At 36.6% G+C, this 72,089-nt stretch overlaps 3 protein-coding genes and 2 pseudogenes across 3 annotated transcripts; 3 read left to right on the top strand and 2 right to left on the bottom strand.

The window, feature by feature from the left end:
- Positions 1-12,090: 12,090 nt before the first annotated feature.
- LOC103729605 lies at positions 12,091-12,995 on the bottom strand (annotated as a pseudogene).
- Positions 12,996-21,966: 8,971 nt separating this feature from the next.
- Positions 21,967-22,896, bottom strand: LOC103729636 (olfactory receptor 4C6-like). The gene has a single exon (XM_008827709.1). It carries the CDS (start codon positions 22,894-22,896, stop codon positions 21,967-21,969), a length of 930 nt encoding a protein of 309 aa, XP_008825931.1.
- Positions 22,897-39,064: 16,168 nt separating this feature from the next.
- Positions 39,065-39,982, top strand: LOC103729604 (olfactory receptor 4C6-like). The gene has a single exon (XM_008827681.1). The coding sequence runs from the start codon at positions 39,065-39,067 to the stop codon at positions 39,980-39,982; it is 918 nt and encodes a 305-aa protein (XP_008825903.1).
- A 5,908-nt stretch (positions 39,983-45,890) lies between these two features.
- LOC103729635 lies at positions 45,891-49,857 on the top strand (annotated as a pseudogene).
- Positions 49,858-61,934: 12,077 nt separating this feature from the next.
- LOC103729603 (olfactory receptor 4C6-like) lies at positions 61,935-62,843 on the top strand. The gene has a single exon (XM_008827679.1). The coding sequence runs from the start codon at positions 61,935-61,937 to the stop codon at positions 62,841-62,843; it is 909 nt and encodes a 302-aa protein (XP_008825901.1).
- The last annotated feature ends 9,246 nt before the right edge of the window (positions 62,844-72,089 follow it).

The raw sequence follows: 72,089 nt of genomic DNA, 5'->3' as shown, positions 1-72,089 counted from the left end.
TTTAGAATTTTCATAGAGATCTTGTCTTATTACAAAGCAGTTAGAAAAAGAAAAAAAAAGAAAAGAAAAACAGAGTATGAAACGAGTAGTTCAGAGTAGGTGTTGATGTCCAAAAGTATATATTTGACAGTTTCCAATCCCATATGCACAAATGAGAAAATATATTTATAACATCCAGATAAATACCATTTTTGTTATTATTTTATGTTTTTAAGTGCTGTTTTCAAAGTGTTAGAATCAAGATCCTTAAAGATGATATTTAAATGTGATTGTTTCTTATGTAAGCAAGACATAATACAAATAAAAAATGTCTTGTTTATTGCTTCTCTTTCAAATTTCATAAAGTATGAGAAGTTTGTTTACCAGTGTCTGAATGAAATTCATAGAGCTTCATGGATAGTCCTCTCATTGTTAGGTAACACAGAGCTCCAAATTCCCCAGGTATAACTAAGGCCTCTTTCTGAAATTTCTTGTTCAATTCAAATACAACTCTAGATTTGTGATGGTTAAGATTGATTGCCGTCTTGATAATATCTGGAATCACCCAAGCACAATCTTTGGGGAACACCTGGGCAAATTATCTAGATTTGGTGAACTATGTTGGGAAGACCAATTTTAACTGTGGTCAGCAGAATTCCATGAGCTGACTGGAGGCAATGTTACCAGTGGCCTCAAGATATTGCCAACAGGGCTATCTACTCTTATAAATCTATCAGAACTTTTCAAATGTGAGTCTAAATAAATCACTTCTTCCTTACAATGCTTTTTCCATGGTATTTTATTACAATGATGAAAAAGGGAACTAATACAGTAGTTAACTCCCTGCCCTACATCCCCACCAGCATATTCTTGCTGGGCTACAGCTAATGAACTATTTCAAAATGGCTATTAGAAAATGTTTTGGATATTATCACCCAATTGGCTAGTTCCTCCAGGAGGTGGGGCCTGCCACAGAGTGTGGACTATGGAGTTGTGGTTGGAAGCCATCTTGGGACTGAAGCAGTGAGCCAGTAGGAACGTGCATGGTGGTGGTTACAGACAGAGAGATGGTCCCAGGGCCTCACCTGCATGGAAACCAGAGGGGGCATTTACTGACCTGGGACGAGACTGTGGGCCCAAGATGTGTGAGTGAAAGTTAATGGAGACTATGGGCAGGGCCGCAGGAGCATCTGGTGCCAGGCTCTGTGCTGTGGTACAAGAGTATTTGTCTCTGTGTGAGTTCCCCAAATACCTCTTCCCTACTCCAGGGCATAAACCAAAATAAACTCACATAAAATATATTATACAGTTTGTCTGATTGTGCAAGAGACCTGGAGGGAATTTGGGTGACAAAATTGGCGCAGCCTGACAGGATATGACAAACCGAAATTGAGTTTTAAAAGAGCACTGATGATAAATAAATATCTGGAATCACCCAAGCACAATCTTTGATCACTGATGGTGGTGCTGATGTGATTGTTACAATGGGTTACTAAAAAGAGGCCAGCAACACAGAATCATGGGCCACAGCTATCTTGTAAATGTGGGGCTATGTTGCGGGTATGTGAAGATTTGTTAAAAGTTACCCAAAGGCTAGAAAATCTTTTACCTGCTCTGGACCCAAAGAAAGAGAGAGCGCGGCCACTTTGCATCATAAAAGATGTGTCCCAGGAGGAGAAAGCTGAAAAGGCTGAACTGGCAAACCTAATTGCAGAGTTTAAGAGAGAAAAAAGGTGGGACACTTTGACTTGTGTAAGCTCCAAGGACTCAGAGGAAATGACAGATAATAGTAAAAAGGGAAAAAAACGCTAACTGTGCTGTACCTAGGAAATAGTCCACGCTAGAACTGTTAAAACTAGGAAAAACTTACAAGCAAGCAAGCAGAGAGCCCCTGGCCATGTGGCTTGTGAGAGTATCGGACATGGGAGCAAATGATGTGAGTCTAAGTCCTTCAGCAGCTTCACAGCTGAGTTATATAACCATCTGTCCATCCTTGCGATATAGACTGTTCAATCTAGGCCAATGCAGGGGGGAACAATCCTTAATGGGGTGGCTGGTTGAAGGCATTAAAGATATATGGTTGTCACAAAGGGAAACTAACATGATTAGCAGGGGCTGGAGGACTGTAAAGGAGGGGCAGGTATTCCTGAGAGAACTAGGTATGAGAAAAGCAATATATGATGTCCAGTTCACTGGGCCAGATAAGGCTGAGTTCACCAGAGATATGAAAGAAAGCCTAATTCAACTAGGACCTCGAGAATTGTATGGGGCTTTAATGGTTTTACTAAGCCCCTTGATGGGACAGGATCTTTGTAAAGTGAGAGAGGCTTTGGCAAATCTAAATGATTCTGACCAGCATGTAAAACATGTCTGTAAAATAACTGAACAACCTATAAGAGATATAAAAAAGACCAGACAGAGGAAATGGTCCACATGGGTTACTCAAAGACAAATGTGGCAAGACTTATGTCAAACCCAAGTCCCTAGGGGAAAAAAAAAATTGATTGAAAACCAAGTTTGGTACTAAGGCATTTCTGGAAGGTTTGAATATTACAAGAACAGTTTACAAAGGACTTTTGAAGGATAACAAATGTACAAGGGGTGGTTAAGAATCCCCAAGGATTAAATATGATGCATTTCTCTTCTGATAAAGGCTATGCTAGAGGTGGAAGCAGGTTTTCCCACCAAGTTCTCCCCCAACAACTTGGTGTGGTCAGTGGGAAGACAACAGATGTGACTACAATCAGGAGGCAGACCCAGAGCCTGTCTGACTCAGGGAACCAAAAGGTGCAGCAGGAACAGGAGAAGCCCCCTGCCTTCTTAGCCCAGTGCAGGGTCAGGCAACTGGAGCCAACACTTCTAAGTGTATCAAGAATAAAAGAATCCAAAGGGATAACTAAAAATGGTAAAGAGCTAACCAAATTAATGTCTTGTACCCATGCTATGGTACCAAACAAAGATCTATGAAGAAAACAGTTAATACGAAAGGACAAAACTTTTACATGCTGTGTGAGACCTTGTCTATGATTGATTAAATATACAATGTTAATATTCAAGTGTTTTACAGATGTGAAACCCATTTGAAAGATACCTGAAGAAACAAAGACCAGCTATAGCTGTAAGATTTTTGGGAGTTTTATGTACATTGGGTAAAATGAGGATAGAGATTCCCATACTATACAACTGTTAAGAAAATCCACAGTACCATGGGTGGGTTGCCCCCTGCCCCATGAGCTGTTGGTCATAGAGAGATCCTAGAGGTCCTCCAATTCACCAAAGCTATTACCATTAATGTTGGTTGTACACTAGAAAGGTCAGTAAGGACATGTTGCTAAAAACACTACATGTTGTGAGCATGGGAAAAGAAGAGATGGAACTGAGACTAAGCCAAAAAACTCCATGCCACTGGATGATGTTCAGATTGCCAGAAGGCTCTATATGGATGGTTGGGGTAGAAAGGATGCCCTATAATTCTCAAGGGTGGATCCCACATGCTGCACACTGGGGACATGCCAAGCAATACCTGCAAGTGCAATAATGGCTCTACCAACATACATACAACTGACAAATTTCTAATTGGATAAGGCCCTCTCCTAGGGGTGGAACACACATCTGGTGCTTTAGACCAGGCCAACACCTTGTGTCGGGAAAGGCTACTGGACCTAGTGGAGAAGCCATCATGCATATACTGTTCAATGGATATAATACACTTATTGGGATATCTTCTTGGCATCTATATTTACATTCATGTTTGTTTAAATGTGTCTACTTCCTTCCATTTGTCTTTATAGTAGAAGAAACACCACTGAGATTGATCAGCCTAAAGATGACTAATGGGGAGGCCCAAGAAGCCACTATATCACCATGATACAAGAGAAATTGCCCTACATCTGTCACCCCCTCCAAGGCTCAGGGACCTTTAGAGGGAAGATGGACAGGAAGAATGTAAGAGTGGAGGAAAGTGGTGGAGTGTCTCCCAGTTGGCTAGTTCCTCCAAGGGGCGGACCTTCCATGGAGCATGGACTAAGGAGGTGTGGCTGGGAGCCATCTTGGGACTGAAGCTGTGAGCTGGTAGGAAAGCTTGTGGTGGCAGTTACAGAGAGAGAGAAATGGTCCCGGCGCCTCACCCGCATTGATGTGAGAGGGGGCATTTACCAACATGGGATGAAACTGGGGGCCCAAGATATGTTGGCGAAAGTTAACGGAGACTATGGGATGGTCTGAGGGAGCATCTGGTGGCTGGCTTTGAGCTGTGGTGCAAGAGTGCTTATCTCTGTGTGAGTTCTGCAATTTACCCCCTCCCTACCCAAGGGTATAAACCATAATAAACTCACATAAAATATATTATATGGTTTGTCTTATCATGCAGGAGACCTAAAGGGAATTCGGGCTACATCAATTAAAAAAAATCATAAATATTTGAGGTGATGGATGGGTATACCAGCTAACCTGTTCTGACCTCCACAGATAGCACATATGAATACAAGTACCACACTTTACTTAATTTTTATAATTACTGCATAATAATTAAAAAATGAAAATGTGTGTTTGAAAGTACATTTCTCTCATATGATATTTTCAGCCAAGGACTAGGATCTGAAAATGAGAAAGACAGGACAGTCTGAAGGGTCAAAGAATGGAGAATCATTCAGGAAACAGAAAAGCCTTATAGGCATTGGTGTGTTAATAAACTGACTTATTGTCTCTGGATGTGGCAGATATTGATAGGTTTGTATGTTGCTTCCTCGTGGGGACATTTTGCAGGCACTGTCTGTACTATCTTTGGTTCATAAGGCCATATTCCTTATGATCACTGAAGACTTCTCTCTTATCTCTTCAGAATGTTCCAGCTTTTCATTGTAGCTACTTCCTGCACATCCTCTGTCACGGTACAGTGACCATAGTTCAAGCCTGGTGGGCTTGGGGATCCCAACAGATATAAATCAAGACACCGGAGATGCAGAGGTTTAGATACCAGGGCACCTTTATTGTGAATCAAATAGAGCTCATATAGGAATCAGATCACGAATAACCAAGAAGTAACCAAGGAATCACTAAGGATACATCACCAACAGAAAGTAACCAGGGAATAACAAAGGACACAGTACGTTACTACGTTACCTCACCATCACCTGAGGTTCAGCTACGTAATGTTTACAGTATCTAAGATATAGTGTGTACTGCTTATGATTGCTCTTAGCAACTACTAGAATTCAGTAATCTTACATAGATCGAGGCTATCAGTGCTGAGAGACTTCGGTGCCTGTAAACTGAAACAGGACTCTTTAGTTATGTTTCTAAGATTGCCAGTTTATCAGGGAAGCATAGCCTATCAACTCTTACCATAGAAGCAGCGAGCTGGGAAGCTCTTAAAGTGGTGGTCTTCTTTCTTCAGTCTTCTTTCTTTAATGCCTAAGTCAAGGCAAGCTGCCACAATCTAACGCAGCCATGGCTGTGCATGCAGCAAAGCTCCCAACAATCCTCTGTATGGATCTCTTTCTGCATTAAACAGCAGACATGACTGGTCCTTGGAAACACTGTCAATAATAAGTCTTATCAGATGGTGTCAAGAAGCAACACTCACCCAAATCATCTGTGAAGTCAGAAAGGGACTCTTCCTTCCTAGATGTTTCTGGTCTCAATCCTTTGGGTCTACCATTAGGTTGGGATCCATGCTAGGTGCTCTGAACCAAACAATAATGGTACTCTCTATTACACACACTCACACACACACACACACACACACACATACACACAAATATATACATGTATACATATGCTCATATACCTACACAAATGCATATACACACAGACACATACAAACATATATACACACATACATTCACACATGTATATGCAAACTCATTTACATAAACAAACATGCACACTTACATGCATACTCATGCACATACACGCAGACAAACAGACACATACAAGATGACACACACCCTCACACATACACATACACACACTAATACACACATGGACATGTAAATAAAAACACACATATAGACACATATACCCATACACTCAGGCAAACACACACACACTAATTTATATGCAAGCCACATACATGAAATTTGAGGTGGTGTTGAATCACATTTTATAAAGCTTTCTCTATATCTAGTTTGACAAGTTACTCTGAAAATTTCCATGCTGATCAAGGGTTTGTCTCATTTCTTGGTTTGGGGTATTTGTTCATATATTGTAATAATTGTAATATTTTCACTATCATGGAAAGAGGTGGAGTGACTTGGAGATACTTTGTAATTTCATACTGTGTCTAGTTAAACTTTCAAATTTAAGATAGTCTGGCATTGTAATCATAATCTAATCTATAACTATGTTGATTGCATCAACTATGGATTTGTGATTATTTATTTTCATTGATAAAGGGGGTCACATATTAAACTAATAAGCACTTATGTGCACATGCCCAAGATACATGGCATAGTCAAAAGTTTATGTTTGAAACATGTGAAAAAAGAACAACGCAAAAGAGCTTGAACTAAGGCTGAAAACAGGAATAAGAAGAGAGAAGAACCTCTCTGAAAATCAAGTTTGACTGGATTATATAAGAAGTCAAATAAGTGACCTCATAAAGATCCAAGACAGCTCATGTAAAATCCTTTGTCATCTCGATGATGAAAAGAGGCCTTTCCCACATTTCCCTCCTCTGACTCAGATCTGAGGCCTCATGGCTGAAAAAAGTAACAATTTTCATGGTTTTAGAAGGAACCATCAGTAGGCTGTCAGCAGACACTGGGGATGGACAAGGTTGCACTGAAGGGGCTCCTATCACTGGTCAATGGAGTACTCAAATGATTCAGGAGAAGATAGTCCTTCATATAGTTTGGGAAAACTGGGGCCCTCTCACATACTGGTTGTCATGTGTCGGAAAGGGGCAACTGCCTTGGAAACTTGAATGGTATTTGAATAAGTAGAGCAGGGTGAAAAAATAAAAATGGCTTGGATCAACGCCTACCATAGATCTCCAGGCTGGCATGCTGTATTAAAAAATTCAAGTCCATTATGAAAGAAGGGGAAGGCTTTGTCTGATTGATTGATTGATTGATTGATTGATTGATTGATTTGTTTTTGTTTTTGTTTTTCTTTGAGACAGAGTCTACCTATAACCCCAGGAGGGCTAGCACGCTCTATGTAGACCAGACTGACCTCAGTCTCACAGGGATCTGCCTGCCTCTGCCTCCCAAGAACTGGAACTAAAGGCATGTGCCACCGTGCCCAGCTTCAGTTTTATGTTTTAATGATTTAATTTATTATTTTTATTTTGGTAAATATGAGTGTTTTGCCTGCATGCATGCAAGTGCACCTATGTCATGCACTACCTGTGGAGGTCAGAAGAGGGTGTTGGGTCCCCTGGAACTGAAGTTATTAGTTATGAATTGCTGTTGGTTCTTGTTGGGTGCTGGGAACCAAACCTGGGTCCTCTGAAAAAGCAGCCAGTGCTCTTAATCTCTGAGCCATCTCTCCAGTCTCCAGTTTAATTTTTTTTTTAAGTCAGAGTCTCTCTGTAGCCACAATTGACCTGGAATTCACTTTGTAGACCAGGCCGGCCTTGATCTCAGAGTGGTCCACTTGTCTCTGCCTGCGGAGTCCTGTAATTAAAGATATGTGTCACCAGAAATTGTTGAAAGAAGTGTTTTTCTCATAAGATTCAGAACACACATGTAGATTGCGTTTTATACTATCAACATACCCTTCCCTGAAGTAATAACTGCTGTGAGGAAAACTGGAGTCTGAGTTTTTAGGTATATATCACACACCTACCTCTGAGACAAAGATGGAGACTCCAATTGACCTTGTGCTCTGAGAGTAAAACGATGGATCTAATAAAGAGAAAGGGAATGGAAGAAATGAGACAGAAGAAAGAAAAGAAAGAAAGAAAGAAAGAAAGAAAGAAAGAAAGAAAGAAAGAAAGGAAGGAAGGAAGGAAGGAAGGAAGGGAAGGAGTGAGAGGAGAGAGAAAGGGAGACGGAAGGAAAGAAAGAAAAACAAGAAGAAAGTAGGTGCTTTGGAAACAAACACCTGCACCATATTTTCACCACTGTGATATACCCGTTTCCACACGAGTACATTCGGTGACTATAAAAATAAGAAAAGTGTGCTTCATTTTCAAGGCATTGTATTTCTATATAGCAAGAACCATGAGAACATACCTATTATTTCCCAGACTCCCTTCATTGCCATCTAACACTAAGGAAGATTGCAAGATAAACAATAGGTAGAAAAATAGATGATTGATGATAGATAGATAGATAGATAGATAGATAGATAGATAGATAGAGATAGATAGATAGCTGATAGCTAGATGATAGATGGATAGATTGATAGATGATAGATAGATAGGTAGGTAGATAGATAGATAGATGATAGATAAATTATAGATATGGGTACATTACTGTGTATGATACAAAGAAGCAGAGACAGAGAGAGCGAGATGAAACTCATATATCACAATTTTCCTGTGTGTGGCATTTTGACTGTCCATTTTTTGAGTCAAGTGCTTTCAATTTTTTTTATTATTATTATTAAATTATTATTATGTATGTGTACATGATGTATAAGTATAGGCTTACATATGTCATGGTGTATGCATGTGTGTGTGTGCGTGTGTGTGTGTGTGTGTGTGTGTAGGGTAGTGTACAACTTACATTGATTAGTTTTCTACTTATTCCATGGGGCCAGAGATCAAACTTGGGTCTCCAGAATCATGCAGCAAGTGAGCTAACACACTGAGCCATCTTGCTAGCACAAGAATCAAGTTTTCTTATTGATTAAACTCTATAGTGTTGTGTTTTAAAAATGGTTGAAACGTGTCACCTAAACTTTACATTTCAGGATTACATTTTCTATATAGTAGTTGGAAGTGGCTGAGCCTTGAAGGAGCATCAGTGAAAGGTTCAAGGACCACTAAGATGGATTAGGGAGCTCAGCCTCTGTAGATTTTTTTCTTCCTTTCCCATATTCTTCCCTACCAATCCATGAGGTACTCACCAGTGTTGAGCTTACAACTTTGGGCACATGTCTTTGACTCTCTAGATCCATGAAACTAATAAGCTTCTTTTCTTCACAGTGTTATCCTGCTTCTTGTATTTCAACATAGAAATCAAACTGGGCAAATATATGTACTATGCTATCACAAAATCATCTCTCATCAGGTAAATATTTTATTTCCGTTAACGTGCAGTTGATTTGATCTCTACTAAATCTTTTTGTCAATGTTCTTGGCTAAGGCAGCAAAATTCCAGGGAAAAGGTTCTATGACACGTTAACATTTGACTCTATTTGCATCTAAATCAAAAGCATTAGTGTTCTTCACATATGTCTATTTAATTTATGTCATATATTCTCTTCACAGAAGATTAGTTTTATTCAACATCACCTTCAGTCTAACATGACATTTCTCTTCCCCCTCCTTTCTCTTCTCCCTCTCCTCTCTGATTCTCTTTCTCTCTCCTCCTCTATCTACCTCCCTCCCTTCCTCCCTTTCTACCTTCTGTTTCTTAACCTTCCACTCTATTCTTTGCTGCAAATATCAGGATACAAGGCTCCTTGATTCACAAACTCAGAGGTAGAATTCCATTCATGTCCAGCTTTCCCAGTCAAAGGTTTCAATAGATCTACCCAAAATCGAACAGGAAGGAATTGAAATTTACAGGAAAAAAAAATGCAATAGAGGAAGGCTGGTGGTTGTGCCCACAATGCAGTAAAAATACCTCAACTGTTTACTCTGTGCATACTGTCCCCAAATGGACATATACTCTAGCATGTCACAACACACTAGAGCAGAATGTGTTTATGATATGGATGGGCAGGATTCAATTCCAGAACAAATGTCTTCACACAGTTTGGCCTGACTAATTTGCTTTATCTTTCTGCCCTCTGTAGGAATCTGTGTTTGAGAACTTTGTGTTAGAAATCTTGGTACCACATACAATGATAGTAGTGATGCATGATGGTCAGGTCTCTTTCCTGAATGCAATGGATGCCTTTTACAACTAATTTTGAGAATTCCTTTCCATTTGTAGAATATGTTCTTTCAAAGAGGTAAGTACTTTCAATTTTACTTTTACTGCACTATTTTAATCATAATTCAAAGCGTGTTTTCTTAAATTAAATTATGGTTTGACATCTTGGATATATTTTTAAATAAAATAGGTATGATTATTAGAAAATTTTAGCAACAAATTAGTAAATAAAATGTCCTTTAAGAATACGGAAAAAATTGCTACAGTACATTTTAAGGCATTTAATGAAAGAAAAGCACATCATTACTTAAAAATTAAATTAATTTTAATTGTTCATATAAGTAGTAAGCAAACTTGCAAAGTCACTCAAAATTATATGATGAGACAAAAATCTTTCAGTTGTAAGAATTATAAAGTTAAGGCTTTTTTTCCTTAGTTTTTTTTTTTTTTTTTTTCTTAGCCAGTAAGTAGAGTCATTTATTTCTTTAACATTAGATACTAGTATTTTGAATGACCCCATTGTTTGGGGTTTCAGAGAATGTTGTGTCCAGGTCAAAGATGTCAATAAAGGGTAGCTATTTTTGTCATTATCTGTGGTCCCAGACACATCCCCAAGGCACTAGATAAACACTCTAATGTGGCAACTCCTCCCATATCTCCCATAGCTTTATCCTGGCAACTTCGTGTACTCTTTCTTTTTCTTTTTATAATTTTATGGGGCTTTTTGCTGCTCTAACATTCACCCTTCTTAAGAGGTAACCTTAAAAGTTTAAAGGGGTTATATAAGGGCTCCCTAATACTTTGAAATTTGCCCTGTTTTGACTTTTTTCTGATTCCCTGTCTAGAACTTGTAATGCTAACTATTCTTGCCTTTACTTCTCCTTCATGTCTCCTAGGCACCAGTCAAGGACTTTTATTTTCTTCCTACAGTTAAGAATTATGAAAATTGGGAGTGTTTTAGATAGACCCACTGAAGGGGTACCCCAATTGCCTCACCTTGCATCCAAGTTCAGCATGGAAGAAGCTAGAGAATTCTGCATCCCAATGCCCTGTCAGCAATTTGGATAACCTCCTCAGAGGATGGTGTGATAAGAATAGGAATTGGCTAGGCAGTTAGGGTAAAAAGACCACAAATAAACATACTCTGTTCCAAAGGCCAAAAATGTCAAAAGTATTTGGAAAGGTTATTGCTTAATAAGAAGTTTTCTGTTACTCTTCAACATATAGAACTTCCTGAAAGTCATTGTTTTCCATGAACTTGTTCTAATGATCTTTCTGATATTTGATAATAAGGAAATGAATCTACTGAGATGAAGAATGCCATCGGCTGAGGGCATAGGTCTATAGTAGAGACCTTGTCCAGTACAGGTGAGTCCTGTGTTTCCTCCCCATTGTTGTAAGAAAAAAAATGGAAGACTCAAAAATGCATCATTCAAGACGTCTTCACTGGGAAACAACACACAGTCTCACTATTAACGTTTTATTGGCATTTATCAAATATATTGGTGAATTCACAAATGCAATTTCACAAAAATTTTCACTTGTATACAAAAGTATCCCTATTCCCTCCCCATTCCTCCATCTGTACAGTTCCACTTCATTTTTTATGTTATACATATGTGTATACATATTTAATATATACATATGGATATGCATATATATTTTTACAGTTTATATATATTAACCTAAGCACATATGTTATAGAGAAATACATTATATAAAAATAGAGAATACATTTTCAAAAAAAGAAAAACAGATACTCAAAGGCTAACACAGCTTTAAAAGCAGCTGAAAATTAACATGATTTATATACAGTAGAAGAGGTAAGGAGGCATTCAAGATATGCTTGAAAGGTACAGACAGCAGAAAAATAGATCAATAGAATTCTGAAAAAAAATCAAGGAGTTTCTGAGATTTTGGGAAGCCAAGGAAGCATAGAGAGCAGCAGCAAACATAATCCTATACTGCACATATTCTAAATGACAACACAGAATTTATCTAGTTATAAAACATCACTCTGGTTGCCAGGGAAGGATGCACATTTTGTTTTTCTCATTTCTGAAAGAATGACTGTGTCTTATTGGAAATGATTATAGTTTGAGGTGTGAACCCAAGTATCCTATTCCTTCCAAAGTTTCTTCGTGGCATCTTTTACTTCTGCATTCCTCGGTGTGTAGATCAATGGATTCAACATGAGTATGATAACTGAATCAGACACAGCCATTGCCTTATCTATGGGGTAGGTAGGCACTGGCCTCACATACAAGAAAATACAAGGCACAAAGAACAATACAACCACTGTGAGGTGGGAGCCACAGATAGGGCTTTACGTTGCCCTTCAGAGTTGTGAAACTTCACAGAACAGAGGATGACTATGTAAGAGGCAATCAGAATAAGGAAGATAGCCACACAAATCATCCCACTGTTGAAAATGACAATGAGACTGATGGTATGGGTGTCCATGCAGGAGAGTGTCAGTAATTGAAACAAATCACATATAAAGTGATCTATGAACTTGGGCCCACAGAAAGGTATTTGTTACATGAAGAGAAGCTGAATGGTGGTGTGTGCAAATCCCCTGACCAAAGCTCCTCCCAGCAGCAGGCAGCACATCAGAGGACTCATGAAGGTCATATAGTACAGGGGCTTACAGATGGCCACATAGTGGTCATAGGCCATCACAATGAGAAAGATGATCCCCACACCTCCGAAGAAGTGTTCTGCAAAGAGCTGGGTCATGCAGCCCTCAAAGGAGATGGTCATATTCTCAGAGAGGGAGTCCACAATCAACTTGGGGGCAATGATATAAGAGAAGGTAATATCCAAAAGGGACAAAAAAGTGAGGAAAATGTACATTGGTGACCTCAAACTCTGGCTTGTGATCATGGTGAAAATGATGAGTCCATTTCCAAAAAGCATTACCAAGTACATGATTAGAAACACTGCAGAGAACAGTTTCTGTAGCTAGGGGTTTGCTGTTATACCCAAGAGAATGAACTTTGTTACATTGTTTTGATTTCCCATTTATCTTGTTTTCATATGAACTGTATCTGGGAGTCATAAACCTAAAGAAGAAAGGTATGACTTAAAATTAGTGAGCATTTTGCTTCCAAGCAATTAGTTTTCAGATGGGTTTTTTATATTGCTGTTCTCCTCTCAATATATGATAGAGTACTTATTTCATTAAAATCTGATCACATAGCCCAGCATATTGGCAAAGTTCATAATCCCAGGACTTGGAATTTGGAGTCAGTAAAAGCAGATGTTGAAGGACATCTTTTGCTACATAGTGAGTTCCAGGCCAATCTGGGGTACATAAAGCTTTGTCTCAAAAGTGTTTTTCCACGTTAAATAGATGCCTTTCTCTCCTGCTTTTAACGTTATGGTTGTATTAGTATGCGACTCTGATCAATATGGTTAGGCTTCATGTGACAAATACAGACAATGAGGTTCACAGCTTAGGGAATTTAGACATGGTATCAAAGATAATATATTTTGGGGTCAGAATGTGGCCATCATTTTCTAAATTTATAGTTAAGAAAATTCAATAAATCAGGTTCTTCTTTGTCAAGAACCCTAGTAATGCTTTTACAATTTTCTGCCTTATTAATTTGAAATTATAGGTATATACTCAAAACTGATAATTACATACCACTCAACTAATATATTGTTATATGAAAATGACAGAGTTCTACTTCTTTCAAGTCTAATGAAACAGCATGAGATAAATATCATTGCTATACTTAGTGTAAAGATGGACTGAAGCCTGGGAACTGTTATTGTACATAAGAAGATGATTATCTGATGATTGGACTGAAGCCTGGGAACTATTATTGTACATAAGAAGATGATTATCTGATGATTGTTTATGTAACTGGTCAGAAGTGGGGAACAGTTAACGATTCTTATATCTATTACAGTGTAACCTGTGATATTCTAGTCACATTAAAATTTCATACCCATGAAAAACAAATTTCCTAAAAAATATAGGAACCAGTGAGCTTATCTCAGGTTTGCATTTCTAATCAAGTTGGTTTTCACCCAAGGATAGAAATCCAATTATTTAATCTTTGTCAAATTCATAGAATCAGAATTTTTATTGCTTTCTTAGAAAGATTTAACTAAGAAACTTTAAGACTATCTGAGCCTAACAGAGAAACAACCTTTCTAGGTCCCAAGGGATTTACCTTTCCTCCAATTAATAACAGTCATTGAAGAGGAAACCAAGAAGAGACTTACAAGTTCATTCGAATGTTTCGTTTCTCTTTCCAAACTATTGGATTCTAAAATGTTTTCAATTCAGCTTCTTAGAAACATGATGAATATCTGTTCTCTGGGTTCTGTCTCAGGGCTATAAGAGCATGGTGTGTCCATATGAGATTCACAGATTTGCATCACTGCAGGACCATCCCTTGAGGTTGGTTTTACCCTGATGGAGATGATAATTCCTAAGTCAATGTATTTTCACTCGCCAGCTGTAATAACAGGCTGTCCTCAAGGGTGAGAACTTCCCTGGGCCTAGACCATGATGATTCTCCACCAGCAGAAATCTAGATAATAGTAGGCATTTGCTCCTTTGTTCACTCACTGTGACCTGAACCTCAGTTTCCGAATGACACCAATCTTATTATAACCAAACAATATGAAGTGTTAGAAGCCTGTATAAAAATGTCATCTCTAGAGACTGATTAGGGCTGAATGAGGGAGAGTAGACCTTCCTTAAGCTCTCTAGACAAACTGAATAGATTCCAGTGGATGAACTTGCACTGAAGGACATCTGGGTAAAATGCTTGAGCAAATGGGATTTAACACATATGGCAGAATACATATGTGTGTTGGCGTGTGGGCATGGATGGGGGAGGGAGTCTTAATTTCATTAAGAACTGCTGTAGGAAATATAAAGTCTCAATAAAAATATTAGAAAAATAGTTTGTGAAAAAATGCACAGGTGATAGGCAGAAATTGCATAGTGTTCAGAGACATCCGAATCCCATCACTTCTGAATTTCCCATTCCCAACTCTCCTGCTGAAATCATATCCAGTTTTTAAAGGTTCAAATTATTACAATTAAAGACTCTCATCTCTACATTCCATTTATCAAGCAAAGTAATGTGTGAGTTCATAATGTTCTCACTGTAATAAAATAAAATTACTGTGGCTGAAAATAAATGTAATTTACTTCCTATGGCATGACATTTTGACAAAATATTTTACCATGTTTCAAACAACGGCTTGTAGCCTCCATTCTTTTTGTCATGAATTTATTAAAACAAGATAATTTAACAGCATTGATTCTTGGGATTGATATAAATTACTTTAAATCTAAATTATTCACAGTACCCCTGGCATTCATTTCTGACATTCCCAGGTTTATCCTCATCTTAATATTCCACGACTCAACAGAGCCCACTATCATGGTAAACATAATAACTATGAAAGTTTTGCTTTTGAGCCTTTGCTCATGAATATTGTATGTTGAAATACATTGAATACATATTGAAAGAGCATTCATATGTGAAAAATTAAGCTTTAAAACCCACTAACCATCATAGATGCAGAGTCTCAGATGTTTCCATTTCCTAGCTCACCATCCAATATTGAGCGTCTTAACACTTCTTTATACACCTTTAGGCATCATAGACACTCTGGGAGCTGTATTTTCTCTTGTTGTGTATTCTTGTTTCATTTCCTTGATTTATACAAACACACACACACACACATACGTAGAGAGAAGGGGAGGGGACTATCTTAATGTCATTTCTGGTTAGGAGTCTCAGATATTGAGTTACTAGTACTGGTTAAAGAAGAGACAAAAGCCCCAAGCACATCTACCAGTAGACACAAGTTTTGTGTGAGAGGGTCACCTGGTCCCAGTTAAATACTTAGAAAATAGGCTTTCAGAATGAAATATCCTTTAAAAGTGCACTGCATGTAACCACAAGATATGGTAGTGCCTGCCTCTAATCCTAGCACTTGGGAGGTAGATGCAGGAATATCAATAATTAAGGGTTATATGGCACATATTCAAGGATAGCCTAGGCTACATGAAATCCATATTTTTTAAGAAAAGGAAAAGCAGAAAGAATGAAGGAAAGAAGGAACAAAGGAACAAAGGAAGGAAGGAAAAGTAAAAAATGGAATGTAAGCATATTTGACCAATGCCCTTGAATTCCTGGACATAGAAGAATTATATGTGTAGGCATTTTCTCATAAGAAAGCTCAGTCAAAATGAGAAAGAAACAATACAAATGATGGCTCTATATTAGGTAAAGTGGTTTCATTTGCACTGATTCTGTATTTTTGCATATCAATTCTTTGTTAGCATCATTACTGGGCTGCATAAGTACATTTTCCTAGACGTATCTAATGTCTGCTCACCATGACACCTTACGTTACCTCCTACCCACTGTTTCTCAACTCCTTTTGGTACTCTTCACATATACCTTCACAGTTTCACTGTAGCTTTCTGACATATATGTGAACATGTATGATATATTATATATATATTTATATATATATGACATTATGTATCTGAACATAAACAAGTCCAATAAATGAGAGCAAATATGCAATAGTCAGCTTTTTATATTTTATGCATTATATTTTATTTATTTTTAAAAATTATTTTGTGTGTACAAGTGTATTGCCTGCATGTGTGTAAATGCACCTGCATCATGCAGTGCCTGCGTAGGTCGGAAATAGGTGTTGAATTCCCCTGGAACTGGAGTTAGGGATAGTTGTTAGCTGCCATGTTGGTGCTGGGAATGGAACCCCTGTTCTCTGAAAGAGTAGCCCTTACTCTTAACCCTTGAGCCATCTCACGATATTTGTCTTTATTTTTTATTATAAAAGTCAGATGATGGTTATCTGCAATTTATTGTGCTATTCTCTACATTTGGACATATTTTAAATTTTATGCCCTACATATTTTATTTACATATGTTATATCTAATTATATTAACTTTCCTTTAAATGATATAATTTTGTTTTACATGGCTAAATAAAATTCTAGTTTATCTATCACATTTTCTTGATAGACAGCCAGTTGGATACAATTACTTCCCTACTGTACAGATTACTACAATAAACACAGATGATGTGTAACTATCTCTGTGATATGTTGACTTAGAGGTTTAAAAAACAAGTCCTGTCTGCCAAAACAACTGCTACATGATTGCAATAATCAGAATGAGTAAACCAACAGGGTAGTCTACTCTGCCAGGAAACTTTCAACTGAAACAAAACAATGTTTTGTTTGCTGAGATAGAACATTGTTTTAGCTGATAGTTTCAGAGATTTAGCCTGTAGCCCATGAGTCCCATTTCCCCAGGATAGCTAGGAATGCAGCTCAGTATTAAAGTAGTAAACTTGAGTAAGACACTGTGAGGGTATTTTTTAAAACTTTATTGTGATGTTCTTGAGTATAGACTTTGTAGGTGACAATATTGTGTTGCAATGTGAACATGTTAGACATATCCAGCCACTGTAAACAGTTTACTTTGTATCTTCTCAAAATAGAGTTTCTAATATCTTAAATCTAGAGGTACCCTAGGGTAACAAAAGAGCTACTACTTCCCCAGGAGCTATCTAGATCATCACCTTTTCCTGATTTAGCCCAATTATGTCCTTTTAGCATTGCCTGTAACTATTAGCATTCTCTTTCTTTATGGAAGCTATCTGAAAACATTGAAAATAATTTTTAATAAACTAAGTGCTTCCAAATAGTTTTCATGGAACATGTTATTAGAGTGAGTTTTCCTATAGTTTAGTATTCACCTAGAATGTGTTACAGTTATAGAACCATAGTTTGGGACTTATCTTCACTCCTTGGTTGATGGATTCTAATGCTCAGAGACAAAGCATATACCTAAGTTGATGGCTATCGTATAAAGCAGAGTGATTAGAATGGATATATTCATTAACATCTATTGTTATCTCCTTAAAATTAGAAATTTTCTTCCAGTAATTGATGTTATTTCTCATAATTCATAAGCATTTAAAAATAAATATTGTCTGATATAGTTCTGTAAAATCAAATTAGGTGAACTCATAGAAGTAGAATATAGAATGATGGTTTCCTAGGATAGGGTTTGTTAAGGTTAACCCCAAGACAACCCAAAACAAACTAATGACAAATGGATAACTCCAAAAACACAGTTGAGTCTAATCTGAAAACCAGTTTACTTATGGATCTATGAGCCAAGGAAGACCGCTCTTCTCAACATCCACAGAGAACTGGACTCATTGCACAATTTCCCTCACAGCTCTGATTCTTAATATAAATTACAATGAATTAGAACAATGATAAATAACTGATATAACAGCAGACATCCTACATACTGTGCTGTCTTGGGAATGCCACACAATAAGAGTACAAATCTTGACAAATGTTGGACTTCAGTATCATGATTGTAGTTGAAATTCCTAGGTCAAGTTCTGTTACAACATGCCCTGCTGGGAAGCAATCCACAAAGATCACCTGAAAATTTTTACAAATATGGACACTGGGTCCTAGAGCATCTTTCACTCTCATGGATGGAAAGCTTAGATTCATTTCAATCAAAGACAGCATTTACAGGTCGTCAGTTGTTATTCAGAATCATCTTTCAGTCTAATTTGGTATCTTTCTCTCACTCTCATTCTTTGTCATCCTCTCTCCTGTCTTCTTTCCTTCCTCTCTGTGGTTCTTAACCATACATTTTAATTGCCTTTCCTTTCTCTTCCTTTCCATTTCACTTTCTTTCCCTTCATTTTCTGCGTATTTTGCTATACATGGCAGCATACAAGGCCTCCAGTGTCATAGACTCAGCACTCTCTTTCTGTAGATAAATGTTATAATTTATCAGTCAAAACATGTTAGAGGGATTATCCAAAGTTCAAATAGGAAAGGAATACAGGCCTACAGGAAAAATGGACTAGATAAGAGGAGGCTAATGATTTTGCATGTAATGAAGTAAATGTACCCCAAATTTGCATTACATTAATTAATCCCTGAAGTCTCCAACACACTAGAGCTGAGTTTTTCAGACCCTCACTGATGTGCAGGATTAGCTCACAGAACAACTGTCTATTCATTTTGGCATTACCCATTTGCTTTATCTTTTTGACTTCTGCAGATCTATGAGGCTTAAGACTCCACATAAGCATCTTGGCATACCATGTTACAATGGCAGAGGTTAAAGATGGTCTTGTCAGGGTATTATATGTAATGTATGTCTATTATAATTGAGATAATTTCTTCAGATTCCTGGAGTATACCCTTTCACCAGAGTGAAATATTTCAATTTTATCTTCAGTATGCTATTCATTTAAAAATAAATAAACTTTTACATCTCAAATATATTTTAGCTAATGTAATCTAATTACTGGAAAATTTTGGCAACAGGAATCAGTGTACATAATAATAGTTTGTATAAAAATTGCCAAAAATTGTTTGTTAAATATATTTAATAAGAAAAAAGAAAAATCCTTTAGAAAATTATTTTTAATCATATGTAGAAGTATAAAAATTTAGTAAAAATTAAATTGGCTGGTGATCTTAAATTATGGCATGACAGAAAGTACTTCAAGTATAACGTGAAAATATAAAATTAAAATGATTATTATAGCCTTCACTAAATTCTCCTTGAAGTCATTAATCCTCATATTTCAATCAATTTAAGGTACTTAATACTTACACTGAATCATTATACTAAAAAGAGCACTGAAGTTTTTCACAAATGTCTACTGATAAACAGAAAAATCATAAGCAAATGTTTAAAATGTATACATCAAAGTAAATAAAATATTGTGAAATTTTTCCAATATTAAAAATTCATGAACAAAAATTTCTAGATATAAAATATTTTGCTGAATTTCACTGTTGACCAAAAGAATTAATCAATCCTGATTCTAAAGGATTTATAAATTTTGGGTCATTTTGAAGAGGTAATAATGATATTAATTTCTCTTAGGACTTCAGTGAGAGCCTGGCTTTAAACATATTGGCATTACTTTGCTGACATTTTGATCTCTCCTCCTTCAATGCCATGTGGATCATTATATTCTGCCCATCTACTGACTGAAAATGCCAGATAGTTCTTGAATTAGTGTTTTTCCCTCTAAAACTTTCACTCTACTCATCTTCATGCAGCCATATCCTTGTGCTCATTTTGTCTATTTTTGGTGTTCATCATTATTATTAACCACTTTTGTTAATATGTGTCATCATTTATCCTTAAGAAAGCTCAAGAAAAATAAAGAAAATAACTGCTTATAGAGACCTTCAGATACTCAACATGAAGTGCTTGTTATGAAATAGTTACAGAATGATTTTTATCAACTTGATATTTATGTTTTTCTTTGTTGGTTTTTAAACTTACTTTTTTTCTGCAATTACCCATAATGAATGAATTTTGTTCCTGAAGAAATTAGTCTATTTTATAATCTCTTAAAAGTTCTTATAAAACTACCATATGACAAACATAAACAAGACAAATATCCTTTCCTCTCAGATACACACTCTGGACAGGGGAATGAATAATAATGAAGGTTAGATAATAACCAAAAATATTTATACTTTTAAAAGTAATTATTATGAAAGAAAAGTAGTGTCAAGATAGAAAATGCCAGCAGGAGTGGTAGCGGCTTTGGATGGAGTTGTGGAGGAAGGTTTCACTGGAAAACACAGTCTCTTAACCTAGGACTAGAAGCTAGAAACAATGTGAGAAGGATAAGGAAAAATTTCGGGCAGATAGAAGCAAAGACACCTGGGGGAGAAAGGGCTTGAACACCACTAAGGGACCAGGAAAAGACTACACATGTCTGGTACATAGGGAGGGAACGGGAGAGGCGTTCCAGTAGTAAGATAAGTCATCAAAATCTAGAAAAAGGCAAGGAAGTTTCAAAATATTTTTATTGAACTTTTGTACATTTGTAAAATGTACAACTTTTGTACAGTTGTTAAATTTAGACCCTCCCTTCTCCATCCCTGCACCCCACACCCCCAACCAGCTATCATGCATTCTTCCATAAATGTTAAGTCCTATCCAGTTAATCACTGGAACTCAGTTGTCCTTTGGTGCAAGTTCATCCACTGGAGTCTATCAGCATATCTAGAGATCTTAAGAAAGGTTTACTCTCCCTCTCTAGTGGTAGTCAGTCTCCAACATTTCCCAGGCTATGGCTGGCCTGCTTCCCATTTCCCCGTCCACTCTGGGCCCTTGTCTAATTGAGTTGGTATGGGTCTTGTGCTCGATGCCACAGTTGCCTCAACTTCACATGTCCAAGCTTCCAGTGGCCTGAAAGCCTCTGCTTCCCTATGTTCATGGACCATCTCTGGCTTTTACAATCTTTTTGCCCGTTCTTCTGCAATGGTTCCTGAGCTGTGGATAGGTGAGTTGTAATATGGGAGTCCCATCCAGGGATGCACATTCTGTAGTTTCTTATTCTCTAAAACTTAGCTAATTGTGGCCTTCTGTGTGTATCTCACTCTGTTGTATAAGGAGGCTTTTCTGTTGAGAGTTGAGGGATGCACTAGTATTCTCTCTACCCCCTGTTCTACTAAGTTCCATGAGCCTTAGGTGTAGAAGTTCTACTTTAGATATGTCACCTACATCTGGGCACCCTGTGTGACCAATTGGGAACTCTGCAGTAACTTCCATCTGTTGCAAAAAGAAGCTTCTTTGATGAGTGGTGTACAATATACTTGTCTATAAATATAATTGTTCATATTTAGCATATGGTAAGAAATTTCATTTGTGAGAGATGTGACAGAGATAGGGTTTTCTCTAAGGATCTCTGACCTCCACAGCCTTGGCTATAATTATACTGCAACCCATGAGTTGACTCCCATTCAGAGGGTTTTAAATCCAGTTAATTATGTTGATTAACCTCCAGATAACATTGCCACTACTGCCCCAATAGAGGTAGTTTGCTGTGCCAGTCATTATGGTTACTAGACTTTGGAGCTGTGTGGTTGAACCATTGATTGATTTTCTACCTTAGCAGCTTGCAGTTACCAGCCAACTGAAGCTGCCTGTGTCATCCAAAGTTTCTTCATGCAGTTTTTCACCTCTGCATTCCTCAGTGTATAGATTAGAGGATTCAACAAGGGTGTGATGATTGAATCAGATAAAGCCATCACCTTGTCTATGGGATAGGTAGCCACAGGTCTTACATACAAGAAAATACAAGGCATGAAGAACAGTAAAACTACTATGAGGTGGGAGCTACAGGTGGAGAGGGCTTTGTGTCGCCCTTCAGAGTTATGAGACTTCAGAGAACAGAGAATGATTATGTACGAGGCAATTAGAATGAGGAAGATGGCCACACACATCACTCCACTGTTGAGGATGACCAAGAGACCCAAGATGTGGGTATCCATGCAGGCCAGTGTTAGTAATGGAAACAAATCACACACAAAGTGATCTATGACATTTGGGCCACAGAAAGGTATTTGATACATAAAAAGAAGCTGAATGGTTGCATGTGCAAAGCCTCCCACCAAAGCCCCTCCCAGAAGCAGACAACACATCCGAGGACACATGATGGTCATGTAGTGTAGGGGCTTACAGATGGCCACATAGCGGTCATAGGCCATCACAATGAGAAGGATGATCCCCACACCTCCAAAACAATGTTCTGCGAAGAGCTGGATCATGCAGCCTTCAAAGGAGATGGTAGTATCCTCAGAGAGGGAGTCCACAATCAACTTTGGGACAATGACAGAAGAATAGGTGACATCAAAAAGGGACAAGAAAGTGAGGAAAAAGTACATAGGTGACCTCAAACTCTGACTTGTCATCATGGTTATGATGATTATTATGTTTCCCAACAACATGAAAACATACATGATTAAAATCACAGCGGAAAGTAGTTTCCGCAGCTCTGGATTTGCTGTAAGACCCAAAAGAATGAACTCAGTCACATTGCTTTGATTTCCCATTAATTTTGTGCTTACATGAAAGATTGGAAACCTGTAAAAGCAATAAATGATTTATAATTAGTGCTTGGTTGGTTTCAGGTAGTTTGAAATTTCAAGGAATTTATTTTTTGACATAGTCATATATTTACCACCTGAAGTTTTGATGTTTAAGAAAATGCAGCATGTGTTTACATAAAAAATCTAAAGAAAGGTAATTAATTCCGGGCTTGTCTATGTCTTTTGTCCTATCTTAGTAACATTTTTCCTTATTAAATGTATTTCTACCCTTCTATTTGCTGACGTTATGATTGTTTTTATTGATGTGCATATTTTGAGAATGCATATTATTCTAAGCTCTTAAATGACCCAATGATTTGATTTAATTTTCAAGATAAAAACTCTGTGGTTTGGTTTAATAAACTTAATCAAAACTAATACGTTGTAAAGCTAGCACATACACAATACTTCTGGAATTTAGATGATATTTTCAACTATTATTGTTGCTTCCATAATAAATCTTTTTGTGAGCTTGTCATTTACCATCACTGTGTTAGAAATGGGCAGTGCAATTATCTTCTTTTAAATTTAAAACAATGCAGCAAAATGAGAAATGCTCTTTATAAAAGAATGATACTGCATTTGTAATTTTTTCCTCTATTTTATAAAAGAACACCATGAACCTAAGACTAATGATGATATAATTTGTCACTAAAAAGATTGGTCAGCAATTATAATTATAAATCATGAAGGTCATACTAAGATTCACCTACACTATAACTGACTTGAGTAAGAATAAAGTCTTCTTTCCTTTCTGCCTCCTCTGCTTCCTAAATCGAGCCAAATGGAGCCAAATGGCTATCTTTAATGTTGACTAACTATATTGCTGGTCACTCTAATAGATTAATTATTTCATTTGGATCTGTTCTTACAGTACAGTGTGGTGGCACCTCCTGTCTTAGCTTGCTTTATAGTGCTATATTAAAACACCTTGATCAAAAAGAACTTGTGGAGGAAAGGAATTATTGCATCTTACACTTCCAAGTGGCAATTCATCTTTGAGGGAAGTGAAGCAGGAACTCTGGGTAAGATCCTGGAGGCGGCAACCCTAGGAATGCAGCTGGATCTTCCTAAAGAATGCAGTTGTTCAATCAGATTTCTTATAAAACCCAGCATGACCTGATCAGTAGTGGCACTAAGCATAGTGGCCTGGGACCTCCTATATCACTTAAACAAACAAACAAGGCTCATGGACATATCCATAAGGCAATCCAAAAGAGGAAATCCCCCATTTGAGGTTACCTCTTCCAAGGTGTTCCATGTTAATAACCAGCACAGCCATGACAATGCCATTAGTTGCTGCACTGAGATGGAGGTAGTGTTATCAGTTTAGGACTATCTTTGACTGTATAGAAAGTTCAAGGTCAGTTTGAGAGTAAAATGTTTCTCAAAAAAAAAAAAAGGAACAAATGTAGATCTCTATGCAATCCTCACTGCTACACAACTATAACCAATAAAAGGCTGGGGAAATTTTCTGATCCTACATCATTGAAGTGGGTGCAATTACACTCCTTATTGTTAAAAGAAAGGAACTAAAACCTTAGGAAGTTCCATTTCTTGCATGAAGTTCAATAAAATTTCTTTGTGGAATAAGTTTAAGTTTTCACCTACTATCTTACACTACCAGAGAAAAGAAGTAGTGCTTATGTATTATTTCAAGGGAGATTACTTGCACTGAACAGAGAAAAAAAAATAACCACAGTACAAATGCGCCTTATATTACAGGGCACGTTTTAGTATTGTCTCACTGATCTGTTTTAAGAAGTTGACAAGAAACATGTCTTTTGAAGGGAAATTTAGAGTATATCATGCTGTGAGTGGCATGAGATCACTCTTGATATCCTGTAGTCAACCACACCCTGACCTTCCACAAGTACAGAATGATCACAGACTGTGAAAGATCGTATATCATTCAACCTCTCCCTTTGCCTCCTGATACAAAAATGAAGATTTTTCTTACATCAGCCTGACTAACATCCAAAACGCTGATACAGATTTCAGGGAAAGGGATGTGGATTTTATCCCAGGTAGCCTCTCTAACATCATTCATGCACTAACGTCATCATACACTGCTGCATCACTAAGCCTCAGTTTCCCAATTTACTGGAAATGGTCAGCTCACTGGACTAGTAGCTGTAGGAGTGGCTCTGGTCTCTGCAAATATAAGCTTCTACATTTTAATTACATTAATTATTTAAGTTTCTGTATCAAATATCCTTAGAAGGATGGTTTAATTTTAAATGTTTTGAAAGTTAATTACCTATGCCTGTCTCCTTAAGGCTTAAAAGACAGAGGGACTCAAAATTGGCAGAAAAGAAAATTGTACCTTTACAGCAGATATTCACTTCCATTCTTGCACCTCTCCTTTCCCTCCCTCCGTCCCTCCTTCCCTCCCCCCATTTTCTCCTTCCTTCCTTCCTTCCTTCCTTCCTTCCTTCCTTCCTTCCTTCCTTCCTTTCATTTTCTTGGGTACCACATTTTATTTTTTCCACATCAAACCCATCTACTTTCTCACAGACTCATATCTTGTTTGTTTCTACCCTTGACTTTTCACTTCTCAGGTAATGTCACTGGTTCCAGAAAGCACAAACCTAGCTCAAATTCCAGCCATGCTCTAGTGAAAGCGCTTTGTAACCTCCCACTTCCCATGCCTCAAATTCTGCAGCATTGTAATTAATAAATGAGAAACCACAGCAAACATGTTCAAACAGCTTGCTAACTATGGGAAACATGCAAAGGGTCATTCTTCATTTAGCCATCATAAAGAACTATACGAAATAGTGTGATTTTCTGGATTTTCCAGGCAGAAACAGAGGCTAATATAAATTATGCTACTTATACAGCTTTCTCTATAGGCATGTAATTTCAAAGCATAAGATACATGTTTCTATGCTTTAACTTTGCTATTTTCATCTCCTGTATCACACAACTGCAAGGAAAGTCAAAAGAGATATGTTTATAAAGTTTTTTGCTCAACATGACATCATGTTATCGCCCCCACTGCCTGTCCATGTTCTCATTCAGACAATTATCAACACCCTCTGTCAGCTTTAGACACCTGAATATATCTCATATATTTATAAAATGTTGTATGTGTGTCGTTACTTCATAATACTGCTAGCTATTTCATTCCCATGTCTCAAACTTCTTTTTTTAAAAAAAGCAATAAGGATAAAATTGGTGACAACACAGTCCAAGACGTTATCAGCTGGGAGGAAATTTCAGTGGACTGAGAAGTCCAGGTAGTTCTGGCACTAGCCCATTTTCCAGGTTTTGACGTAAACCTGTTTTGAGAATGTGGTAGCCATTTCTTCACCAATCAGCTTCACTTACAGCATTAACTGACTACTATATTTTATCATTTGTCTTTATAAATATTCTTAAACCAAATGTTACGGTGGACTTCCAGTTCAGTGTTGAATGGCAATGTCAGCTGTTTTTGTGATATTTCCTTTCCCTGTGTATCAGGAGGTATTACTTTTTAAAAGGCCATTTCAGTAAAGACAAGGGCCATTAATGCTCTAATTTTTATTTGTAGTCCACTTGCTTCACTTTCAGGATTTATAAAGACAAAGAGCATTCCTAGATTTTCTTATTGTGGATTATTAACTTAGGTGAGAACAAGATAAAATAATGCCAATAATCACTGAAATGAAGAAATTAAAACCCGTGACTTAAAAATTAAGCTAGACTATGTTAAGGAGAAACAAAAGACTGGCAATGATTACAAGCAGAGGGAAAAGCATGAGCAAAGGCCCAGAGGAGGAAGAAGGGACATGTTGTAGCATAGATAGAAAACAATGGCTTTGAGTTGTAAATGTGAGAGTCTAAGGTTGACCTCTGCAATACTTCTCAAATGTATGATTAGTCAAAATTAATGTATTCTTTCACATGTGCATTTATTTAGAAATATTTAACTTGAAACATAACTATGACATTATGAATCAGCACATAATATCAAATAAATTCTATAGTTTACATTTTATGAATATCATTTAATTTTAGATATCATTTGCTCCTTATATGTAAAAATTTGTTATTTTAGTTTTTCATGATTTACAAAACACTTCAGTTAATATATTTGCATGCTTTATATATGTATGTACAATAAACACATATACAAGCATCTATTGAATAATTTTGACTTAAGTATTTCTGTAATTTTATACAATAAAATTGGAGAACTGAGAGTATGGACATATTGAGTGTGAACAGGCATTGATCTAGTCTCCTTCCAAAGCATTTATTCTCATCAATAATATTGTAATGTTCTTTTTTGTGCTGTTTTATTACTTCCATTTATTTTTTTTAACTTATTATTCTTCCTTTATTTATTTTTGCTTTCTTTAGCCTGGATTGGCCTTGATCTTGTAGAAATGTACTTGTTTCTGCCACCTATGTGCTAGAATTAAAGGCATGTGCCACAACACCCACCAAAAATTTTATTATTACCTTTATTTTATGTTTACCTTTATTTTCTTAAAGTCATGCACTATATATTACAAAATCATTTATATATTTTAGCAAATATTTAATTTATTAGGTAAAATGGTTTGAAAATTGTGTTTCCTCTAAGCAGACTAACTTATTCTTCCAAAATAATCTTAATGAAAACTTTTAACATTTATTTGTCATAGCAAATTATTTATCTCATCCCCAAGGTAAAAGCATTAGGGTGCACTGCAGTGAATTTTAATTCTAGGAATTTGGCTGTGCATATTATTTATTTCTCAATTAACTTAGATTGTGTGTGTGTAATAATTTTGTTCCACTTAAAATGTGAGTACCTAGAGAAAATGCTAGGTCTTGGTAGCACTGTAGTCTTTGAAGTAGAAATGTCATTGAAAAAAAAATTTTTTTTTAATCCCCCTAATATGGGCTGGAGAAACAATTCTTTTCAAACCCTACCACCCACATGGCGAGTAACAACCATCTACAACTCCAGTTCCAGGGTGATCTGATGCCCACTTCTGGTCTCTGCAGACACTGCACAAAATGGACACATTTACATACATGCAAGCAATACAATCATGCACATAAACTAAAAATAAATAAATTTTAAAAATTCAAAAATATCCCCCTTAAAAATATCTTACCTGTCCTTTTCTCTTTTTGTAAAACTAACTTCCTTATGAAGAGAATAAAATCACCTACAATAAAGCAGACCTGCATTGAGATTTTAATAATTGAGGTTTAATGTGTGACCTATTTTAGAGCAATAATTATATCTGTACTAATTCAAATAAATCAATTCAATCAATAATTTTCATATTTCAAAAATATTTTTATGCTACAGTTCAAAACAATAGCTATCTACATACTAGATATTTAATGGAATAAAAAGATTATTTGTAGAGCCTTGTTTTTATGTTTCTTTAAATGTGGAGAGCTTGTAAAGATCCTAAGATCTACTGTACTATAACCTATGATCATCTCATTACATTCAATATTCATTCACATAAGAAATTTTCCCAGGCACTGCAGAAAACAGTGAATTGAATCTGCCTGATGATGTTTCTCACTAGGGATTCAAACTACATGCAAATAAATAAATAAATGGAGGGCTCATCATATTAATATATATATATATAATTTGTTTCATTTTCAAAAAAACATTTAAAGCCAAAACCTCAAGACTCTATGCCTAATAAAGAAATAACATTTTTAGATCACCAAGAGATTTACAGACTGCCCAATTAAAAGCACTTATGAAAGTGGTAACTAAGTAAAGACTTACTAATTCATTTCATATTCTTTTTTCCTACTTACAGATGACTGCATTTTTTGGTTAATGTGGAATGTTTCTGTTTAGCATCTTCAAAGATACATGAGGAATACCAGTTTTCCTCTGGGTGTCAGACTGGTGCTATAAGAATATAGAGTGTCCGTGTGAGATACAGACTTGCATCATCCCAGGTGCATCCCTTGAGGTTGGTTCTGTACTGCATTCTTGCCCATCTGCTTCAGTGATGGGGTGTTTTCATAATTAATGCCACCTCTTGGGCCTAACCAATGTGTTACTCCCACAGTAGAAACCTAGGTCATAAAGTAATTGTTACTCATTTGTCCTTTCCTTGTGATATAAATGTTGATTATCTGATGGCAAAAATCTTAAAGTAGAAAAGAAAACTGCAAGAAACTGAAATCAAATCTCATGTCTAGATTACACTGGCCAGACCTGACCTTGGGGAAGTTGCTTATCAGGCCAGACCCAGATGTGTAGCTCTCCATAAACGTGTCTCCTTTTGTAACCTCTCCTTTTCTTCTATCTCTTTTCTAAGCATCTATCTGTAACATTTTAGGCTGTGCCAACATTTTTGGACTTTCTTTTTTCTCAATATTTTTATTGAGTTTTTGTGCATTTCAAACAATTAATCTTAATCATATTTAGAGCCCTTCTTCATCCACATCCCCAATAGCCCCACCCACTCTATTTTATGCATTCTGTCATATATGTTAAGGCCTATCAAGTCACGTTCTTGTATCCAAATACCCCTACATGAATGTCCATCCACTGGTGTATAGTCAGTCTACTTACAGTCACTCCCTTAAAGATCTACTCTTCCTCACTGCACAGTAATCAGCTGTCAATAGTTCTGAGCCAAGGTTGGAGCCTCCTGCCCATTTCCCAGTTTTATGCTGGTACTGCATTTCTATAATCCAAGTACTGTGGATGCAGAGACTTGTGGATCCCTGGGGCTCACTGGTTCCTCAGCCTAACCAAATCCACGAATTATAGGCTGTCTTAAAAAACAAGAGGGATTTCATTCTAAAGAAACACATCTATAGTTGACCTCATGGACTAGTACATACCCACATATACATGTTCATCTGCATATATATATTGTATAAAGTCTGTATTTGGTGCAGTGCTTGTCACAGCAGGGACTATGCATTTCCCTTCATGCTCTATGCCTAGTTATTAGAACACTCCAGCTCATCTAAAATTGATTATTATTATTGGATGAATGTTAGTTTAATGGGATATAGAGCCATAAATATTTGCAAATAAATATGAAGAAAACAATGAGGAGAAGAAATACTTATTCAGAACTAGAATCTTCCTGGTTGCAGGCCTCCAACTATTTCATTTTCTAGTTGTGCTGTCTTAATCCAGAGGCCACCACTGTACCAACATTCTCAACTATCTTTTGTATTTCCTGAGAGAAGGAACTAAAGTTCTTTTATACTTGATGGGATATTTTAGAATGCAACCTCTTTGTCTCTTGGTAAATCTCTCAGGAAAGGCAGTATCTGAAGGTGCCACTTACAAATAAGCAATGACTTATGGTTGGTCTAGTAGACATTTTCAATCTTTACAGCCTTATCTTTTGATTAAATAACAGCTACTCGAAGTCCTGGTCATGGAGCTGTGTCTAAAAAATTAATAGGTGAATTTTCTAAGGGAAATCATATAATTTTATAATTTTATGATTAAATGGGCCTTTAAAATCATTAATGACCTCATGCCCCCAAATTGAAGTTTTAGTCCCTTCAGCATTTCAAATGCTAATAATTAATCTGTAATAATTGCAACAATGTAGAAAGAAAATACAGGGTCCCACATACCTACATTTACAGTTAGATCCACGACATATGTGACGTTTTATCTTCTAAATTTCCCTTTTTGATATTATAATACAAGCAAATATTATACTAAATGGAAGAAAGTTGAAAGAATTTCTCCTAAACTCTGGAAAGAATCCAAGGTTTTCACTCTCTCTATTATCATTTGAAATAGAAATTTTAGTCTTAGATATATCAATAAGGCAAGTAAAAGAAAAACACAGGGAGGATACAATTAGTACAATTAAGAAAGAAAAATTCAAATTATTTCTATTTTGGGTTAATATGATTCTATAGTTAAAAGTCCCCAACAACTCTGTCATAAAAACATTCAACATGCTAAGCACTTTCAGCAACATAACTAGATACAAAATCAACACACAAAAGCAGTAGGCTTTATAAATATCAATAAAGAATTTGCCAAAAAAGAAATCAGAAAAAAATCATTCACAATTGCTCAAAAATTAACTAGGGTTAAACCTCATCAGGGTGGTGAAAGGCTCCTATCATGAAAACTTCATGGCACTGAAGAGACTGAGAAAAACATTAGAGGATGGAAAGAACTCCCATGCTCATAGATGTGCAGAGTTAACACCGTGAAAATGGTTATATTCCTGAAAACAATCTACAAATTCAATGTAATCTCAACAAAATCTCAATGACCACAACATAATTTCCAACATTCATATGCAAGCAGAAACATCTCTGAATATTTCAAGCAATTGTTAGCAGAAGACCAAGGGTGGAGGTATCAAAATACATTTTAACCCTAAAGTATAACACATAATTATGCTGACATAAAAACGGACATGTGCACAAATGGAATAGAATAGAGGACTCAGAAATAAACTCACAGTTACTACAACTCAAGTTTTGACAAAGTTGTCAAAATCAAACAGTTGAGAAAAGACAGCCTCTTTGAGGAATGGTACTGGGGAAACTGAGCATTCTCATGAAAAGAATTAACGTATGTCCATGTCTCTCACCATACAGAAAATTCAGTTCAAAATGCATCAAATGCTTTAATGCTAGGCCTGCAACTTTGAAACTGAGAGACTATAACATATGTCTTTAAAGAGTACAGTAGCACAGTAGTCAGTGGGGTACACAAACACATTTACTTAAAGTGAAGAAGCTCCTTCATAGCAAAGAGAAGTTTCACCTGAGTGAAGAGACAGCAGAATGGTAAAACAATCTTCCTCTAATTAAATATCAGGCACTAATGTAATATCCAAGCTCCACAAATAACTGCAAAAACTAAAAACACTCAGAAAAATCACTCAATCATTAAAAAGAGTAATGCATTGGGTAAAGCATACAAATGGTTGATAAATACTTCAAAAAATGTTCAACATCTTTAACCACTGGGAAATAATATAACTGGTATGAGATTCTGGCAAATCCTAGTGAGAATGATTATGATCAAGTAAACCAATGACAGAAAATGCCAGTGAGGTGTGGGGACCTAAAAGCCCCACCTTGCATAGGTCTGAAAGGAAGTTACTGGGGTCGGGGCCTGGCTTGCTTTGAAAGTCTGAAGAATACTTCCACACTGCTGAGGAGTGCATGATCAGCACATGACCATCCTTAAGACACACCCTCACAGGGGAGGGGGCAGTTCCAGGTGCTTTATAAGCTCTGTAACACCTGCAATAAAATGAGTCCCCTGCTTGACTAGGCTCCCCTTTGCATCTGAGTGTCCCCGAGTAATGGGGGCAGCATGGGCTGGCGAACGTGCTTACTCATCCCCAATCCTCACCTCGCTGGGGGTCGCGGGTTCGAGTCCCTGGCAGTGAAGATGGCAGCTAACAGCCATCTGTAACTTCAGTTCCAGGGGATCTGACACCGTCTTCTGACCTCTTTTGTCACTCATTAACACAAAATTTAAAAACTAATAAAAAATAAAAATTAAAAAAAAGAATACTTACTGACTATAGGTGGAATGTAAATTTGCGTAGCCACTATGGAATTCAGTATAGAGGTTCTTCAAAACATTGAAAACAGAACTATCTTATGACCAACTTACACCCATTTTCTAAATTTTTATTTATTTTTAATTTATGTGACTGCAGCATATGCATGCAGTACCCACAGGAGCCAGAAGAGGGTGTCAGATTCCCTGGAGCTGAAGTTATAGACATTTAAAGCCATCATGTGTGTTTTGGGAAAGGAACCCAGTGCCTCCTCAAGAACAGCAGGTGCTCTTAACCACTGATCCATCACTTCAAGCCCTGCACGCTCTTTCTCTCTTTCTCTCTTTCTTTCTTTCTTTCTCTCTCTTTTTTCTTTCTTTCTTTCCTTCCTTCCTTCACCACACATCTATCCCATCCATCCATCCATCCATCCATCCATTCATTCAAAGCACTCTAAGTCATTATATCACAGAAACACTTCCACATGCGTATTTATTATTTGCCATAGACAATATATGGAACAAGTTTAGCGTCCCAAAAGCAAGTGAATGGAAAAAGATAGTGCAGTACATATACAAATTACAGTGTTGTGTAGCCTTAAAGAAAAATGAAATAATGGCAGTTGAAAGACTATAGCTACATCTTACAAGAATATAAGTGACCTAATGAAGCTATTCAAGATGGACATAAAATCTCCCTGTTTGTAAAAGTAGCATAACATGCCTTTAATCCCAGCACTCAGGAGGCAGAGGCAGGAAGATCTCTGTGAGTTCAAGGCCAGCCTGGTCTACATAGTGAGTTCCAGGACAGCTGGGGCCACAGGGAGACCTTGTCTCAAAAAGACCAAAAAAAAAATAAATAAATAAATAGCGTAACAGTCCCATATATCTAAATGGTGTCATCTTTAAAGCACACATACACATGATATATGTAGATATATACTAGAATATTCTGATATTTCAGAAGTGGGCTGGTTAAGGGTCAAAATATCTAAATTTCTCCTCAGTGTAGGAGTCAAGTCGACAAAATAATAAAATGTCTATGGAACATGGCTCTAACCCCTGTCTAAAAGGTTAGGGAAGAACACAGAGTACCCATTGCAGAGACTGGCTTTTCACCAGTAAGGATATTTGCTGAGGTTGAGACATTTTTTTCTTAGAGCATTTCTAAGTAAATATGTTAAGAAATCAGTGGTGCTTTGTGAAGTATGTTATAAATATAGTTTATTAAACTTTGATTTTGATTTTTTGTGTCTGAGTGGTATGTCTGTATGTAAATTCTCCCATGTTATGCAGTACCCACAGAAGACAGAAGAGTGTGTCAGGTACCCCGGAACTAGAGTTAAGGACAGTTAGTAGCCATGGGGTTGCTGGGATTCAAACTCCAGTCCTCTGTAAGAGCACCCAGTGCTCTAAACTGCCAAGCCATCTCTCCAGCCCCTCTAAATATTTCTTAATTTAAAACATTTTACAACCTGAGCTATTGCAGAATGAGAAAGAATTCACTTCTTAGTATTTTTTGCTAAGGTACATTTCAAAAAGCCTTAAGTGTCAGCTATCACAAAGTTAGATGTGGCACAGTGTCAATAATAGTATGAAAAAAAATGAAGAGAAATCATTGGTCCTGAGTTCTTCTAGGTTGTGAAGTTATGATATATTTCTTCCTATATTTATGTTTATACATATTTTTCAGGCATATGAATCACTGTTTATGGAAATTATTTTATTAAAGAATAAAGCTAGGTTTAGAAATAATTGGTAATACAATAATCTAGGATTCTTTCTTCCCTCCTTCCTTCCTTCCTTCCTTCCTTCCTCCTTCCTTCCTTCCTTCCTTCCTTCCTTCCTTCCTTCCTTTCTTTCTTTCTTTCTTTCTTTCTTTCTTTCTTTCTTTCTTTCTTTCTTTCTTTTCCTTAAAATGAAATTTAATGTTTTTCATGTGTAGTGTCAGCTTGGCCTTGATCCAGAGTAGCTCTGCCCCTGGGAAAACTCTGATCATTGTAAGGGGGCATGGGAATTTCCTGGTAAAGTGACTAAATCCCCAGTCGATAGAGATGTAGATGCAGTTGGAATGATGTAAGCATTCATTTTATGGAAATCTATACCACTTGAAAATAGCACTCTGACCTCTTTTGCTCTAAGTCCATTACTCAAGGAACAATATGCTAAAAGTGTTCCTTCTAAAATGTGGCTTGAATACTGTATAAAGCAAGTTCAAAATCAGCCAAATGGAAAGCACAGTGCCATGAATAAGCAGCTCTGCTGGCTGCCTACTGGGGCAACTTTTCTTATGCAGAAGAAGTAAGTTTATTTCTGTACACTAGGTTTGTTTTGTATTTAAGTCCTGGGACACCTTGAACCACCTGTATTGAATCTTTCTTCAACATAATTAGGAAGTTTGCTCCCAGGCCTACAGCTTCCCCTGGAATGGGTAGATGTCTGTTTGCTCTGACTCCTAGGAATATCCCTGCCGGGGCTGGAACTCCAGTCACCTTCACATGCACTTAGGCAATTTGCTGACCAGTCTTTGCTTCTAAATTACTGGGATCATCTTGCAACTCACTTTTCCAGGTCACAAATATTGGAGTAAGCTGAAACTGGAGTGGCCTTGACATTTACTCAATAATGAAACATCTTTTGGTTAATCTAAGGTAGTATTTAAAGCCTATGCAAGAGTTGAATTTCCAGTCACACAATTTTATTTTTAGTGTGTCAGGAATTCACATGTCCATTTGATTTCGGTATATAATTGTGGCCTGATGATGAAGAGCCCTGAGCTACCAGAAATTTGTAGCTTGATTTTAATGTATCTTGGAAAGTTGTCTAAAAGTAATTACAACGTGGTTGTGATTGCAGTGGTTGAACCCTGAATTGAGAGGCCAATTGTTTTCACCGCCTGAGTTTGCCTATAGCATGACAAGAATAGAAATGGTAAAGATGAAGTGTGGTAACTAGTCAGACATTTGAGGCAGAATGCCCGGGAACAAACAGCTGGGTGCTGCTGCTGATGGCTCTTTCATTTTTGGAGCCAGAGCTGGCAAAAGCACTGTGTGGCCAGCGGTGTGTCCATATGGTTTTATCACAGTTTTCCTTAAAAGAACTGAATTTTTAAATTAAATTAAACATTTTTGATGTGTTTGTTTGTATGTGGCACAGCAATAACAGTTTAACGGAAAGATTATAAATTATTTAACCTTAAGTAGGAGATAAAAATAGTATGGAATTCTAAAAAGGAACAAAGATGATAACTAAAGCATTACTAATAGGAAATCTGCTAGTTGTATGGATCATTTCCTAATACCTAGGGTGACAGGCTGTAGCAAGGAAAGTAAGAGAGAAAGAGTTGTGGCAAATGATTTTCCAACAGAGGGTGTATGTAGAGGTACCCTGAAGTTGAGAAGCTTCCCATAATGAAAAACAATCCTGATGGATAACTGAATTTTGTTCAGCAAACATTCTCATATCTGTTATTTGCTATAATTTCATAAATGTACTGAGGTGGAACATATCATTATGAACGAATTGAACAGTACAGTAATGGGCATCTTGTGCTATGAACACGATCACAAATACACCAAGGAATTGGATCAAGCTTATTTGATTCTCCAAGCGTCATTTATTGTACCCGGTAAGAATTTTTATCTACATATATTTATTTTTGTTTCTGAAAACACACATTCACTATATATCTCAGACAGACATTGATCTCACCATGAAGTCTAGGTTTCAATCTTTCTGTTTTTATGCCACAGACTCCCCACATTTTGGCTAAGGAACTTTTTCTGTCATGCCCAGCAACTGATCCTAGTTTTGTAGGAATTAAAGGAGAAATCTGTGCACATCCTAACACCATGTCTTTAATCTGTCCCTGATTCTGATCGATTTTTATTTGTTTCAGGGCTTTCTTTCTGGAGGGCTAAAGTTCCTTCAGTCAGTAAGCAACCTCTCTCTACAGAGAACTAATTCTGCGAATTCTGATCCTGGGTTTTTCTCACACAAGAGATTGAACACTGATTATTATTGTGAATTGATTTCAATGTCAGGGTAAGTTTCTTGTGATGTGACTTAATACTGAAGAGATAACTTGGATAGATTCACAGATTTGAAGAAAGAAGAGAGGATTATTATCCATTATTAACTAATTTATATATTGTTTTACTCTTTGTGATTTCCTGTAGAAAATCTTATGTGGAAGCATTGAGACTGAATTCAGGTAAAAGCTGACATCTTTTAAAGCCATCTGGAGATGGCTCTCTTAAGTTCCTCACCTTCCATCAACTTGTGATAACTAATTAGGGACCAGAAGAGAAAGCAGCTTAGCAATATATCCCAGAAGCTAGAATGAATTAATAGAATTAAATTATTCTGATTTTCAAGAATGTGTTCTCTCCACATCGTCAGTATTATTTAAGAACTTTTCAAGTTCATGTGCTGGGGACAGAAGAGGTTGGAGCTAAAGTATGTTGTATATTTAGGAAGAATTTCCTGACAGAAGCCTTTTAAAACTATATAGAATAGTAAACATATGGCTTCCAATATGTTTAAAACAAGGGAATAACAATGTATCCTTGTGTCTGTAGCAAAGAGACCTTTGCTACCTACTGAGGCTGCTCTTCTATCCTAACATTTGGCTTCAGCATCTATTTTAGACAGCTAAGCCATTGTTCATTTCTTCACAGATTTAATAGAATAGTTAGGGCTATGAGATTACCTGATTCATAATTCCCATTCATCTCAGATGAGATGCTTGATGTTTCTGGGCTTCTGTTTCCTCATTTTCTTGATAGGATAACGTAACAGCCCTCACTGTGATATGAAAGGTAAATGTAATAATGAATGCAAAAGATCTCCAAACTTAATAGAATATATAAGCACAAAAGAAGGAACAGCTTTTTCCACTGACATTTGGATTATTATTTGGACTCATTTGTTTCATCCAGGACCATCCACTCATGAGGAAAAATGGAAGCTAAGACTGAAGTTATGGTGGAGAAGGGATGACAGACTTACATTATTATCTGTTGATGACACAATATTTTTATCATCCCATGATTTAGGCTTATGTGCAAGGATTTTGTAATCTGAGTTGTACATACGAATTGTTAGGCTCAGGGAAATAACTTTAATTATTTAAATAAGTGTATCTTTGAAATGATCAGATTAGAGTACACTTAACAAATGGTTCTACTTCTGAGCTTTAGAAGTAATCTTTCTTCTGGATTATCACTGAATTTTACTATAGAATCATTAACTGAAGTATAAACTCAAAGCATAAAATTATATTGCTGAATGATTATGCAAATGAAATATAAAGAAATAATATACCATTGACATTGAGCATATAAGAGAAATAATGTAGATTGACATTTTCAGAAGTAGGAAAAGCTGAATTTGAATTTGGCTTCAGTGTTTGCTAATTGTGGAGAATTTGTTTCATTCTTTCCACCTATGATGGTTTACATTCACATAATTTTCCACTGTCTGAGTCACAGCAAGTATTCACCGAGGATAAGGAATACGTAATATCAATACATAAACCAGATACAGAAGGTGGATGTTTGGATGCAAATGATAACTGTCTCTGATCAGTAGACAGTACATAGAAATGACATTTCCTAGCTCTCTTCCCACCACATGTGTACTAAAGGAACATAAATATAAAGTTTTCAAAATTTCCAAGGTTTATTGAATTTTTGTGAATTTCACACAACATATTTCTATTGTATTTGTATACCCTCCATATATTTACCCCACTTATTGTGCCCCTATCAGATTTCATGAACATTCTTATATATATTGAGGGCTATCGAGTCATGTTTGTATCCCAAAATGTCCTTTGGTGTGAATGCATACACCTCGGCCTTGCTAATCTGTTTAGAATCACAGGTTTTGGGGTGGAAGTAATGATGAATGAAGGTCAAATTTCTAGCTTCAAAGTTCACAAACATCAAGCCCAGCCTGGTCTACATAGCAAGTTCCAGGCCAGCTGGGGCTATAGGGAGACCCTGTCTCAAAAAGAACTTCCCCCCAAAATATACAAAGTTCACAAGCAGAAGAACAGAGGGAATGTCTTGTACACCTTGTACATAGGTAGATGTGTGTGTGTGTGTGTGTATTCATGAGTATGTACCTGTGAATGTATATGTTCCTGTGAGTATATGTGTGTGTGAGTGTACATATGTAGGTGAGTGTGTGTGTGCATGCATGTATGTGAATGTTTGAAAAACAGAGTTAAGTAATGCAGTGGAATGAAATATAAAAGATCAAAAGATTAAACCATGGTTGTGCTAAATAAGTTATTATATAATATTGACTCATACCCACACTATTTCCTGAACAGTGCTAATTGTATAATATTCATAGGAATATGTATGAATTAATTGAGGGGGCAGGATTTCAAAGTTTTCCAAATAGAGTGTCACAATAGAAAGTAAGAATTGCATCCATGAAATACAATGCTGTTGTGGAATCAGTAGGGTTGAAGCTTCCATCAGACTTTTACTTTGAACGTTTGGTTTAAGCAGAGTAAAAACATGCTAAGATTTCTTCCAGGGTGAGAAAGAGGCCCAGCATAGTCAGTGTTTACTAACGAAAAACTGTTCCTTTTGCAGATTCTCCAAAGCAGAGTTGTACACGTTCACCAGCTCACAACAAATGGGAAATGGAAGCAATGTGACTGAATTCATTCTTTTGGGAATTACAAAGAATCCAGAGCTGAGAATAATATTTTCTGCTTTGTTTTTGATCATATACACGGCCACGGTACTGGAAAATCTACTCATTGTAGTAACTATAACCAGAAGCCAGAGTCTGAGGTCACCCATGTATTTTTTTCTTGCTTCTCTGTCAATCATAGATGTAATTTACTCTTCTGTTACTGCCCCTAAATTGATTGTGGACTCTTTCTCTGAGAACACTACCATTTCTGTGGACGGTTGCATGATGCAATTCTTTGGTGACCATCTCTTCGGTGGTGCTGGCATGATCCTTCTCATTGTGATGGCCTATGATCGCTATGTGGCCATCTGTAAACCTTTGCACTATGCAACCATTATGAATACTCTGGTGTGTTGCCTGATGGTGGGTGGGGCTTGGGTGGGGGGTTTCGTACATGCAACAGTTCAGCTTCTCTTCATGTATCAAATACCTTTCTGTGGCCCCAATACCATTGACCACTTTATGTGTGACTTGTTTCCATTGTTGAAACTGGCCTGCATGGACACCCACATCCTGGGTCTCTTGGTTATTCTCAACAGTGGGGTGATGTGTGTGACCATTTTCCTTGTTCTCATGGCTTCTTATGTAGTCATCCTCTGCTCCCTGAAGTCTCACAGTTCTGAAGGTAGGCGCAAAGCCTTGTCCACATGTAGCTCACACTTCACAGTGGTTGTGTTGTTCTTTGTGCCGTGTATTTTCTTGTACATGAGGCCCGTGGTCACTTACCCCATAGACAAGGCCATGGCTGTGTCTGCTATCATTGTTGAACCAATGCTAAATCCTTTGATCTATACCTTGAGGAATGCAGAGGTGAAAAATGCCCTGAGGAAGCTGTGGATGAAACAGGGACCTTGAATGATCAATAACTGACGTGCCAAAAAACAAATATGTTAAAGAAACCAGTGAAGTCCCTAGACATGCATTAAAATACCCATATTTAAGCATCATGAGCTTTTCTCCTTATAGAATTGTTTTTTCTTTTTCTATCTGTTGGAATATTTTCCCAATGATTCATTTGCCTGGCTTCCCATCACTTTTTTCATTTCTAGACGTTTTCCCACTTGAAAAGAAAAGGAAGGACTTCCTGATTTTCTATTCTCATTGTTTTTGCTCCATCTCTACTTCAGTGCCCAGTCCTTAAATGTGTGATTTGTAATCACAGCTTATACTTTAGAAATATTTCGGAACTGGAGAGATGGCTTGGTGGTTAAAAGGACTGACCTTGCAGAGGACCGGAGTTCAGTTCCAAGCACCCACATGGTGGCTAACAACTATCTGTAACTCCAGTTCCAGGGCCTCTGATGCCTACTTCTGTCCCCCTTTGGGCATTGCATGACATGAGTGTACTTAAACACATGAAGACAATACACACACATGTAAAATTAAAAAAATAATAAGTAAATTTTAATAAAAGAAATATTTCTGGAAGGATGGCTGGGGAGATAAGTTCAGTTGCTGAGGTGTGACTGTGAAAGTGTATGGATCTAAAGATGATTCTTTACCAGAATCACTGTAAAAAGCTGTGCATCCAGTCTTGTGATTGTAATTCTAAAATGGGTGAGGCAGCAATGGGCAGATTCCTAGGACTTGCTGGCCTGCCAGCCTGGCCAAATCAGCAAACTCCAGACCCATGACACACAGTCTTTCCAAAAACAAGGTGTATGGAATCATGAGTTACAGCCACCAAGTTGATCTCTGGTTTCCAATACACAAAAGCAGACACACACACACACACACACACACACACACACACACACCTGTATTTTCATGTACACCCATAAGTACTTTAGGAGTCAGAGGTCCCACAGTTTGAATGCTGCAGGTGTACATTTTAGAAAATATTGTATTGAAACCCTCATATGTCTCTTGTCATTCTTTAGAGAAGTATTTTATTAATTACATTATTAAACTATGTAAAATAAATTTTGCCAATGTTATAATATATTATAATGACTTGGAAGAAATATTTCAAACTATTTTATGGCGCTTTCTTCCTTTCTTTGTATTGTCAACAGACTGAATGAAGTCCAAAAAATCACTCTGATTCCTTTTTCCATATCTACAATTTCCTAAGTAAATTATTTATTTAAAAAAACCATTTTGTATTGTCAGGATTAGGCACAACATATCCATCTTCAACTACATAGACAAGATCTGTCTGACCACTCATTCTAAAATTGTGGTTGACCTTTAAATTTCCAAAAAATTTCTTCTCTGTTCCTTAGACCTCATCAGCCTGAATACCTTACTTTCTTCAACATTTACTTTCTGAAACAAATCTTGATCTAAATCTTAAAAAAAAGTGGGACAGGATACTGTAAATAATCATTTATAAATTATATGGTTTTATTGGTTTTATTGTAATGTGGAGTAATAACTATGCATCATGACCTAAACTTACCGCAAAGTAGGAACTGAAAGCTAAATTAACTGAAAGAAAGCTACATCCCTAAATATCTACTGGTATTATCAAAGTGAATAGTACGGTTCCCCATTTCAGTGAGAAGATCTAAGACAGGAATGGAGAACACCCACACACCATAGTAACAATTTTGGTAGTTCCTCAGCATCCATTCATCTAAATATTGCTTCCTACCTGTCACACAAAATGGGTTAAATAGGCCTCAATCCAAAGCCAATAAAACCAGTTCTCCTGCAGAATCAGCTTAGATCTCTACTGCAGACTATGTCCTTACAATCATGAAATGCTGTTGATTTGACTTTTGATACATATTTGATATTCTATTATGTCTCATCACTTTTAGAGCTGTTTTCTTGTTCCAAGATGCCACCATCTTTTACCTCATGTATTCTGATTTGCCCTTTCCTAAAGTATTTCCTTTAATCTCAGCATCTCCAGTGCTATTTGACCCTCAGCACATGACGCAGAAAGGTCTTTCAAGATGTTTCATGCCTTTCTTGTCTTCTTACCATTTTATCATATGCTCTTTCTATGGGGGTTTCCTGTGACGTTTTCTGACTCCCTGTGACAATTTCCCCCAACCATTTGTGTAAGGAACTCACTGTATGTTAATTGATGGGAGGAGCTAATATGCCAGACTGTTCTCCTCTTAGACCTGCTGTTTTCATTGACATCAGATCCTAGAGTATCTCTATTGAAATTTTGTGAATTTTTCTTCAATAGGAGATATTAAACAATGTATTCTAGTTTATCTCATAAAAGACCCTAATACAGGGACCTCATCCTATTTTTTCCCCACTGAGCTATCTCAAACATAGTATCTTATCCATGTGGTCAACTGGATGTCCTCAGAGACACTGGATGGATTTCCCATGATGATGGCAGGCAAGATATTACACCAGTCCTTATATACAGTATCAGATTCAAGGAATGAAGCCTAGCAGTGAAATGTCCTCCATAGGTGAGATCATTAGTTCTTTTAATCATTTTTTTATTTCCTTTGTGTATGAGTGTATTTTCTGCATATGTGTAACTGCACTCATGTCCTGCAAGGTCTGAAGAGGTCATAAGAGGACATTGGATTTCCCTGGAGTTACAGATGATCGTCAGCCACCACATGGGTGCTAGAAATCAAACCCTGGTCCTCTACAAGAGCAGCAGTGCTGTTAACCACCAAACCATGTCTCCAGTTCCTCATTACTTAAAAAAATAACATTGTTCTAGAATGATAACTAAAATGGTATCAACATGATGATTTTTAAGGCAACATAGAGCATGTTCAAGATTCTGGGAAATAATGAGAGTTTTGTTGGCTTTTCAGGTTGGTGAAATACTTGTGATCTTATTAGCTTTTTCCTGCCTATGCTTTGACTGCACTGTCAGCACCTACAACATCACTTCATGAGAGTGATGACATGCCTCCCTTACCTCATATTCCCACCTGATGGTACCTAGGAACATTGTCCCAAATTTGATAACCTTGATCTTCAACTAATTCTATCTGGAAGTACCTAGGAGACACACCTTTGGGGTTGTCTGTGAAGGCCTTTCCAGGGCAGGTTAAATACAGGGAGAAGGCCTGTGCCTGACATGGGCAGAGGATTTCTGGCAGGATCCCAAATGTAAAGAGATCTGAAGAAAGAGCTGTACTTCTTTGCCACTGCCTTCATGTCCTGCTAGTGTATGCATCTGTCTTGTTGTTGCTGCCACTGCTGCTGCTGTCCATATTGGAAACCATCTTTTTTGGACACCTAACATGTTCTAAACACCAGTGGCCTCCCAAGTATCCTTCAGGCCTTCAGGGCTGATTGTGAGTACCGAGACTTTAAGTTTTGTGGACTGAGCAGATATCAAGTCCTATGGCACTCCACTGAAGAGATGGGTATTGTTGGACTACCTAGGCACTACTCTGTAAAACAATATAACAAATCCCTTTTCATCATATGTGTTCATTCTCTTGGTTCTTTTCCCTTACGTAAACCTAAAAAATACCAATTCTCATATGAGGAGTGGGTCTATGGAAACAGAATTATAAGGCTGGATTTCTCCAATAAGGATAGTATTTACAGCTGGGTTTCTAATTTATCTAAAGCTAAGTTTTTTCTGTGATACAGAGAGCACTGTATCTATGATGTAACTTACTTAAAAATATATTTAAGATGAATTCATTTGATGTTCTTGGTTCACTCCCCGTGAAGAGAAAGGAATTTAATGACTCTCTATGAAATTTCTGAACGTTTCTAGAAGAGTAAAGAATGTAATGATGCTGTCTGATAACTTCTAGCATATCTGGATAAGGAACAAAGGAATGGAATCAGTTTAGTGATTAAATTCTTCTGCTCCAGTTGCACATACATGGTTTACTAGGATTCTGATTACATCCTGAGAAACAAAATATTTCTCTATGGTAGTCATAATCCAAAGTTCCAAAACCTGTACCCAAACCTTAGTCATAGGATTGGCTAACTTGCTACAGAAGTTAAAGTACCATCTTCCTAATGTTTCAGCAGTAAAAGTGATTGGTAGGCTATGGGCTCCTGTAATTTGGGACAGAGATATGTGGGAAGACCCTGGTGGTCCCATGATTTAATGAGGTCATTGAATTCTCAGATTTTGAAGGGTTTGTTATTAGTAAGGAAACACTTTTCTCACCATTAGTGGCAAATGTATCCTCTGCTCTCTCCACTCATCACAGCCTTCCCTACCTTTGCCTGAGGGAATTGAAATCCTTCAGGACATGCCTTGAATGAGATTCTATGTAAGAAAATACTGATGCCCCAATGGGTCCACCCTCAACCCCCCTCTTCACCTCTAGACCTATAATACTGAAGGCTCAACATTCCCTAGAGATGATATGGCCCATAAGGAGGATCATTGCAGTCATAAAGAATTTGCATTTCTAATTAATACAAGTAGAAGTCTGTGAATGTGACCAGGAATGGATTTTAAAAGAATCGGAGGGAGGTAATTTTAGATCAGTCTGTGTAGGAGTGATGTAGGAAAATTGAGCAAGGAATCCATATTTTATGCTGTAACTAGCACAACTGTAGAAGTGACAATAGTTTACCTCATTGCTTGGCTGATGTGTGGGTCAAAGATGACCTGTTGTGAATAAACTGGAGACACCTGACATTCTTTGCCTAAATGCCGATGAAGGCATTCAAAGGCTCAGAATAAAAAGAAATGCTGGGATATATTGCTTCATAAAAACCCCATAATCTATAGTAGAAGATCCAGATTATTTGGTATAGCAGTCATTGTGAACAATTACTTGTTAAGGACTTGAATCTTGCCATTATACGTTTTCTTGCCATTTTAGGGTTTGTGGCAACAAGCTCATGCTATTTTGGTATTTCTGTCTCAGTGTGTTTCCTTACACATTTAACATTGAATCTTTGCCCTTTAATTTCTGATATCTTCACTATCATATATCATGGAGAGGTTCTTATATGATCATGTTATTTGGGGTTATTAATAAGTCTTGCAGAAAATATTCCAAAATTTCAACATAAAAATTTGGTCTTTGTCATGAAGTATAAGCCCTTTTTCTACCTCACTTGATATGAGGTTTTTGTTTGGTTCTTAATTAGGAAATAGTGGTGAATTTTATTTAGCACTTTCTCTGCATTCTTGACATCATTACAGGATGTAATCCTTCATTTCACTGATGGTATCATTTGTGTAAATTGAATAACTCTTGAACCCCTCAGCTAAATCCCATTTATCATGGTATATAAAGTTCTTGAAATGGTAGAGTTCTGTTGAAAAAATTTTGCATCTGTGTTCATCATTGGCCACAGGGAACCATGATGAGTATTCGTGTGTGCTCTGGGGCATAGATACAGCAAGGTCACTGGAGTCATGTCCTAAATATTGAGGTCCACCAATTTTTGGGCCAAGACCACTTTAGGCTCCTAACCTACTGTTTTAGTGTTTAACTTTGAGAATGCTCTTTTGTTCTTATTTCTTTGTATACCAATTGAGAAGAATGAATTTGATAATCTCTAAAATCTTGCCCATTTTTATATCTTGATATTTGTACATTTATTGATCAACTTCCTGCCATATTCTTAGCTAACTCATTGTAATGATATGAAATCCAGGATTATATTCAGTTTAGAGTGAAACATGACACGAGTATAATAGTGTTAACCTACATTTCCAGCTACTAGGCAGGACGAGGCAGGATGATCATGGCTTTTCAGGTGACCTGAGACCTCATTTCCACAAACAGATGAACAAATAAACAAAAAACAATGAGACATGGTCCATCCATTTTCAAAGTATTTTTCATTTTACAGAGGTCTTAAACTAAGCACATGATTTTTCAATTTAAACAGTATGAATTTATTTGAAATTTACAAATTTCTTAGTTACAACATCCTGGGTAAGTGAAATAAAGACACTAAAGAAGTAATATTATTATATCATAAAATGATTTTGTAGATAATATAGAAACGGCTTAAAAGTAAATCAGAATCAATGTATATTGTCTTTCAATAGTGAATTTAGGTCATATGAGAAATGCTGTTTAAGCAGAGATAGTGGTATGTTATTAAATGACTTTGCAAAATAAGTGCATTGGAAATTCTAAATTCTCCTGAGAAGGGAAGTAAGAAATTCTCAGAGGAACCTCAGAACTTGATACATTTCAAATTCCCAAGTGTTTACCAAATCAGGTTTTTTAATGCCTCCTCCAATACTGAGGATGAAAAGAGGTCTTCCTAAGGTCTTACTTGAAAGGTGCTGTTAAGGTAGGATAATCTCATTTAGGTAAGTTTTTCCATGGGCAGCTCTGAGGAGCCAAGTAAAGATCAATATTTAAACTAGACAGTCATTAATATAATTTCAGGTTGCTTTTCAGTACTCCTCCTCTGCAGTACAAGAATTAACCTCTCCATACATCAGTTTTCCTATATGTAAAATAGGAACTACATGTGGGTACAAATAAAACTTTAAAGCATAAATTTACAGTTTACCAAATTATTCACTTTGCTTATGAGGAAAGGAGGCTAAATTTCCTTAGTTCTTGAACTTTTCAGAATTTTGAATATTATTTCAACCACAAAGCATGGAGTAAGAGATGAGAAGGAACCATTGGAACCTTCACAAGGACAATCAACTTTCTTTGAAAGTAACTTCTCAACTGAGATAATATATTTTTGAAGAAAATGTTAAATATAGGTGATAACATATCAATATATTCTTGATGCATTAATTTTCCATATTTTTAATCTATATAAAACATTGTAGTCATGCTTTTTTCAAAAGAAATGTATAAGTTTAGTAATGTTGTAGTGAGTATATTTTTGTCAATGAAAGGGTTATGCAGAATAGTACCTACCTTCCTACAATTCTTGAAGACATAAAGGGATGGCTTTCTGATACCACATGAAAATGGCTTGGTTTTGCACAGAATCATTACTAGGACTCTTCCTTCTTGACATATATTGAGTTTGTTCCTTACTAAGAGCATACTGCTTAGAAGTGAGCTATTGGTTTATTAATACCCAATCCTGTGTGAGAGGCCAGTGAAAACACCATTGTAATTTGTAGAAGATGAGCTCTCAGAATTATATATAAAAGTAGCAAAGTCCAAGGATATCTATCTCCCCAAGGGCCAAGAATATCTTATTTGATGAAATATAGAAAATAATTGTTCCCAAGTTCTAAATTCTTCTCACAGGAGTTATGTGCTGAAGTGATAAGAAGGCCAGGTAGATCCCTTAAGACTAGGCAGTTACAATACAGTTTCATACTACCAGTGCTTGTTTTATCTTCAGTATAAAATCATCTGGAGGAACGAAAAGAGGATGGGGGTTGGTGAGCAAGAAGGGTATGAGAGTAGAGAGAAATTGCTGAGAAGTAAAAGAAAAAAAAATAGGTTTAAAGGGAAGGATATCAAAGAGCAAAAGCCCTAGTAAGTAAACATATTTTGTTTGTAAAAATGTTGCATTTGACATGCTTGTTAAAAATCTAACTATTTGTGGCAAACACTGCCTTTAACTGCCTGATGCAAAAGTTAACCAATAATTCTAATATGTTGTTGCACTAATATTTTTTTTTTCTTTTCCCATTTCCCTTCTTGGGAAGCTCATGCATGTGCCCTCTGAGGCCCTAGGACTCACATACTAACATATGACATTTTTAGTTTGGGTTTCTACCAGTTTATGACATTCAGGAAGGAGGGACTTACAAAGAAACAAATCCTCAGGACCCATGTATCATTCAAGCCCTGCCCGCAGTACCCAAGATTGTCTCAACACATGACAGCAGTTTCTTCAGGTGATCGCTGCAAAAGTTGAATAATTTTTGCTCTTCATTATATTCCGTGTCAAATAAGCCTTGTGAAAGCAGTACTCCTACTAGCACCCTGGTCCAAGACACTGTCTCCTTTCAGCTGGACTGTCACAATAACATAGCAACTGGTTTCCTGTTTCTCTTGTCACTCTGTGTCCCAACTTTTACACAGTAGCTGCAAAGAGTCATATGAGAATTAAGTCAGATTACGTCATTCTGCAGTGTGAAATCACTGAGTCAACTTGTCATCTTTAACAAAGTAACACACATCACAGAGGTCTAAAGTGTTTCAAGGTCCACAGCCAAGCCATCCTTGCTCAGCCCACCAAGCCTCATGCTCCCTCAGGTCACTGAAAGCACCTTAGCTCCTTTCACAATGGAGCCTTCATTTAGATGTCTTCCTAGCTCCTTCCTCAGTCTGTTATGGATTCTCTCTCAGTGAAGTCCGCCATGACTGCTTTATCAAATATAATACTTTGCTCAGTTCTCCACATTTGATTTAACTTATTGTGTTGTTCTCAGAATAGGAATTCTGATACGCTGTATAATTCTTTGTTTGTTTTTTATTCCCCAACTTCTTCCTTCACGAAGACATCAATATATACAGTAATTTTCACTACTATATACCCAATTCCTAGAGTGACGACCACATTATAATCAGCACATATTTGGAAATATTCTTATAAATGAATTATTGGAGAAATATAATTAGTAAACAAATCTTAACACTATATTCCATTTAGGTAACTCTTATCATACACACAGATACATGCATACACTAAAGCATATGTACCATGGATAAATTGATATAATTTTAAAAATGTTTTATTTGATTGATAAGTATGAAAAAATTAGCTAATTTCAGGTAGTAATTAAGCTAAGTGGTTCATTAAGAGTTCTCTATAGTGTATTTTTCCTATTTTGCTTCAAATAGAAATATAATTCCAAATACAGTGAAATACAAAAACTAATATGTATTAATACCTAGGAAGAATATGTGGAGTTACATGATATTTTTCAACAATGATTTTATGACCACTTGTTAAAAGATTATAAAGGGATTTCTGTATCTTTATAAGAAATTGAGGTTCATTCTAATTTTAAGATAAAAATAGCATGTTTCTCTTCTGTTATGCCACGGAACAAGTAGGTTGCATTATTGAAATGTTTTCCTCTGATGTGAACAAACAAGTTTACCATCACATTTGCTGCTAACTAGGATACTGGTTGTACAGGTTAACCTAGCACTTTAGAGTTCATCAGCAGTGTTCACAAAAAGGAAACAGAATGAATGTGACTGAATTCATGGTCACGGCACTGACACAGAGCCCTAACATGCAGAGAATTCTGCTTCTGGTGTTATTCATCACCAACATCGTCATTGTCATGGGAAACATGCTCATTGTGGGGACTGCAGTCTGCACCCAGACCTTGGACTCCCTGATGTACCTCTTCCTGGCTTGTTTTATATTTGATAGACACATGCTATTCCTCTTGTATAATCCCTGAAATGATTTACTATCAGAAACAAAAGCTATCTCATTCAATGGCTGTATGATGCATTTCTTAGCAGCTTCAGAGATTGTCATCCTGGTGGCTATGGCCTATTACTGCCACATGGCCATCTGCAGACCTCTGCACTATGTGATCAGGATGAACCATCACACCTGCTGCCTCCTAGTGGGGATGTGTTGGATACTGGGCTTTCTCCACTCTTTCGGGCAGATTCTAGTTACTCTTTGGATCCCTTTCTGTGGCTCCCAACGTCATGGATCATTTCTGTTGTGACATTTTCCCACTGCTGCAACTTGTGTGCACTGACACTTTCCTTCTTGGTCTCTTGGTTGCTGCCAATGGTGGTGTGATCCCGGTGATCACTTGTGCGATGCTCACACCCATTAGGAATATTACACTCTATGGATTTCTCTGTACATATGTATCTAGGACAGAGCTCAAGTTGCCAATTAAACACAATAAGAAATTAACTAATAAAAACAGTATATTATAAAACAATTTTATGCTGTGAGGACATTAGAAGGTCAGAAGAGTTAACTTAAACACAAGTACGTTGATATCATGACACCCAATGATGTAACCTTAATACATTCAAATGTTAAGGATGGGAAGAGCATTCTGGATGTGCTGAAAAAAATGGATAATTTGTGTATTAGGAATGACCCAATAGGATTATGTCAGGTTTCCTCACAATAAAAAGAGTGGCTTATAATTTAAAATTAAGTAATATTTTATATATGAGATTGTGCTGAATAGCTTTAGTTGTCAACTTGACATAGAAGGATAGAAGGCACTTCAATTGGGAAATTGCCTCCATTCGACTGGCCTGTGGCCATCCATGTCTATGGGGTATTTTCTTGACTTGTGAGTGATATGGGAGGGCCCAGATCAGCTCACTGTGGGTGGTTGTTTTACATTGTGTAAGAAAGCAGAGTGAACATGGGCTAAGGGAGTAAAGCATTAAACAGTGTTCCTCCATAGCCTGTGCTCCAGCTCCTTCCTCCAGTTTCCTGCCCTGAGTTCCTACTTTGGTCTCTTTCAGTGATGAACTGTGTCCCATGAGATGTAAGCCAAATAAACACTTTCCTCCACAAGTTGGTATTTGCAAGAGTATTTTGTCACAGCAACAGAGAAACAAACTAGAACATGAATTTTCTATTTAATATTTTTGTACTGTGGTTGATCAGGGACCCAGGGACAAGATGAAATTGCTATATCTTATATTATTCCTTAGACATCTTTTATTGTTTGTTTTTAGACAGCTATTTGTAACCCCTAGTGGCCTGGAACTCATAATGTAAAGCAGGTTGGCCTCCATTTCACAGAGCTCGATCTGCCTCTGCCACCGCAGTGCTGGAATGAAAGGTGTGTGCCACTACTTTGGGCTCTTCCTTAGGCCTCTCAACCGACTCTTACAATATGTTTTAAGGGCATATATGGTTAAGAATATTCCTAATTCATATAAGAATGAAAATGTACTTCAGAGAAGATCAATAGCCATAACAAAGTAAAGCGAATTAGCGATCTTATTAATATTTTCCAAATCAAAATTTAATGACAATTTAAATGTTTCAAAGTGAATAGAATTGCATAAGTCAGAACCACTCATTTTGTAACTACTCAAAATTCATTCTTTTCTAATTTCAGAATTGAATGATTTCTGTACATAAACAGTTTTTACTGAAAATCATACCACCTACTGACACCAAAAGTGGTATGAGTAGAGTTTAAGCATAAGACACTGGATTAGAATCCTTTGATACATGATTAACATATGTAATTTTAAATGTATATTGGGTTTCTTATTCTACTGAGTAAAAAATATTGGTGATCCTAAAACTAATAATTTTAAACCTGTATAAAAAACATTGAGTTTAAGTGTTTGGTCACAGCAACCTTATTCAACTGAAAAATTATATAATTATTTTACAGGAAAAATGAAATCTGAAAATAAACAAAACCACAGAACAAGCCCATCAGCCTTGAGCCTGAATAATGCTCTCACTCAATAGCCTCTGGTGCTTTTTTTCCTTCCACAATTTTTTTTGGTCTTTTTTTAAAAAATAATTTTTATTGATTTGGATGTGTAAAATATTTCAGGATATCAAACTCATTTAGCAAATCACTTTTTACATAGTTCATCTTAGAACACATATTGAGCCTCTCTCTGTTGCATAAAATTTGTATATCACGTCCTATTTGCTCTTTCTGACTTGTACGACAAGCACATATTTCTTATATGAAGTTTAAGTAATGCAAACATGCATAATGTTGAAAGTGTATGTGCTTGTATATACATATACCTAATGTTCGTCTTTTTATTCTATTTCACTCTGGTTTTTGAAAATATATTATTAATGTGCACGTATGATGTACATGAGAGTAAACAATTCAGAGGACAATTTTCAGAAGACAATATTATTATGTAGGTTGTCTTTTCCATTTTAATAAGGATTCACGTGATCAAACTCAGTTCTTCATGCCTCATGGTAAGCATTTTTACCTCCTGAGCCATCTTTTCAGCCCATAGTCTACTTCTCTCTTGATTCGTAAAGGATAATTTATACATTAAATTATCAACTATTTTAATTTAATTTTTGTGATTTTCATACAATATAATTTCATGGTATCCCCCACCTCCCCACCCAATTAATATACCCTCATATATATATATATATGTGTGTGTGTGTGTGTGTGTCTGTGTCTGTGTGTCTGTGTGTATGTGTCTGTGTGTATGTGTGTATCTGTGTGTCTGTGTGTGTGTGATGAGGCAAATCTAATTTGTAACTCTTAATGTCCTTCAGTGTGTATCCCTCCACTGGATCCCATTTAACCTATCAAAAGTCCCACACTCTAAATGGACTATCTCTATCTCTCCCAGCAGCTGTCTGTTGACACAATTTCTTAGGTGTTGCTCCTTTTATTATATGGAATATTCTCAGAATAGGATTTTATTATGGTTTGTTACTTAAAATGTCTTTTGATTACATATACCATAAATGGTACCATGAGTACATTAAAATCATTGGTGGCAATTGAATGCAGGTGTTTTCAAAAGAACAACTATCCTGGAATGAACTCCCCAGTCAAAAGACACAGACTAGGTGAATGGATTAAGAAACAAAACCCATCTTTTTGTTGTCTGCAAGAAACTCATATCACTTTCAAAACAGACACTATATCAAAGTGAAAGAATGGAAAAAATATACAGGCAAATGGCACTAAGAAAAAATCAGGCGTAGCAATTCTAATATCGGACAAAATAGACTTTAAACTAAAACTAATCAGAAGAGACAAAGAGGGACACTTCATTTTGATCAAAGGAACAATGAATCAAGAAGATATTACAATCATGAACATATAGTGACCAAACTCTGGTGCACCCAACTTCATAAAAACAGTACTACAGGACTTTAAGGCCCAAATTAATCTCAACTCATTAATACTAGGGGACTTCAATATCCCACTGTCTCCATTAGATTGGTCAACAGGGCAGAGAGTTAACAGAGAGACACGTGAATTAAACAATACCATATATTAAATGGACTTAACAGACATCTACCGAGTATTCCACCCAAGCACCGAAGGACATACTTTCTTCGCAGCCCCATGAAACCTTCTCCAAAATCGACCATATACTGGGGCACAAAATAAACCTCAAAAAACCACCAAAAGATTGAAATAATTCCATGATTCTATCAGACCAAAATACAATAAAGCTCACAATCAACACCCAAAGAAGCCCTATTCACCGCATGAACACATGGAGATTAAACAACATACTCCTGTATGATGAATGGGTCAAAAGAGAAATTAAGAAAGAAATAAAATTATTCCTGGAACTAAATGAAAAGGACAATACAACACAACAAAACCTCTGGGACATGCCGAAAGTGGTCCTTAGAGGGAAGTTTATAGCTCTAAGTGCCTGCATCAAAAAATCAGAAAGAACACAAGTAAATGACTTAACATTGCAACTCAACACATTTGAAAAGCAAGAGCAAACAAAACCCAAACCCAGCAGACAAAACAATACAAAGAATCAACAATTCCAATAGCTGGTCCTTTGAAAAGATAAACAAGAATGACAGACCGCTAGCCCAGTTAACAAAAAGATAGAAAGAGCACCTTCAAATCAACAAAATCAGAGATGAAATGGGAAACATCACAACAGACACCAGAAAGACACAAAACATTATAAGGGAATACTTTAAAAACCTATATGCTACTAAATTTGAAAACCTAAAAGTAATAACTGATATCTAAAATCATGGGAACCACCAAAACTAAACCAAGAAGAGATTAACATCTTAAACAGACCCATAACGCAAAAAGAAATTAGAACAGTAATACCTCCCAAGCCCATGTGACCCCTGAGGAACAGATCCTCAAATGACCTTAAGAGTAAAAATAAATTGGTTTATGTGGACCAACTCTATGGCTTTAAACACCCAAAAGGAAAGTATAACCAAAGATTAAAGGGGCCAGTATAATTTCTTAAACGTTCATATGCATAGCTAAAAGTGACATAACAAGCAACAATGCCAGACAGGCGATACCTTCTTTTGAGTTGTTGGCCATGGTGGCCAGAGGGGATTCCCAGATAGTAACCCAGCATAGAACTTGGAAAATGAACAGCAGATCCTAATCTTATCCAAAGAAATATTGACAACTGATTGCTGCTAGAAGAGGAACAGATGACCCTCCTAAAACAAAGATCTCTAGATAGGCTGACTAGATTCAACAGAAGGGCAAGTAGTGGGGAATGGCTGGGTCTACCAGCAACACAGCAGACGGTAGCAGGGATATCAGAGTATAAGGGCTCTAGCAGGGGGAGGGAGGCTATGGGAGGGTGCTATCTGGGAAGTGGGTGTATAGTCAAATGAGATGGTTTGGGATGGTCTGTGTGATACACACACACACCAAAAAAAATCAACAAATTTTTAAAAATGTATTGTATTTGAGGAGGAAGCATAAAAATTTACATCATGTTAAAAAGTGACTAAAAATTACCTTTGAAATTTACCTGATGACTTTATAGGCATACACAGGTGCCAAGGACCCAAGTGCAACTGATTATGACTAGTAATAATCAAATACATACAGATTAGAGATGCATGCACCAACATCTCAGTGTTAGTAGCAACAACAATGAGTCTCTCTGCAAGGAACAATATATTCTAAAATGAAATGGATAACTTTTTTAAAGGTTAAAAACTCATGCAGTTTTATGTCTTACAGGGTTTATACTGAGTTCAATAATATATAACTATATTTATTCAACTGTGAACCTAGGAACTTGAACCCAATTGTGAAAGAGATGCACTGTTGTTCTGGAGTGTGTTACTGAATATTTTAAAGCTGTAGTGAAAAGCTTTTAATCATGTAGTTATTAAAAATTAAAAAAGTATAATGAGTAAAAAAATAATTCTTCAAAGCATAAAAAGTTTCTCCTTAATAATTAGTAGATGTGAAAAAATATCATTGAAATCTACTGATGACTTTTTATCCATGCTCAAATACCAAGGAGCTCAGAAAGTAATGGACTGTGACTAGTAATAATCTGATATATAGAGATTGGAAAGGCATGTGCAAACATCTTAATGTAAATTGCATTAAAAATGAAGTTTTCTGCATGAAACTCTGTATTTTAATAATGAAATGCAGTTCTTTTCTAAAGGTTAAAACCTCATTTAATTTTATGACTTATAGGGTTTATACTGAGTACAGTATTGTATAACTGTAATAAGTCAACTGTAAACCTAATATTGTACAGCCAATTTTGTAAGAGATGCAGCCTAACTCAGAAAATTGTTATTGAATATGTCAATGCTGATGTAATGATATGCTTTTTCTAAGTATGTGGTTATTAAATAAATAATTTTTAAATAAAATGCATACACAGAAAATTTAAAAAAATAATAAAAATATTTTTTCCAAAAAACAAAAAAGCACATCTATCCATAAAAGAATCATTTTTAAAGTTTTATGATTTATACTTAGATCCATGAACCTAGAATCCTCTATAAAATCTTCTGTACAAAATGACTTCTGAGATGAATTGAAAGAAAACAGGAAGCTACCAGCAAGTTGACCAAAGAATGTTTTTTTCACCTTAGTAAGCTACCATACTTATAAAACTTTGCATTTAATAACTTTTAAATCTTTAAGAACTTTTATTCTGGCAGCTGACACATCTGTGGACAAATTTAATTTCTGCTATGTGCAAAATATGGATCCTTATATTCACAGACAAGAATGCCACTCACCACTCATCAAACAAGCTTCCTTTGAAACACACAGAAACTATTACAGAGTTCCAGAACTGTTCACACACAAGGATGACGTGTCTGTGAAATGCCCAACCTTAACTGACAATCTAAAATAAATCCTCTGCACTTAAGGCTCACAGAACATAGTGGAACAAGGAGTAGAGAGAATAATATATCTCTCAACTCTCATCAACTAAGCTCCCTCATGTAACAGAGGACGATGAACACAGAAGGCCACAAATGACCAATGTAGAGATTAAGTGTCTGCAGAGTGTGGATCCTTGGACAGACATCCTATACTATACTTCACCCACCCAGGGTTCAGTGGGGAAGAAAGATTGTAAGAGCTAGTGGAGGAGGTGCATGAACACACAGAAATGAAATCTTGCTGGCTCCTGGGACCTTGCTCATATGAACTTACAGCAATTGTGTCAGCATGCACAAGACCCATGGAATCTCAAGCAGAAACAAACCCAGAACTGTAGAAATGGACAGCAGGCCGCAATCTTATCTGAAGAACTCTTGGGTAGCTGATTACTTCTGGGTGGGGAAGAGTGGCTACTTAAGAGAGTGGCCCCAGGGGATGATCTTGAACTGAAGGACAACTGGGGAACACTTAGTTGACTCCATAGGCCTTAACATGAATGACATAAAGCATGAAATTCAGTGGGGGGCTATGGAAGGTTGCCGATCAGGAAGGGGGTATAAAGGCAATTAATATGTTGTATATCAAACACACAAAAATTCAATAAAAATATATAAAAAAAGAGTACAGGAGGAACGTGGTCTTGGAACATTATATACTCATATGAAAATGTTCTTATCAAGCCCATTACTGTATACAATGAATACAGACAAAATAAAAGGAATTTTAAGCCTGAATTTTCTCTTCAGTCATTTGAAGTATAGAAAAATACATGACCTGATGTACTTATTCAGAGTGGACATGATATCTCTACTATGTTTCTAAAAATAGCATCTTAAAAACTCAGTACATCTTATGGGTTCTGTGTTTAAAGCACAGACACCCACATTATCTCTGTTTATGTAGTAGCATGTTGTAGTATTACAGCGACAATGTGATTGAAGGAAAAATCATCAGAAACTCTTCTCAGTCAGTGTGAGAATCAGGTGATAATGATTACAAAAAGTTTGAAAAACATTCCTCTACCCTATGGTTAATGGCAAGGGAAGAACACAGAATACCCAAAGGCAGAGGTTAGCCTCTCACCTATGGGCATCAAAATTGCTAAAACTAGATACTTCCCTCTCAAGAAACTTTCCATTTGAATATATTAACGACTCGGTTATAATACGTGAGGCCTGTTCTAAATATAGGGTACTCTTTTTACTGTTGGAACTGTATGAGAGAAGCAAAGTTATTACTCCAAAATTTCTAATTTGACAAGGTTTCAGAGTATCAAATACTATATATAGAGAAATAACTTAGATCTAATTGTTTGCTAGCCAAGAAACATGTGGAAACAGTCTTAATAGCAGCAGGTTTTCCATAATTAGCTATTACACGATTTCAATGATAGCCTTTAAAAAAATTAAGGGACCGACAGAGGAGATGAAAGATAATCTCAGCTCTGGGAACTGGCTAGCTGGCAAAGATAATTACTATTCCCTTTTTAAGTGTGTATTTTTAGGTAGTTTAGTTTTGGAGTTTGATGAGGTTACCAATATTTGTGCTTTGCTTTATTGTTTGTTTGTTGTTTCTCTTTTTTTCCTTTTAAAGCATCATCTTGGCCTTACCCAGTATAGCCCTGTTCATGAGAAATAATGATCGTCACAGGAGTGGGTGGAAATTTACTGGTAAAGTGATTAGATCCTCAGTCAGTAGAAATGTGCCCACAAAGGGATGCAACTGGAGTGATGCAAGCACACATGCCTTGAAAACCTGAGCCATTTGCAAATGACACTGTAGCCTCATTTACCCAAGGGACAATATGTAAATGGGGTTTGTAAATATGAAGCTCCTTATGAACAGTGATCAAAATATAGCCAAAAGGTAGGCACTATGCCATGAATTATGTTGCAAAGATCTACTGGCTCCGTTTTGGAGAACTGTTCCTATGTAGAGGGCAATTAACTCTTTATTGTGCCAAGAGGCTTTTTCCTACTAAAGTCCTTGGACATACATGGATCATCTGTCTTTACTCTTTTTTTATTTAGTTAGAAACTGTTCCCACCAATATAACTTTCTCTTGGATGACTGGCTTATCTAGTCCCAGTTTTTATTCTTTTCCAGAAGACACATGAGCATTTTCCTTCTGGATCTTAGGTCACCTTAACTTAAGCAAGTTGCCTGCACAGTCTGCTTTTTACCTACTGGAATCATCAGGCTTTTTAAGATCACAGAGGGACATGCAGATGAAACTGAATTGGCTCTAAATTATTTGGGAATAAGCATGTTACTCTTAAAAATACATACTATTTGAAATGATTGCAATAATTAATCCTCCAAAACAGAGTCAATACTAGCATTCCTAGTACCCTCTATGTATTTGTATTTTCAATGTTTCAGTATTTCAGGCTGTTTCTTTTATTGAAGTGTACAGTTAACATCTTATGATGACCATCCCCGAATTATAGAAAATCTGTAGTTATATGTTTTTTAATGTTTCTTGGCAAGTTTCTAAAATTTCATATATGGAGGATGTGCTGGAGGATGTGCTGAAAGCAGTTCAACAGCGAAATGAGAGACTAAGGTATGTTTCAGACCTTGAGTTTGACCATGCCATGTGTATGAACAATGATGAAAGATGGTAAGTGGGATTTTTGAGCCAGGATGCCAGGGGACCAACAGCCAGGCTCTATGATGGTGCTTTGATTTGTTAAGAAAGGGGTGGCACTAGTCTTTCAGGGGCTGATGATTCAATGCCATTTTTCTTTGAATGAATTGAGTTTTATAGAATGAAGTTAATTAATTAGTGTATATAAAAACAGTATTCAAAATTTGATGGAACTGTAACAAATTAAAAATTCCTAGTATTCTCATGAATAGATAAGGAAGCATGAATTAAATAGAGAATATAAATGAAAAAATTTAATATATACTCTATACAGGTGATTGTGTCAAATGTCCAGGATGACAGTCATGAAGGAAGTAGGGAAAGATGAAGGAGCAATGGATTTCTTAACAGAGAGCTGAGGCAGAGGCAACAGGAAATTGAAAAGCTGGCAATAATGAAAATTGATCATGCCGAGTAATTGAGTGATAAGCTACAAACAATTCTCTTGCATATTATCGCCTTTATATTCACAACCATGTACAAGATATCATGTGTCATGTTAGGCAAATTGAAGACTGTAAAAGTCATGGAACTGCTATGAACTTGATGACATATGCTCCAGAAAGATAGGGTGAATCTCAATGGCTCTCCAAGTTTATTTCTTGCGTCTGAAATTCTGAAATAATAGATAGCCCTCAAAGTTCTGATCTTTTCTTTCTTGATTCTTTTGTTTGTTTATTTGTTTTAAGATAAGGACTTACTATATGCCCCAATCAGTCTTGATGCTAATTGAAAAACCAAACTGACCTAAATCTTGCAACCTTCCTGCCTTAGACGCAACAAAGTTTGCATTACAGGTACATACCATCATGCCTAGCTATCTCACAGTTTTTCTAGAAATTAGAAGAGAAAATGTGAATTTAATACCATATTGTTAGTCAGCCACTGACACACATTGACTTTGGTTAATATTCTGTAGCTTTGTTTTGTGGAATTTAATGTCTGGTGGCAGAAAGTGGCCTGGCTGGGACAGAGAAAAAGTCTGATACACTCTGACCAAAGACTTCTCCACTACACAAAGTGCTTAGCTGTGTGATTCTATAACACAAGAGATGAGATACACTGACCTCAGAGAGAAATACAAGAAGAGGGTGGAGATTGATTATTATGGGGGAGATTTTCAATGTCAGATTAAGTGGAAGGTATGTATAATATTAGTAATTTAGAAAGAATAGTGATGGATTCACAGATGTTAAGAATAGGATATTATTTACCATTATTACCTAGTGCATATTTTTAAACTATTTCAATCTTGAGATTGTTTACATGAAATATTACTTAAAGAAAATATTTTTAATTGTTTTTCTCCAATATTTTTATTGAGTTTTTGTGCATTTCAAATAATACATATTAATCAAATTTAGACCCCCCTCTCTCCTTTCTTCCCCCCCATAGCACCCAAACCAGATTTCAGGTAGTCTGTCATATATGTTGTCCTATCTGGTTCAGTATTTGTACCCAGATGTCCCTCTGTGCAAGTCCATCTATTGGAGTCTAGTTAGTCTGTCATGAGTCACTTCCTTAAAGTGACTCCCCCCACAGTAATCATTTGCCAATAGTTCCTGGCTAGGTTTGGAGCTTGCTGACAATTTTCCCAGTTCTATGCTGGGTTTTTGTCTGATTGAGTCAGCATGAGTCCTGTGCTTGCTGTCACCACTGTTGAAAGTTTCCAAGCAAATTCCCAGAGGCCTGAAGGCCTCTTTCCTCATGGTCATGCATCAAACCCAGCTCTTGCAAACTTTCTGGCCCCTCTTCTGCAATGGTCCCAAGATATTGTGTTTTTAAACAAGGAATTTTGGAGCTGGCCGCCTTGAGCCCTAGCCTGCCACAGGCTTATGACAACAATTGAGAGAGAGGCAGAGAGAGAGACACAGAGAGAGAGACACACAGAGAGAGAGAGACAGAGAGAAATATAGTAATGTACCATAGGAGTAGGAGAGTTAAAGAATGAAAATAATTATTCTGATCTCCAAGAATGAGGTTTCTCTATTTCAAAAGAGATGCTCAAATTTTTTAAGTTTGGGATCTGGAGACAGAGAGCTATCAGATTAGTATATATTGTAGATTTACAAAGAATATTCAGGCAACTGTTCATTTTGTTTAGGAAAGCATAGAATATTGAAGCACAGGTCTGTAATAAATTAGAGTCAATGACAAGCAATGTATACTTATGTCCCTAGCAAAGAGAAAGTTCACTACTTATTGTGACAGTTCCTTTATCCTAACATTTGGCTCCAGTAGCAATTTATTTTATTAATATGCTTTATTCTTGAGACTTTTAAACAATGAAATATCATATTTAACCCTGTTTAATTGACTCATGTGATATGCAAAATAAATGTGATAATGAATGTACCCTATCTTCTACCTTGATAGAATGTATAAATGTAAAATGAAGATTATTTCAATGATATATTTATTGTTTTGTTGGGCTCCTTTATTTCATTTGGGAACATCAGTTCACAAAGAAAAATCGAAGCAGGTAGATGAATTGGGGAGGGGTAACAGTGGACCTAAAATGTCCTTGAATACAATATTTATACCATCTCAGTGATTTACATGTATGTGCAGAGATGATGGCAGTCAAGTTGTACATATGGCTTGCTAGCCATGTAAAATGAATACTGTGAAATTCTTTCCTTACCTCTTAAACTTCACTTTCTAATCTCAAAATGAAAAATATATATTGCAGGTTGTTGCACTGTGTGAGACACAGATGTAGTTAATGAACTATCATCAATATGTTTTCCTATTTCATTCTATTAGACAATGTGATTTTTGCATGGAAAACATATATTCATTGATAAACGGCAAATCCTTGGAATATGACCGGCCTCATGATTCTTCGACTAGCAAACTCTATAAGTTCAAGGAAATTTGTATAATATTTTCCAAGTGTTTGGATGCATATAATAATAAATGAAATTTAGGATCTAAATGGCTTCAAAGTACCAAAAGCAGACAGTAAGAGAATATATTATATATGTGGACTTTAATATTTGTATTGTTTTTTCTTGTTTCCTTTGATTTTTGTTTGTTATTTGTGGAAAAAAATGTTAAAGGCACTGAAGAGAATGATATAAGGAAAGATAAATGATTGTGATAATCTGGTTATCATTTACCTTTTAGCTCTCACCCAATATTGGTCACGGTTCCAAAGTTTGGTAATTATATTATATTCCTAAGAATATACATGAAATAAAATGATGAAACAGTTTCCAAAATATCCAAGCAGGTGGAACCAGGACAAACAGCAAGAATGAAAGGTAAGATTTTTCTGTGGTCAGTAGGTTTGAAACTGATGTCAGACATTTTTTGAGAGGCTTTCTTCTATAACACTAGACACACACAAATACAAAATAAAAAACCACTAGATTAAAAGATATTAGACAGAGTTAGGAAAATGTCCAGCACATCCAGTGGTTACTAATTAACAATAATGTAATGTCCTTTTGCAGCTTCCCCAGTGCAGAGCTCCATGCTATCACCAGTTCGTATTAATGGGGAATCCAAACAATGTGACTGAATTCATTCTTTTGGGAATCACAAAGAATCCAGAGCTGAGGAAAATATTATCTGTTCTGTTTCTAGTATTCTATGTGGCAACTATATTGGGAAACCTTCTCATTGTAGCAACTATAGCCAGGAGCCAGAGTCTGAGGTCGCCCATGTACTTCTTCCTTAAGACTCTGTCGCTCATAGATATCTCCTACTCTTCTATCACTGTACCCAAGTTGATTGTGGACTCTCTCTCTGAGAACACTGCCATCTCCCTAGAAGGCTGCATGTCCCAGCTATTTGTTGGCCATTTTCTGGGTGGCATGGGGATCATCCTTCTCATTGTGATGGCCTATGATCGATATGTGGCCATCTGTAAGCCCTTGCACTACATGATCATCATGAGTCCTCGGATGTGTCGGGTGTTACTGGGAGGAACTTGCATGGGGGGATCCACGCATGCAACTATTCAGCTTCTCTTTATGTATCAATTACACTTCTGTGGACCTAACATCATTGACCACTTTATGTGTGACTTGTTTCCATTGTTGAAATTGGCCTGCATGGACACACGTATTCTGGGTTTCTTGGTCATTCTCAACAGTGGGGTGATGTGTGTGACTATTTTCCTGATTCTCATGGCTTCCTATGTAGTCATCCTCTTCTCCTTGAAGTCTTGCAGTGCTGAAGGGAGGCGCAAAGCCCTTTCCACATGCAGCTCACACTTCACAGTGGTTGTGTTGTTCTTTGTGCCGTGTATTTTCTTGTACATGAGGCCTGTGGTCACTTACCCCATAGACAAGGCCATGGCTGTATCTGCTATGGTTGTTGAACCAATGTTAAATCCTCTGATCTATACCTTGAGGAATGCAGAGGTGAAAAATGCCCTGAGGAAAGTGTGGATGAAGTAGTTGATACTGGGTGGTAACTGATTTACCAGCCAAGGAAGTAATAATATTCCACAGTAGATATAGTTCCCAGGGGTATCTTTGGAACTTCTAAAACAGATCGAGGTACCAGTTTCCTACATTAAAAAGTCTGTCCCTAGAACTCCACACCAATATATTTTCTTCTACATCTATCTCAGCACTAGCTATTAGGAATGCTTAAAGAAAAAAATTGTTTTTTTTTAATTTTTTAAAGTTTTGCCTGTCTTAAGCGTGGGTAGTTCTTGTGGGTTCCGTGGCAATTTTAATATCATATGTGCAACTGCCCTGCTCTCTGGGAAACAGTGTTTTCTTGTAGCCATCCATCACATCTAGTTCTTAAATATTTCTACCCCATCTTCTCCAGTGATCTTTGAGTCTTGGGAGGTGAGGGTATGTTATAGGTGTCCAATTTAGGGCGCATTACTGATTGTGGGTGTCTGTATTTACCGTGATCTACTGCAAGAAGAAGCATCTCTGGTGAGAGTGGAGAGATGCATTAACATATGTGTATAACATAAGGTATTAGCTCATTTAATGCTACTAGCAGACTAACAGTAGTAGCATGAAGGGGGTGAGATGGACAAGAAGTCCCAACCCTTAGGTGAGGAGTTATTGACAACTGATAGCTTCTTGGAGAGGGAAGTCAGTTGTCCTTAGAGATCTGATACTGGATAGGTGGACCTTGATATTTTTGTAAGCTGAGCATCAAAAATCTTTCCACATAGCTTTCATTTGGCCTTTGAAATACAATAATACAAAATGCTCTCTGCCTCCCAATAACAATATTTTAGAATGGACAATCCAGATCCATTGAATCTGTTTTTCATCCTGCCTTAGTTCAAATAATGAAAAAATGACCTTGATAATGTGATATTGTGAGCTATGTAAAACTTTGTAATGAACATCGGACTGAAATCTTGACTAGTGCTTTAGAAACAAAATTATAAACCATTTTTCCTAGTCACAATTAGATGCAAAATTTATTCTCAATAAAATTCTTTGAAATTTATTTCAAGAATGCACTAAGAATATTGTACATTATGACCAACCTGGTTTCACTCGAGAAATGCAATTTTTGTTCAATATGTACACATCAATTAACTTTATTTTGATACATATACTTATGAGAGAAATCGCATGATCTGCACAGACATTGCACAAAAAGTTTTATACAAAATTCAACATACCTTCATGCTAAAAGTCTTGAAGAAACCAAGAATAGAATGAATATACCATGACATAATAAAGGCTATATTTGTCAAACAACTAGTTGAAAGTGTGTTAAATGTTAAAAAACTGAGAACATTTCTTTCAAAATCTGGATTGAAGCAAGGGTACATGCTTTCTCCCCTCCTTCAGCACAGTGCCCCAAAGTCTCATCTAGAGTAATAAACATGGGAGAAATAAAAGGGATACAAACAGGGAAGGAAGAAGTAAGATTATGTCTATTTATGGATGACTTGACCATATACTTAAAAACACTCATGACTATATTATAAAATTTATAAACCTGATAAACACCTTCAGCAAATTAGCAGAATTCAAAGAGAGGGAAAAAATCTAACTTTTCTATATAATAATAATGAATTCACTGAGACAGAAATCAGGTAGAAATTCTGTTCACAATAATTTAATAAAGGATAAAATACCAAAGGAATAAACCTAAAAATTATCACCAAGATATAGCTACATAATTCTTGGCAAAAGGGTCAAAAAAACACACATTGGCAAAAGACAGCCTCTTAAGCAAATTGTGCTGGGAAAATTAAATTTCCCCAGTGAAAGAATGAAATTAGATCCGTATCTGTCACCATGCTCACAAATCACATAAATTGGGGCAAAACTATAATGTAAGGCCTGAGATGTTTAGCTACTCATGGAAAATTATGGGTAAAACACATAAAACTACAGGCATAGACAAGGAGTTCATGAGCAGGACTATAATAAGAAAGGAAAGAATCTTGAGAATTGACAAATAGAATTACATGAAATAGGAAGATTCTATATAACAAAAGAATTAGGAGAGTGAAGAGACAACTTACAGAATCGAATAGTGTCATTATTAACTACACATATGACAAGGCATTTATATCCAGGTTATATGAAGACAGGAAAAAGTTCAATGCCAAAAACCAAATTATCCAATCAATAAACAAGCCAATGACTATAAAGTTCTCAAAAGTAGAAATACAAATGATCAACTTTGAAAAAAAAAAGTGTTCAACCTCTTTGACCAAATCAAAACTACTTGTTCATAAGAACTTACAGCAGTGGTGTCAGCATGCACAAAGCCCATGCAAACTCAATCAGAAAAAACTCCAGGAAAGTGGGGAAATGTACCTGTGTTGTGAAGTTCCCAGTGAAGCCAGAAGAGGGCTTTGGATCCCATGGAACTTAAGTTAGAGATGATTGTTAGCTACCACGTGGGTTTTGCTGGGAATTGAACCAGGGTCCTCTGCAAGAGCATTCAGTCCTCTTAACCACTGAGCCAACACTTGAGTCCATGTCTGACTTTTGGTACTGACAGTGGCACTAACTGGAAACAAAATGTCCAAATTATTGGAACCTATGGGGGACATTCTCATTCAAACAACCACTATCACCCCCCCACACACATATTAAACATATTAAGTGTACACACCCACATACCCACACACACACACATAATTTCAAATAGAAAATATTTTAGAATTCAAATTATTCTGGAAAAAGAAAGAATACAGTCTTTGATTTTACATAGTAAGCCATTAAAGAGAAATAAAGCATTAAAGAAAAGTGGCCAGAGACCAGCTTCTCATGTGATTGGCACCCTCTGGCCAACTTTCTGGAGACCAGACACTTCCACAATTGCCACCTTCCAGCCATCTCTCCTGATATGGTACAATGCTCCCTCCAGCTACTGTCCCAGATATGACACAACCCCAACCAAAAGACATTCCCCAAGGAGAAAGAAAACTCTTCAGTCTGTAAGAGAGGATCTCCTTCTGACACCAGGCCATGAGGAGGTATATTACATATCTTATTAATCTGAGATGCTATTTGAAGTACTTGCTCTAATTGACTCACTCAACACATTCACAGTTGTATATTGTGTGTCAGTAAATCTCATTGTGTATGTATAACTGCTCTCTCAGGATAATTTGAGCCACATTTATAAATTGATTTTCTTTAATGTCTCTTTCCAAGTTGTTAAAAGTGAACACAGAAAAATCTGACCCCTATGTTTCAACTCTGAATTGAGACCAGTTATGGTTCAGCTCTTGAGATTTGTCACATCATATTTATGAACTAAAACAGTAAAGATAAAAGATGGCAAGTGAGATATTTGAGGGAGGATGCTAGGGGACCAACAGCCAGGCTTTATAGTGGCACTTTCCTTCCTGGAGGAAGAGTCTTACTTCACCTCCATGGCTCAGTGCAATTATCTGAATAAACTAAGTTTGAAAAAAATGAATTATGTTTAATTAAATGATTATTGTTTTTTTATCACTTTGTTAGAAATTTGATGGAGAGAAAAAAAGTTAGTTATCCTTCTCAACCTCATAAAGAGATGAAAAACAGCATGATTTTTTTTTTTAATGAATGTGTAAAAGAGGTTATTGTGCTGTTGGGAAGGGGCTAACTCTACAAGTTCATGTGACAACTGACCAGGATGACAGTAATTAAGGGAGTCGTGGGCAGGAAGTGCTGGATGAAGAGAGTAGTAAGGGGTTTGTTAACAGAGGGCATAAACTGATGCAGCAGGAATTTGCAATAGTCACAGTAATGAAAATAACCATGATGGGTCATGAGTGTTCCCCAAACATTCCCTTATCTGTTATATCCTGCATATTCGTGAAAGTACTGAAAAGAAGGACGTGTAATTCTTACAGTTGTAGGAAATAGTAAAGTTCAGTTACTTTTGCTACAAAGTCGATCTCATATCCACAAAACAATTTAGTCAAGTTCTACAAGTTCTTCAAGCCTTATTAATTGCATCCACAATTCAAAAAACAATGATATTTTGTAGGTGATATGTCTAATTTGTTGGGTAGTTGAGGTGCATAGTTTCTTCTTTTGGAGGAATGCTGTTTATCACTAAAACATAGGTTTTGTTGCAGTCTCAAGACAGGACCCAATCAGTCTCAGAGACAGAGGTGCAGCAAAGTAAAAATTTATTTATGATTGTAATCAGGCCAAATGTACTTTCCTACAGGAGTAGGAGAAAAACAACCCTGAGTTAAAGTAACAGAGTCTTCTTATAGGTCAACCAAGTACAAAAGCAAAAGTTTGCAGTTAGCAGATTTTTATAAACTCATTTTAGAATTACAGGCAATCTTATGGATAAAAATCTCATGACACTATGATCAGCTAGTTTCAAGAAACCCATTTTACAAGTCAAGGTTTGCTAATTTTTAAAAAAATACCCTTTGTGATAGAACAGGAGCACGAATCTTACTTCAAAAGAATTAAACATTAAACCCCAGAAAAGAAACCCCTTTTACTTTAGCTGAAAAAGTTAGACTAATGATTCAACTCATATCAAGAATATTGATGGGAAAAAAAAAGGAAGTTTCTGAGGTCAGTGAAGTCAGCAAGGCACCAGCCTCTAACAGTTTGTAGGAAGAAAGTTTTGAAATTTGCCTCTGTTTGTGCTATTGTTTTTCTGCCCAAAGTACTGGATTTAGTACTGAAATAATAATTATTATCTCAAATATTATGCTGGGTTTTTGTTGTTGATGTCCTGTTTGTTTCGAAAGAAAGATTCACTCTACAGCCCAAGGTTGTCTTAAACTCACAGCATAATTCTGGCTAGACTCAAACTCACAAACTTACTTCAAGCTCCTTAGGGCCAGAATTGCCAGTGTGTACCATCATGCCAAACCATTTCTTATAGTGTTTATAGGATTCAGGAAAAAAAAAAAAAAGATAGCCAGACATGGTGAGGCAGAGGCAGGTAGATCTCTGTGCGCTAGAAGCTAAGGCCAGCCTGGTCTAGATGACTATTTCCAAACCAGCTAGGGCTACGTGGTAAGACTAAGAGTCAAAAAAAAAACAATTAAATAAGGCCAGCCTGGTCTAGATGACTATTTCCAAACCAGCTAGGGCTACGTGGAAGACTAAGAGTCAAAAAAAACAAGTGACTAAATTATGAAAACATTAACACAGCTTCTTAATCCATCCCTCACTGTAATTACTCTTGTGCACCATCTTTGTTTCCCCAAGATCAAAGGTCCAGTTTTCAGTAACTGGCCTCACTAGAACCTCACGGAGACAGCAGACTAACCTTGGCTACTCTAACCATAGGCACAAAGCAGACTGAGGTGCTTGTTCCTGAAGTAAAAGGTAGTCCAGACTGCAGTGGGAGGGAGAGCACACAAAGAACAGTTACTGTAGGGGAAAGTTGTTTATGTCAGGCAGGAGATATGTGTATTAATAATGACTATACAATTGTGGAAAATTCATTATTTTTCTAAAACAAAGAGTTATTATCAATACCTACTTCATACAATTGTAAAGAACTTCAGGAGTTATGGTTGGATATGAGCAATCTTATGTACAAGCATTAAGGGGAAGCACAGAACTGAACAAAGACAAGAGCCCAGATGGCTCCGTTGAGTCTCTAGACTTTTACCAGTTTCTGAAAAGCATTTTAGATCCATAGAGGGAACAATATGTAAACAGATACTAGGAGTTAAATGGTTAAAAATATTGTTATCTTGATTTCCAAAAGTGTGCTTTCTCTACTTGATTGTTTCTTCACCTTGTTTTTATAACTGTATTTGCTTTATTTCCACTTCCTCTCCCCCTTCCAACTCCCCACATGTCCTTTCAACTCCCTCTCAATTTCTCCTTACATATACACATTTATATTTTTTAATGTAGTTAATCCTTTTAGTGGGGTTCATGTCTACATGGGTTTCGGGCCGACTGCTTGGGATTAGATCACCTATCAGTTTTCTCTAGAGAAAACTGCCAAAGAAACAATTGATTGTACCTAGAGGTGGGACACGGTGAAATTCAGCCATTTCACATTGGCGTACTGACAGGTGTTGCCATTATACACGGTCCTGTTTAGGCAATAATATTTTGAAGATTCTGTGCATGTGGCTTCCCTGTCATGTCCAGAACGCTATCTAGCAGCAGGCCCTCTGGTCTGCAGGGCATTACACTCTTTCTGTTCTCTCTTACAAGATATTCCCTGAGCCTCAGGGTAGGGATTGCATTGTAGTTGTACCAACATATCACAGTATAGTTTATTCTCTGTATTTTGAATTTGTGAAAACTTGTAATAGTCTCCATCTGTTCCAAAAACAATCTTCATTGATGAATGGTGAGAGCTATACTGACCTGTGAATATAAAAATAAAACTATTGAAGTTCCTGGGATGTAGAAGGGAAAGGTTGGCTTGGTATATATATTGTAGATTTGTTGGGAATTTCCTGAAGCTGTTTACTTATAAATCAGAAACTATTAAAACAAGAAATTCTAATATATCTGAACCAAAAGACCCATAACTTATACTTCTATACAGAGCAATGAGAAATTTGCTCTTTAATGAAGCAGTTATTTGATCCACCATTTGGCAGGGTAACAATTTTGTGTAGATAGCTGAGTACAATGCTTAAGATCCTGACATTCAAAATGAGACTACCTGATTGATAATCCCTATTTAACTCAAATGTGATGCTTACTATTTCTAAGTCTTAGTTTGCTCTCCAAATCTAATTTGTAATAATAGTCATCTCATGTGATATGAAAAGTTAATGGAATAACACAAGTACCAACCTGGAACTTTTAGGAAATATAGTAAATGAAAATAAAAGAAATTGTTAATTGATATTTCACGTATAAGCACATTGTGAGTTATGTTCTTTTTCATAGTATAATATTTATATCCAACTAATTTAAGCTTATGCATAGGGATGATATTAGTCAAGTTGTATATATGGACTTTAGAGAATGGAAACACTTACATTCTTATTTTCTCACTAAGTGTATCTGAAAAACTCCTAGATTACCAGGAGACTCAGACGATGGTTGCATCTAGTAGTTTTACCATTCTGGACTTTCACACATGAAGGTCATTGAATTTCATTATGAAATTACTGGCTAATACATAAATGGGAAGAATAATGGGTACAAATACAAAATTATATAAAGAAGGACAGTATCTTGTTGATATTGTGTTTTTGATAGACATAAGTATACGAGAAAAGAGTGTTATGATTACAATTTTTGAAGTAGGAAAACCTGGAATTAAATTCTTCTTCAATGTTTACTAGTTCTTGGGTTTTCTATCCCACCTCCTTTATCTCACTTAAAATTATGAAAACGAGGAAAATATTTTGTAGGACATTTCTGTTCATTAGCTGTACTAGTGGTGTACTGGGTATAAATCATTTCATGGCTCTTGAAATAGCACATTCTAAGTACACAACAAAATAACGTGAAATGAATGAAAAAATGTTATGTATTCCAACTGTTTGAGTCACATGATGGTAAGTGAAGGTCAAAAGGCTAACTTCCAGGAGAAGCTCTTTAAGTGTTGCATAAAGGAAGGCTTATCTTTTTGTTCTTGTTGTTTATAGAAAGCATAATGAAGTTATATAGGAGACTGACATATGGGGGGATGAAGATCAACCTAAGATTGTGCTAAGCTTATTATTTACCTAGTGACATCTGTCCATTAATGATAAATGTTCCTTCAGAAAATTAATCTTACAATAGTCCTAGGAATGTGAGATGAAGCTAGGCTCCAAGCAGAATGCACCAGAAAAAAAGACAAGATTTGAACCAGTGCACAGAGATTGTTTCTAGCTTATTGTGAGCAACTGATTTCTGTAGAACTAGAAGGAAAAAAAGTAAGTCAAGAGAGTATTAGTGTACAGAAGATGCTAAGCTCTTCTTGTGATCACTAATTAACAATAATGTCCCTTTTGCAGATTCTCCAGTGCAGAGTTTTATACTTTACCCACTCATATCAAATGGGGAATTCAGAAATGTGATTGAATTAATTCTTTTAGGAATTACTAATAATCCAATGCTGAGGAAAAAAATTTTTCTGCTTTATTTCTAATCATGTATATGGCCACAATGTTGGGAAGCCTACTCATCGTCCTAACTATACCCAGGACCCAGAGTCTGAGGTCACCCATATATTTCTTCCTTTAATCACTGTTATCATGGAGGTCACATTCTCTTCTGTCATCCTCTTCTTCCTGAAGTCTTGTAGTTCCAAGATGAATCTCCACTGGCTTTATAGGAAAAGAATTTATTCCTTGACACTGTAAGCTAGGGGGTAATCCACAGCTGTTTAATTGGATTTAAAGCCCTATCAGTGGGAAGGAATTCATAGGTGATGTTGTAAATATAGCCAAATACACATGGCTGGAGAGGTCATATGTCTTAGAGAAAACCCTGTCTCTGTCATAAATCTAGACAACAGATGAAACTTCTTACTGTATGCTAAACATGGATTCTTATAGTTGCAGACAAGTATACCACATACCATCCATCAAATAAGCTACTTTTTGGCAACAGATAGAGGCTATTAAGAGTGCCACAACTAGTTACACAAAGGCAATAAATGTCAGAGAGGTACCTAGTCCTAAATACCACATCTACAATGGAACCTCGACAACTATAGTTCATGGAACATAGCTAATATATCGTTTAACTCTCATCAGGGAAGTTTCCTCATGCAACAGAGTGCAATGCACACAGAAAGCTACAACTTGCCAAGTTTTAGAGAATAAGAGATCCAGAGTATGTCATCTTGATAGAATACCTAATTAAACCTAACTCACCCTTAGCTAATTGACCATTGTGGAAGAAGGAGAAGAAAGATTGTAAGAATCAGGTTTGGTGCATGAACATAAGGAAACAGAGACTTTTAGACCTCTTGAAATTTGCTCATATGGACTTTCAACAGTGGTGAGAGTATGCACAAGACCCATATAGACTGTCAGATAAAAATCCAGCACAGAGCTCTCTTTGACCCATAGGCTTCTCTCTCTGGGGTAAGTCGATTGGGCCTGCTGTGCCTTGAATGCCACAAACTCACTCACACTCCAATCTCCCCCACCGGTCTCTCCTCCTAGCCTGGGCCCTGTCCCATTCCTTGTCTTGTGCCCCAGACACCTGAGGAACCACCACTGCTTCCTCCTGTTACCGTTCATCCAGAGCAACTCAGTTCCTTCCCAGGTCCCCAGAAGGACTCTGGGCCTGGCCCGGCCCTCACCTCCC

Source organism: Nannospalax galili, unplaced genomic scaffold (assembly GCF_000622305.1).
Source record: "Nannospalax galili isolate Female #2095 unplaced genomic scaffold, S.galili_v1.0 scaffold593, whole genome shotgun sequence".
Taxonomy (NCBI): Eukaryota; Metazoa; Chordata; class Mammalia; order Rodentia; family Spalacidae; genus Nannospalax; species Nannospalax galili.
This window is presented reverse-complemented; position numbering and strand designations above follow the sequence as displayed.

What these genes read in the sequence shown, in the direction of transcription:
- LOC103729636 (XM_008827709.1), bottom strand. Translation starts at nt 22,896, where the DNA reads ATGGGAAATCAAAGCAATGTGACTGAGTTCATTCTTTTGGGTCTTACA.
- LOC103729603 (XM_008827679.1), top strand. Translation starts at nt 61,935, where the DNA reads ATGGGGAATCCAAACAATGTGACTGAATTCATTCTTTTGGGAATCACA.
- LOC103729604 (XM_008827681.1), top strand. Translation starts at nt 39,065, where the DNA reads ATGGGAAATGGAAGCAATGTGACTGAATTCATTCTTTTGGGAATTACA.